The sequence below is a fragment of the Bos indicus genome, chromosome 10, assembly GCF_029378745.1.
Source record: "Bos indicus isolate NIAB-ARS_2022 breed Sahiwal x Tharparkar chromosome 10, NIAB-ARS_B.indTharparkar_mat_pri_1.0, whole genome shotgun sequence".
NCBI classification, from domain to species: Eukaryota; Metazoa; Chordata; class Mammalia; order Artiodactyla; family Bovidae; genus Bos; species Bos indicus.
Window position 1 is genome coordinate 25,212,366 of NC_091769.1, and position 72,089 is coordinate 25,284,454.

At 41.3% G+C, this 72,089-nt stretch overlaps 1 long non-coding RNA gene and 1 gene segment (V, D, J or C); both read right to left on the minus strand.

Annotated features, from left to right (window-relative positions):
* Window positions 1-10,137: 10,137 nt before the first annotated feature.
* Window positions 10,138-15,730, minus strand: LOC109564229 (T cell receptor alpha variable 8-4-like). The segment is given in 3 exon segments: window positions 10,138-10,891; window positions 15,149-15,305; window positions 15,415-15,730. Coding segments are annotated over 3 exon segments (282 nt in total).
* A 22,550-nt stretch (window positions 15,731-38,280) lies between these two features.
* LOC109564478 (uncharacterized) lies at window positions 38,281-43,247 on the minus strand. The gene is made up of 3 exons (XR_011568771.1): window positions 42,446-43,247; window positions 42,203-42,320; window positions 38,281-40,129 (listed from the first exon to the last, which is right to left on the minus strand). It is a non-coding gene; the product is annotated as an uncharacterized lncRNA (long non-coding RNA).
* Window positions 43,248-72,089: the final 28,842 nt, after the last annotated feature.

Genomic DNA, 72,089 nt, shown 5'->3' on the forward strand with positions numbered 1-72,089 from the left:
CCAGCATTAGGGTCTTCCTAAATGAGTTAGCTCTTCGCATCAGGTGGCCAAAGTATTGGAATTTCAGCTTCACCATCAGTCCTTCCAATGAACACCTAGGACTGATCTCCTTTGGATAGACTGGTTGGACCTCCTTGCAGTCCAAGGGATGCTCAAGAGTCTTCTCCAACACCACACTTCAAAAGCACCAATTCTTCAGTGCTCAGCTTTCTTTGTAGTCCAACTCTCACATCCATACATGACCACTGGAAAAACTATAGCCTTAACTAGACGGACCTTTGTTGGCAAATTAATGTCTCTGCTTTTCAACATGCTGTCTAGGTTGGTCATAACTTTCCTTCCAAAGAGAAAGTGTCTTTTAATTTCATAGCTACAATCACCATCTGCAGTGATTTTGGAGCCCAGAAAAATAAAGTCACCCACTGTTTCCACTGTTTCCCCATCTATTTGCTATGAAATGATGGGACCGGATGCCATGATCTTAGTTTTCTGAATGTTGAGCTTTAAGCCAACTTTTTCATTCTCCTCTTTCACTTTCATCAAGAGGCTCTTTAGTTCTTCTTCACCTTCTGCCATAAGGCTGGTGTCATCTGCATATCTGAGGTTATTGATATTTCTCCTGGCAATCTTGATTCCAACTTGTGCTTCTTCCAGCCCAGCGTTTCTCATGATGTACTCTGCATAGAAGTTAAATAAGCAGGGTGACAATATAAAGCCTTGAGGTACTCCTTTTCCTATTTGGAACCAGTCTGTTGTTCCATGTCCAGTTCTAACTGTTGCTTCCTGACGTGCATACAGGTTTCTCAAGAGGCAGGTCAGTTGGTCTGGTATTCCCATCTCTTTCAGAATTTTCCACAGTGTATTGTGATCCACACAGTCAAAGGCTTTGGCATAGTCAATAAAGCAGAAATAGATCTTTTTCTGGAACTCTCTTGCTTTTTCGATGATCCAGCGGATGTTGGCAATTTGATCTCTGGTTCCTCTGTCTTTCTAAAACCAGCTTGAACATCTGGAAGTTCACATTTCATGTATTGCTAAACCTTGGCTTGGAGAATATTAAGCATTACCTTACTAGTATGTGAGATGAGCACAGTTGTGTGGTAGTTTGAGCATTCTTTGGCATTGCCTTTCTTTGGGATTGGAATGAAAACTGGCCTTTTCCAATCCTATGGCCACTGCTGAGTTTTCCAAATTTTCTGGCATATTGGGTGCAGCACTTTAGAAAGTACTTAAAAAATATAAATTTCCTTCTATGTATTATTTTAGCTGTGCCTCATACATATGTTTGTGTTCTCTCTATATTTTATTTCAAATACTTTTTAATAGTCATTGTAATTGCTTATTAAACATACATATGAGTTGTTTTAAATTTAGTGCCAAAATTCCAAATGTTTGGGAGTTTTTAGAGATATCTTTTCACAATTGATTTTCTATATCAACTCCATTTTGGTGAAAGAATAAATTCTGTATAATTTCAATTTTCTTATATTAAGACTTTTTATGCACAAACAAACTGTGTGTGTCAGTGTGTATATTTCACCTGCACTTCAGAGTGTGTCTGGAGCCTCAGCTGCAGGTTTTGGTACAGGCTGCAGGTGTCTGGGGAGCACTGTGCACTTGCTGCACAGAAGTAGGTGGCTGAGTCTCCAGGCTGGGAAGTTGCGATGTGCAATGAGAGCTGTTTGGCACTCTTATTGAGGAAAATTGTGAGTCTTCCATCTTTCATTTCATTCACAACTGAATGTATGGCTATCAAGAATGCAGGGCCTTTACCAGGATATTGCCGGTACCATGGGAAGTAGTCAAATGCACTCTTCTCATAACTACAGTTCAGAATGGGAATCTCTCCTTCCTGGACTGTCAAAGGTTGAGGGCTCTGTTTCACCTGCTCTTGGTCACTTTTTTCCTTCTGTTGTCCACTCACCCCTGCTTAAAGAGATAAAAAGTCATTAGGTCCACAAATTGATATTTCCTTCTTAAAGTTTCTATCTGCATGAATTTGTCCATACTCCAATTTTCTCATTCCCTCAAATTATGAGATATCCTAGGGTTTCTCCATCATAACTCACAGTCTACTTGAAGACACAGAATTAAGAATGATGCTTCCAGTATCTTGTTCATTGTTCCTGGCACCAAAGTTCAATGACAGCTCAGGTTCTTCTTCTGGTCTACTCAGCCAGCTAGAACTCTGACTTAAGATTCACGTGAGCTTTAATTCTTTCAAGAGGCCCCACCTTCTCACAAGTACTTTCAATTAAAGCTATTTTTTTCAAAGCAAGCACTTCTCAATTTTCTCTATCTTAGACTTGCTCAAACTTACTTTCATTGAAAAGCAGAAATCCCCTCCTTACACATGGAATATGATTAGTTTAGAATTTCTCTCCTCTATTCCTCATCTTCTTTTCCTTCACATTTCCAAGAAGGTTAAAAATCATGTAGCAGGACAACTTGATATCTTAACAGGGATTACATTATTTTACAATGGAGAAGAGAGGGGCTCCCATGAAATCACAAGATGAGCATTTCTCTTTTTTTTAAATTACAAATACAAATTAAAGTTTATTGAAGATATCAGTTCAGTCACTCAGTCATCTCCATCTCATTGCAACCCCATGGACTGCAGCACACCAGTCCTCCCTGTCCATCACCAACTTCTGGAGTTCACTCAAACTCATGTCCATTGAGTCAGTGATACCATCCAACCACCTCATCCTCTGTTGTCTCCTTTTCCTCCTGCCTTCAGTCTTTCCCAGCATCAAATGAATCAGTTATTTGCGTTAGGTGACCAAAGTGTTGGAGTTTCAGCTTCAACATCAGTCCTTCCAATGAATATTCAGGACTGATTTCCTTTAGAATGGACTGGTTGGATCTCCTTGAAGTCCAAGGAACTCTCAAGAGTCTTCTCCAACACCGCAGTTCAAAAGCATCAATTCTTGGGTGCTCAGCTTTCTTTATAGGCCAACTCTCACATCCATACATAACTACTGAAAAAACCATAGCCTTGGCTAGATGGACCTTTGTTGGCAAAGTAATGTCTCTGATTTTTAAAATTCTGTCTAGGTTGGTCATAACTTTTCTTCCAAGGAGTAAGCATCTTTTAATTCCATGGCTGCAGTCACCATCTGCAGTGATTTTGGAGCCCCAAAAACTAAAGTCTGACACTGTTTCCACTGTTTCCCCATCTATTTGTAAAGTTAAAATAAATAAGGAGCACATGTTTTTGAAGCCCAGAATTTTGCCTCTGTATTTGATGTCATCTCAAATTCAATCAAAGAAAACATCATTACAGTCCAACAGGAGAAATAATAAAGGTTCTCATTCCTCAGTCTAATCCCATCTACCCCATCATTCTAAGGGGAACTTTTATTGTTTGTTAGACTTCTGATGTTTTCTTTTTAATTTTTTCATTCATGAATGCATCTGAATATATATTTAATGAGTGCTGCTAAGTGACTCAGAGAAGGCAATGGCACCCCACTCCAGTACTCTTGCCTGAAAAATCCCATGGGTGGAGGAGCCTGGAGGCTGCTGTCCATGGGGTCGCAAAGAGTCGGGCACGACTGAGCGACTTAACTTTCACTTTTCACTTTCATGCATTGGAGAAGGAAATGGCAACCCACTCCAGTGTTCTTGCCTGGAGAATCCCAGGGATGGGGGAGCTTGGTGGGCTGCCGTCTATGGGGTCGCACAGAGTTGAACACGACTGAAATGACTTAGCAGCAGCAGCAGCAGCAGCAGCAGCTAAGTGACTACTTAATATTCAATACTTGGATCTCAAGAAGGAAAGAGACAGTTCCCATCTTCAGCCAACTGAGGCCCAATACTCAAGTACAATCAGGTAAAAGCTACTAAGGAGAAATGTGTATCTCTAAGATATGACAAAGAAAAAAGTAATAAACTCTGCTTCTTAACTCAGCCAGATAACAGTTTTAATGGAGGCAATACTTGAACTGGAACTTACACCACTAGTACATTTCCCATAAAGATGGAGGACATGAACTCTAGGCACAGATTAACTAAGTGTGGTATATATTTATATTAGAGAAACTAAATGTGGCCATATCCTTGAGGACAACATGTATCATTAAGAGAAGTGTTGATTTTCAAACCCATATTTTCAAACTATTAGACTACAATACATATAGATACTACCTAGGTAGAGGGATGAATAGATAGAAACATACATACATTCATACAGGATTGATAGATGTAAACAGAACCATAATAGGAGATAATAATTTAGTAGATTTTTAAGGGATCCTTTATGGCTACTTGAAGAATATGTGTTTGTGGGACAAGCATTACAGTAATCTCCAAAGCAGCATTGCCCCTTTGTGGCCATAGAAAGAAGTTACCCAGAAAAAATGTATATAGCTTCTTAAAAATTCATGTTCATCACCTATGAACATCAATCAGAGCACTGAAATAAGTAAGCAAGTCTTCATCTTGTACCAGTGATTTCTTGAGACAGAAGGAGATTTTGCCTTGTTGAAATATTGACCCTCAGACTGAGTCAGTGTAAGGAGCTGTCTTTCTTCCCATAATGGCAACATCAAATCAAGAAGAGCCCTTTATACTGAAGAGATCATGTCTTTATATAGATTCTAAATTAATACTGCTTAATACACACTTAATACTGCTGTCTTTTTATTTTTTGTTTGCATACTGATGACATGAGTTTAGCTTGTTTTTGTTTTTGCATTATTTATTGAATCTATTATTGAGACAGCAACTGTACAGAAATATTTAAGACCCCAACAGAATGAAACAATAAGCAAGTGAACTAGAGCTATTCTAAAAAGACCCTTTGTAATCATACATAATGATCATCTAGGATTTATTCCAGGTATGCAAGGATGATTCAGTACCCTTAGATCAATCAATGTGATACACTGCAACAACAGAATGAAAAATAAAAACCACATAATTACATCAGGAGATGCAGAAAAAGCATTTGACAAAATTCTATATCTACTCATGATAAAAGCTCTCAATAAACTTGGTATGGGGAAAATGTACTTCAAAATAATGAAGGTTATTTATGACAAACCAACAGCTAACATCACAATCAATTGTTTTAAAAAATGAAAGCTTTTTCTCTAAGAACTTAAACAAGAAAAGTCTGCAAATCTCACCACTTCTATTTAACATAGTACTGGAAGTCCTAGCCATAGCAATCAGATATGAAAAAGAAAGAAAAGGCATCCAAATTTGAAGAAAGAAACTGCCACTATTTGCAAATGACATGATGTTGTGTATAGAAAATTGTAAGGTACCATCAAAAAGCTATTAGGATAAATAAATGAAAGTAAAGCTCAGTAAAGCTGCAGAGTATGAAATTAATATATAGAAATCTTTTGCATTTCTATATACTAATAATGAATAATAAGAAAAAGAATTTAAGAAAACCTCCAATTTACAATTGAATCTAAGAGAATAAAATAATTAGCAATAATTTCAACAAAGGAATTGAAAGACCTGTACTTTGAGAACTGTAAGAATTGATAAAAATGATTTAAGACAATACAAATAAATAGAAAGATATCTCGTGTTTATGGACTGAACACGACTGAGTGACTTTCATTCACTTGCCATTAAAATAAATAATTCCATGATTTCTGGGTCAGTTTCAATCCCAAAGACATTATTAGACTTGATGAAACTTGACTGTATATTTATACTCCTTCTGTTAGAATAGGAAAAAAAGGGTCCCAATTAGCAGTGGCTAAAAGACAAAGAAAGGGGGGGAAAAAACCACAAAAATAGAACAAAGGAAGGTTTGAGGACCAGACTGAGAACCTCAGGTGAAACAAACAGTACTCTTGGCTAGCCCAATTTACATAGGGCAGGCTCAGGGGGAGGAGAAAAAATAAAAAGAGGAGCCAAAATTGAGCTGTTTGCCCCTTTTGGATCAGCCCGCCCTCATGCCTCAAGGATGTATTTTTCCTTTGCTTGCCAAATAAAGCTGAGCTGTAACAGGGCTGTAACACGGGTCCACCAGTTCGAATTTTTGCTGCAGCGAGACAGAACTGAGGAAATTACACAATCTCCCGACATATCTGGTGCCATTTCTTGGATTTAACCTGGGTGAAACAATCTCAGATTGGCCCTTGAGAGGCAGAGGCTAAGCACGGCAGAAGCACAGCTTGGCAAAAGCTCATTCAGTGGAAGCTAAATGGAAAGAAAACCCAGTGCAATGGAAGTGACAAGAAGCCTGCTGCTGCTGCTGCTAAGTCGCTTCAGTCGTGTCCTACTCTGTGCGACCCCATCGACGGCAGCCCACCAGGCTTCTCCATCCCTGGGATTCTCCAGGCAAGAACACTGGAGTGGGTTGCCATTTCCTTCTCCAATGCACGAAAGTGAAAAGTGAAGTCACTCAGTCGTGTCCAACTCTAGCGACTCCATGGACTGCAGCCCACCAGGCTCCTCCGTCCACGGGATTTTCTAGGCAAAAGTACTGGAGTCGGGTGCCACTGACTTCTCCAATAGAAAATTGTAAGGTACCATCAAAAAGCTACTAGGATAAATAAATGAAAGTAAAGCTCAGTAAAGTTGCAGAGTATGAAATTAATATATAGAAATCTTTTGCATTTCTATATACTAATAATGAATTATAAGAAAAAGAATTTAAGAAAACCTCCAATTTACAATTGACTCTAAGAGAATAAAATAATTAGCAATAATTGCAACAAAGGAATTGAAAGATCTGTACTTTGAGAACTGTAAGAATTGATAAAAATGATTTAAGACAATACAAATAAACAGAAAGATATCTCGTGTTCATGGACTGAAAGAGTTAATATTGCTAAAATATCCATACACCCAAAACAATCTACAGATTCAATGCAATCCTCATCAAATTACCCATGGCATTTTTCATAGAACTAGAAAAAAATAATCCTAAAATTTGTATGGAACCATAGAAGACCTCAACAGCCAAAGCAATTTTGAGAAAAAAGAGCAAAGTTGAAAATCTACACTCTCTGATATGAAAATATGCTACACAGTCATAGTAATCCAAAATTGTATGGTACTGGCACAAAAACAGACATAGATAAATGGGACAAAATAGAATCAAAATAAACCCATGTACCTATGATCAATCAATCTATGATAAAAGAGGCAAGAATATACAGTGGAGACAAAGACAGATTCTTCAATAAGTAAGTTTTGAGCAAACTGAACAGCTACATGTAAAAGAATGAAACTAAAAATTTTTCTCACAACATGAATTAAAATAACTCAAAATGTTTTAAAGACTAATATGTAAGAGCTGAAATCATAAAACTCCTAAAAGAAAATATAAACAGTATGCTTTGTGACATTCATCTTTATAATATTTTTTCTAATCAAACTAAACTCTGCACTGGGACAGCCCAGAGGGATGGTATGGGGAGGGAGGAGGGAGGAGGGTTCTGGATGGGAAACACATGTATACCTGTGGCGGATTCATTTTGATATTTGGCAAAACTAATACAATTATGTAAAGTTTAAAAATAAAATAAAATTAGAGAAAAAAAAAAAAAAAAAAACTCTTGCACAGAGAAGAAAACCATTAACACAAAGAAAAGGAAATCTGAAAGGGAAAAGATATTTGCAAACAACATGTCACCAAGGATTTAATATCCAAAATATATAAAGAACTTGTACATTTAATATCAAATACATAATCTTATTTTAAATTAGGCAGAGGACCTGTATAGGCATTTTACCAAAAAAGGTATACGGATGGCCAACAGGTACATGAAAAGATGCTCAATGTCTTTAGTCATCAGTAAAGTGCAAATCAGAACAACAAATGAGCAAATCACCTTACTAGCTGCTGCTGCTACTGCTGCTAAGTCGCTTCAGTCGTGTCTGATTCTGTGCGACCCCATGGAAGGCAGCCCACCAGGCTTCCCCGTCCCTGGGATTCTCCAGGCAAGAACATGAGGGCTGTCATCAAAAAGGCAAGAAATAACAAGGGTTGGTGAGGATGTGGAGAACAGGGAATCTTTGTGCACTGCTGGTAGTAATATAAATTGGTGCAGCCTCTGTGGAAAGCAGTATGGAAATTCTCCCGCTCTGCCCTCCCCAGATTAAAATGGAATGATGCCTGCGACCTGGAGTCTTATCTTTCCTCAGGTGCTCAGAAAGGAGGCAGCACCTCTGGGGGGAAGGGCGAGATAGCCATTGGGATCCTATCTGGTTTTGGTGGCTGTGGTGGGAAAGATAACAGCAAACTGACTGACAACTTTTTTTTAAAAATTAAAACTAGAACTACTACATGATCCAGAACTTCCACTCCTGGGTATTTATCCAAAGAGAACAGAAGAGCTAGTTTAAAAATATACAGGCGCCCCAATGCTCACAGAAACATTATATACAATAGTCAAGATCTTGAAGACATCTCAGTGTTCATTCGTATCATAGATGAATGGATAAAGAAGATCTAGATGATAGATAGATCAATATAGATATAAATAGTGAAATATTACCATAAAAAAGTAAAATCTTGCCATTTGGAACAACATGGATAGACCCAGAGGGTATTATACTTATTGAAATAAGTCAGAGTGAGACAAATAAACTGTATGTTTTAATACATATATGTGGAATCTGAAAAACAAAACAAACAAATATAACAAAACAGAAACAGACTCACAGACATAATGAAAAAACTAGTGGTCACTGATGGGAGAGGAGTGTAGGCGTGAACCAGGTGAGAGGAATCAAGAGGCACACACTCTGTTATAAAATAAACAAATTGCAAGTTTGTAATGTATGCCAAAGGAAATATGATCAATATTTTAAAGTAATTTTGTATGGTATGTAATTTATCAAAAATGTCAAATGACTATGCTGTACATCTGAAACTAATATAGTATTGTAAGTCAACTACGTTTCAATTTTAAAAGTTTTAGATTAAAATGTGGCAAAGTAGACTTTGAGTGTGGGATTAGTTGAAGGATCTTGATATGAATTATTCTGGATTATCTGGGTAGGTCCTATACATAACCATGCATCCTTTGCTGACATGAAAAAAAAAAAAAAGACTATCAGATATTTCTCTAGAAAGATGAGTTTATTTGGGATCAGCAAAGGATTGCAATTTGGGGTCTGCAACCATGGCAAGCCTCATGCTAGTCCCCACAGGACAAGAGAAAAGAAAGGGAAGTTGGGAGGGCTACTGTAAACAGACGTTTACATCTGTTTACTTTGGGATGTCCCTGGTGGTCCAGGGCTTAAGAATCTGCCTTCCAATGCAGGGGACGCGGTTCAATCCTGGTAGGGACCTAAGATCCCACAGGCCACTAGGCAACTAAGCCCATGTGCCATAACTAGAGAGCCCATGTGCTGCAACTACTGAGCCCATGCACTCTAGAGACAGTACTCCACAACAAGAGAAGCCCCTGCGCGCGCGCGCGCACACACACACACACACAGAGTGAACAGAGTCCATGGTTTTTCACTGGCCCAGTGTTTGCCTGGAAAAGAGGTGGTATATTTCTTCAGCCCTTTAATCCTGTTATCTTCACAGAGTATGAGAGCTCCCCCTGTCTCCCAACTCTATTTAAATGAGTTTCTGTTTATTTACTAATTTCCTACACCTTAGAAGCAGAAGAGTTTTTGACTCCAGAAGAGAAAGGAGCTGAGGTGGTAGAAGTAAGAGGTTGCAGTGATTCAAGGAAGGGCTATGACCCAAGGAATCCAAGTGACCTCCAGAAGCTAGAAAAATGCAAGGAAATGGATTCTTCCTTAAAGCCTCTGCTACTGCTGCTGCTAAGTCACTTCAGTCGGGTCCGACTCTGAAGGAACCAACCAGCCAAGATCATGACTGTAACCAGTAAAATTGATTTCATACTTCTTCAACCCAGAATTATAAGAGAATTCATTTGTTTTAACTTATCAAGTTCATGTTAAACATTGAGCAAACATTTTTTCTTTGCTTTCCACAGTAGTAGGATGGCATGTAAATATTTGCAGTTGTCTGTTGGAATACTTCATGGTGAGACAGATGTGAACATTCTGGAGAAGGCAACTAAGCTGGATAATATCTTTATTGGAGTGATTTCATTTAATTCCTTTCACTTTTTAACATTTTTGAGTTCAGCAAGCATGCTCTGTCACTCAGTCATGTTCAACTCTTTGAGACCCCATGGATGGTTAGCCTGCCAGGCTCTTCTGTCCATGAGATTTCCCAGTATTTCCCAAGAATACTGGAATGGTTTACCATTTCCTCCTCCAGAGGATCTTCCCCACCCAGGAATCAAACCCATGTCTCCTGCGTCTCCTGCATCAGTAAGCAGATTCTTTATCACTGAACCACCTGGGAAGATGTGGTTAAATATTTATTTTAATTCTATCCTCTTATCAACTACACTGATGGTTCCCAGTTAGAAGTTTCTAGTGCAGAAGGAGACACAGATTGAGAAGGGAAGATAAAGACTAAAGTCCGTAATCTGTAGGGCCAAAAAGTATCTGTGGTTTAAACTGTACTGATGTAGGTGAGTAACGTTAAGCACTGCAAATGCCCTGTGGTGGCCTCACCGTGTGACTGTGGCTGGAGGAGGTCTGAACCCCGCGGACGGTAGAGGCTGTGTAGAGGCTGCAGGTGCCTGGGGAGCACTGTGCTGCACAGCACAGAAGTAAGTGCCTGAGTCTGTGGTCTGCGAAGAGGAAATGTGCAGTGAGCTGTGGCGTTCTGTAGGGACTGTCGTGGCATTTAATCTTCCATCTCGCTTTGTCCCTGAAGGAACGTAAAACAGGTGGATGAGGCGGCCCCCGGGGTTCTGAAGATACCACTGCATACTGTCTGCGAAGGTGGAGAAGTTACACCGCAGAGTAGAGCTGGCTCCCTCCTGGAGACTCAGGGCTGGGGGACTCTGCGCCACATCCATCCCTCTCACACCTGATGAGAAGGAGAGAAACAGTCACAGGTGAGGGTCACAGAGCTCCTGCAAAACCCGGAAAGTACACCCCCAACCCCATAAATGATAAGGATAGACAGTCTGCAGGACTTGTCAGCTCCTCTCCCTCCTTCAACAAAAGAGAAGCTGCTCATTCCTTCAGATTCCCCTGTGGGGCAGCCCCAACTCACAGCAAACCTGGGCAAACAAAAGCCCCAGTACAGTGTCTACTAGCCTTTTCATGACTCTTTGCCTTGTTGCTGGAAAATATTCACAAAATACATAGCAAACCCAGGGTGGTGAGTGTCATGACTTGTCTGGATGTTTCACCTCCTGCAGCCAATCAGCTCAGCCAACAAACCGTGCTCAGCTGCCACTCTGTGACAGGAAGCCCCACCCTTTGGTCTCAACTGAACTAAAAACAGATTAAAGAGGGGTGAGAGTGGAGGGAAAAGGTGACATTCAATGTTTTATACATAATTTTGAACTTGTGAAATGGACGTTCATATTTTCTCCTGATATATATTAATAAATAAACCTTAGGCAATAAAAGTGGAAAAAAGTCAGAAAAAGCTGATATCTATACTTCAAAATTTTCCATCTAATCTTTTGTTTATGAGTCCCTGTTTGATCCAGGGACTTTCCTGAGAGCTATGGATAAAGATAATGACATAGATAAAGATAATAACAATCAATACAAATATAGATATTTTGCATTATGGTCATAAATGGCTAGAGCTTGAATCAGGAATAAGGCAGAGCTATTAACTGAAAGGAATATTCATCAAAAAGCATGCTTCTTATATGCCGATAATGATTTAGCTTTCCTTCACACAAAATTATTCTCTGTTAGTACTAACCCCCATTTGAAAGAGTTTTCCAGGGGATGGAGCGGTAAAGAATATACTTGCCAATGCAGGGGATGAAACAGATGGGGGTTCAATCCCTGAGTCTGGAAGATCCCCTGGGAAATGGCAACCAGCTCCAGTATTCTTGCTTGGAAAATCCCATGGCCGGGGAGCCTGGTGGGCTACAGTCCACAGGATGGCAAAGAGTAAGACCCGACTAAGCGACTGAGCACTCAAAAACTCGGGATGAGTTTCGGAGGCAGGAGGTAGATGGGCCCCTGGGCTAGACAGCTGGTATGTGTCAAGCAGAGTAAGCTTCAAGCTTTGTTTTTCCTACACACTCCAAGCACTGAGGGAAGAACCAATTCTACCTGTTGGAACTGTTCCTTTGACTTGCTTTTCATTGCTTTTGTTATTATAATCATACATAATGGGCTGCCTCAGAGAATCAACCCCTCTGCCTGACTGCTAAAGTGCTTTTGTTCATGGCCTGTCCACCTGTGGATGGTAGGAAAGAAGAAATTAATACATCCCCTGCCTGAGGCTTGCCATTCTAGGAGATGTTTGCAAGATTAATTTTGCCTTTTTGTTTCCTCACCTTCCCCTTCCCTGTTCTGTAAAAGAACCTGGCATTCAGACCCAGACAAGATGATTATTTTGAGACATTAGTCTGCCCTCTTCTTGGTCAGCCAGCTTTCCAAATAAAGTCCTTGCCCCAACACCTCATCTCTCAGATTCATTAACCTGTCATGCTAATTAGACTCAGTAACGAAGACAGTTGGGTGTTAGTTCTAAAAGTCTTGTAGGTCTTCATAGAACCGGTCCACTTCAGCTTCTTCAGCATTACTAGTTGGGGAATAGACTTGAATTACTGTGATATTGAATAGTTTGCCTTGGAAATGAACAGATATCATTCTGTAGTTTTTGAGATTGCATCCAAGTACTGCATTTTGGACTCTTTTGTTGACCATGATGGCTACTCCATTTCTTCTAAGGCATTCCTGCCCACAGTAGTAGATATAATGGTCATCTGAGTTAAATTCACCCATTCCAGTCCATTTTAGTTCGCTGATTCCTAGAATGTCCACATTCACCCTTGCCATCTCCTGTTTGGCCACTTCCAATTTGCCTTGATTCATGGACACAACATTCCAGGTTCCTATGCAATATTGCTCTTTACAGCATCAGACCTTGCTCCTATCACCAGTCACATCCACAACTGGGTATTGTTTTTGCTTTGGCTCCATCCCTTCATTCTTTCTGGAGTTATTTCTCCACTGATCTCCAGCAGCATATTGGGCACCTACCGACCTGGGGAGTTCCTCTTTCAGTATCCTATCATTTTGCTTTTTCATACTGTTCATGGGGTTCTCAAGGCAATACTGAAGTGGTTTGCCATTCCCTTCTCCAGTGGACCACACCCTGTCAGACCTCTCCAGCATGACCCGCCTGTCTTGGGTGGCCCCACACAGCATGGCTTAATTTCATTGAGTTAGACAAGGCTGTTCTCCATGTGATTAGATTGACTAGTTTTCTGTGATTATGGTTTCAGTGCGTCTGCCCTCTGATACCCTCTCGCAACACCTACCATCTTACTTGGGTTTCTCTTACCTTGGACTTTATTTTGGGGGGCTCCAAAATCACAGCAGATGGTGATTGCAGCCATGAAATTAAAATATGCTTACTCCTTGGAAGGAAAGTTATGACCAACCTAGATAGCATATTCAAAAGCAGAGACATTACTTTGCCAACAAAGGTCTGTCTAGTCAAGGCTATGGTTTTTCCAGTAGTCATGTATGGATGTGAGAGTTGGACTGTGAGAAAAGCTAAGCACCAAAGAATTGATGCTTTTAAACTGCGGTGTTGGAGAAGACTCTTGAGAGTCCCTTGGACTGAAAGGAGATCAGTTGGGGTGTTCTTTGGAAGGAATGATGCTAAAGCTGAAACTCCAGTACTTTGGCCACCTCATGCAAAGAGTTGACTCATTGGAAAAGACTCTGATGCTGGGACTGATTGGGAGCAGGAGGAGAAGGGGACGACAGAGGATGAAATGGCTGGATGGCATCACCGACTCGATGGACATGAGTTTGAGTAAACTCCGGGAGTTGGTGATGGACAAGGAGGCCTGGTGTGCTGTGGTTCATGGGGTCACAAAGAGTCAGACACGACTTAGTGACTGAACTGAACTGAACTAAGACAATTAACAGCAAGAGCTGAGCTCTGCTAGAGTAAAAAAGTGACGACTTCTGAGGTCAAGAGGTCAAGGAAAACTGCACAGGCACAGAAATACTCCATGGTGCTCAAAAAGGAGGTGGCACCACCTCATAACAGATAATGCCAAGCATCCCACAAAGCTCTGTGCTGGCATCCAGCACAAGACGCAAAAGATGCCTATGCATCTTTCCAGAGTGTCCTAAAACAGGTCTGATGTGGGAAAAGGAGAGAGATATCTGGCCAAAGATAAACACAGACCCAGAAGAACTGCCCCATAAAGATGTTTTAACCACCTCTTCACTGCACTCTTCATCTTCCTCCTCATTAGGGAGGATGCCCTTGTGTCTCCTGCATTGGCAGGCAGACATTACACCACCTGGGAAGCGTATTATTGGGGACTGATAAATAAAGGAAGCCTTTTATTGTTTCACACGTACTGTTTTTGGAAAGGTCACTGATATACATTCTTTAGTGCCAGCAGTAATTAGCTGCACCAGTCCCAAATGCTTAGTCAAAGAGTTGAAGTCCTTTAAGGAAAGAAGCCTCTAAGGATACTAGAAAAATAGTCTGAAGATAATGCAGTTAGAAATAAGCCATTGTCCTGGGTTTTTTGTTTGCTTGAGAGATGAGATCAATATTGTAAAGCAAATTTTCTGACTTGTGTTATATCAACTCACATGGCCAACCTCAAACTATTATAACTCAGCCCATCACTATTCCAAATGACACCAGAGTAAGTAACTTTCTCCAGCTTGTTGAAAATTATATGGCTTCATTTTCCTTGGAATTCTGATTCTGGAGGACAAAAATTCCAAACTTCAGAAAATAGAAGTCCTTCCTTTGTAAAATGATAAAGAAAAAAGAATAGAAAAAAAAAAAAGAAAAAATGAAGAAAAGAAAAATCTAAGATGCCCATGGGAACCAAACACATCCAGGATTCTGTATTGTCTGTACTGTTTGCCTTCACAGAGCATGCCAACTTCCTAAATATAACAAAGACTGAGCTACAGTGTCCCAGGAGGTTTGTGTTCAGCTCCTCCTGCAGTCCCAGGCACTGTGTCACTCAGAGCACAGAAGTACTTGGCCGAGTCTTTCCAATGAGCTGGTATTTTCCTCAGGTGGAAGGACATCTCACTGTTCCTAAATTCAGCCTCAAAACCTTTGATGCCTGAAACAAGATTGTCTCCAGACACGTACTTCAGGAGAAGCTGGAGTCCTTGGTTGGGGTACTGCACGTACCAGAAGAGAGACAGTGAAACAGAAGATGAGTGGTTGCACTTCAGCTCCAGACGGGCTCCTTCAGAGACAGTGATGTGGTCATCAGGCTGGGTCACTGACTGGGCTCCAGCTCCTGCTGAAACACCAATGCTGAATCAGTGAACTCAGCTAAAACAAAAAGTCTCTATTCAACACGGAGCAATATTCCACGTGTGGACAAAGGAGTAAAATGGAGTAGTACTCACTCAGAAACAGGAGCATCTCAAGCATCAAGGTGAACACCAAGGTCATAGTAGAGCAGTGAAGAGGCAGTGAGCTCCTTTCTAACAGGTTCCCCACAAATAAGTCTGAAGACTGGCTGACTTGAACCCAGGTTTCTCTGAATAAGAATGACAAAGGATTTATATTTCTTCTGATGGAGGTTGTAGGGAGGTTGTTAGGAAGAGAAGTTGTCTTAACAAAATGCCTACCTTTGGTGTCTGAGATGCTTTACATCTCACTGTGTAAAAAATGATCAGAATATCTCTTTAAACCATAAGGGTTTTGTGAGGTTCTTATGATCTTTTACAGAAAAGCAATTTCCAATTTAAGCAGCAGTGCCCTCCAGAGGCCAAATTGAGAACTACGGAGAAGTTCACTGTTCTCATTAACACGCCCCACCTTTTTATTTCCCTTCTGTGGTTGAATTCCAAAGCATTATGATTATGTACAGAAGAGGATTTATATGTTGTCAGCCTTGAACTGTATTAAATTTGCTTTTTTAAAAAACACAGAATTGTGATTTTAAAATTCCCTGTGTTACTGGATAGCACAGGGAACTATTTTCAATATCCAGGGGTAAACCATAATGGAAAAGAAAATAAAAAAGAAAATCTATATATGTATAACTGAGTCACTTTGCTCTACAGAAGAAATTAGCATAACATTGTCAATCAGCTATACTTCAACTTTTAAGTGTTGGATACAAAATAATTTTTAGAATGAAACATAAAATCACAATGTTACAATTTTTTTAGTTTCCAGATTTAACTATGAGTCAGAAGGAAATACCATTAATCCAGAAGCCTTCACTAATAAAGGTGAAATTGAGACATTCTCAGATGAAGGAAAATTAAGAAAAGTGGTCACCAGAACACCTATCCTAATAATGTCTAAAGGAAGCTCTATAAACAGAAATAAAATTATAAAAGAAGGAGTCTTGAAGCAACAAGAAAGAATAAAGAATACAATAAGCAAATTTATGGATAAATACAATAGACTTTTCCTCTTGAATTTCCTCAATTATATTTGGTGAAAATACAGCATATTATATATATAATAATATAATTATATATCTGGTATAAATTATAACACTGTCTAATGAGGCTATAAACATACATGGAGGAAATAATAAAGAAAATTATTTTACAATCAGATCAGATCAGTTGCTCAGTCGTGTCTGACTCTTTGCGACCCCATGAATCGCAGAACGCCAGGCCTCCCTGTCCATCACCAACTCCCGGAGTTCACCCAGACTCACGGCCATCGAGTCAGTGATGCCATCCAGCCATCTCATCCTCTGTCGTTCCCTTGTCCTCCTGCCCACAATCCCTCCCAGCATCAGAGGCTTTTCCAATGAGTCAACTCTTCGCATGAGGTGGCCAAAGTACTGGAGTTTCAGCTTTAGCATCATTCCTTCCAAAGAAATCCGAGGGTTGATCTCCTTCAGAATGGACTGGTTGGATCTCCTTGCAGTCCAAGGGACTCTCAAGTGTTTTCTCCAACACCACACTTCAAAAGCACCAATTCTTCGGCACTCAGCCTTCTTCACAGTCCAACTCTCACATCCATACATGACCACTGGAAAAACCATAGCCTTGACTAGACGAACGTTTGTTGGCAAAATAATGTCTCTGCTTTTGAATACGCTATCTAGGTTGGTCATAACTTTCCTTCCAAGGAGTAAGCGTCTTTTAATTTCATGGCTGCAATCACCATCTGCAGTGATTTTGGAGCCCAGAAAAATAAAGTCTAACACTGTTTCCACTGTTTCCCCATCTATTTCCCATGAAGTGGTGGGACCGGATGCCATGATCTTCGTTTTCTGAATGTTGAGCTTTAAGCCAACCTTTTCACTCTCCACTTTCACTTTCATCAAGAGGTTTTTGAGTCCCTCTTCACTTTCTGCCATAAGGGTGGTGTCATCTGCATATCTGAGGTTATTGATATTTCTCCCGGGAATCTTGATTCCAGCTTGTGCTTCTTCCAGTCCAGCATTTCTCATGATATACTCTGAGCACAACTTAAATAAGAAGGGTGACAATATATAGCCTTGAGGTACTCCTTTTCCTATTTGGAACCAGTCTGTTATTCCATGTCCAGTTCTAACTGTTGCCTCCTGACCTGCATACAGACTTCTTAAGAGGCAGGTCAGGTGGTCTGGTATTCCCATCTCTTTCAGAATTTTCCACAGTTTATTGTGATCCACACAGTCAAAGGCTTTGGCATAGTCAATAAAGCAGAAATAGATGTTTTTCTGGAACTCTCTTGCTTTTTCCATGATCCAGCGGATGTTGGCAATTTGATCTCTGGTTCCTCTGCCTTTTCTAAAACCAGCTTGAACATCAGGAAGTTCCCGGTTCACATATAGGGGAGAATAAATAGGTGTAACGGGAGGCAATATTTATACATTTCATTCAAATAGGTAAAATAATATTAACAATAGACTGTGTTATGTAAATTCAATAACTGAAGCAACCATATAAAAACAGCTATACAACAAGACACAGCTAAATGTTATAGGAGCTTCCCTTGTGACAGACCATAAAAGAATCTTCCTACAATGTGGGAGACCTGGGTTCAGTCCCTGGGCAGACAAGATGCTCTGGAGAAGAGAATGGCTACCCACTCCAATATTCTTGCTTAGAGAATTCCATGGTAAGCTACAGTCCATGAGGTCACAAAGAGTCAGACACAACTGAACAACTAACACACACACACACACACACACACACACAACACTGCAGATAAATTGAAGTATAATCCTAGAAAATGTTGAATAACTCACAGGAGGTTAGAAGGAAAAACATAGGGGACCAAAAAAAGCACAAACAAAAAATCAAATGGAAGGTTAAGACCTAAAATATCAAGACATTAAAAGCAAGTGATCTACACACAAAAACTAAGACACAGAAGTTGATCTGAACACACCAGTGACAAAATAGTTCAGACAAAAAGTGGATTAAGAATCATGACCCAACTATAACTGTCTGAAAGAAATTCATTTCAAATAAAACATACTCAACTTGAAAGTAAAAGGATGGAAAAAGACGTATTATGCAAACATTAATCAAAGCCTCAGAAGAAATATAGGCTGTGCTGCTCACATTTTTTGGAGGCTTTGTGAGGTGGACAAAGCCAAAAAAAAAAGAAGGAAGTATAATGGCTATATTAGTATCAGATAAATTAGACAGGCTGCTGAACAAAGAAAATTACCAGAGACAGAGAAATATTATCTACTGATGAAGAGGATAATTTACCAAGAAGACATAGCAATCCTAAATGTATATGTACCAATTAACAGAGCTGAAAAATAAGTGGAACAAAAATTAGAACTAAAAAGAAGAGACAAATCTAGAAACATAGTTAAATACTTCAATATTCCTCTCTCAACAACTGATAGAATAACTTGCCAGAAAATCAGCAGATGTATAGAAGAACTCAATAACACTATTAACCAGTAGGATTTAATAGTCAGCTATACAACACTCCACCCAACCAGAGCAGAATATACTTCTTTTCAAGTGTCCATGGAATATATACCAGGTACTTTGGCCACCTCATGTGAAGAGTTGACTCATTGGAAAAGACTGATGCTGGGAGGGATTGGGGGCAGGAGGAGAAGGGGACGACAGAGGATGAAATGGCTGGATGGCATCACTGACTCGATGGATGTGAGTCTGAGTGAACTCCAGGAGTTGGTGATGGACAGGGAGGCCTGGCATGCTGCGATTCATGGGGTCGCAAAAAGTCGGACACGACTGGGCGACTGAACTGAACTGAACTGAACTGAACTGAAGTCCAAATCTTGGGACCTAAAAAAACTCAACAAATCTAATGTAAAAAGCAGAAATAGAAAGAGTATGTTCTCCAACCACAATGAAATAATAGTATAAATAAATAACAGAAAGATACAGGAAAATTCCCAAACATTTGGCAACCAAACAACACAATTCTTAATAATCTATAGGTCATAGAGACTGTCTCAAGGGAAATCATTGAATTTCTCATGAATTGAGTAAAAATTAAAATACACACACCAAAATTGGGGAGACAGAGCAAAGAAGTATGGAGAGTGAAATTTTAGCAGTACATGCAAATGTTAAAAAAGAATAAATTTCAGATAGATTATCTAAGCTTCTACTTGAAGAACCTATACAAGGAAAATATAAATTAATCCAAAACAAGCATAAGAAAATAATAAAGATAAAAGGAGAAATCAATGAAATTTAAAAGAGATAAACAATAGAGAAAATCAATGAAACAAAGAGTTGGTTCTTTAAGAGAATCAGTAAAACTGACAAACTTCTAGCAAAACAGACGGGTGGAGGAGGGTGTGAAGAACAGGGACAATGTCAGCCGGCTAATTAGCAGTATGGCATCCTATGTGATTGGTTAAGGATGAACATTTGTCTTTCTCCAGTTGGTCCTGGGCTTCCTTCATTACCGGGGTCCAGCCCCGGTTGGGTCCAGGGATTCCCTCGGGAGGACGGCATTGGCAATTAAAAGATAAACAATAGATAAAAGGAGAAAGAGATAAGGAAAGAATTTTGCAGTTAAGAAAATAGAGGAGAGAAAAGAGGCTGATATTCCTTAGTTTACGCAGAAAGCCAATAAAGCCCCAGCACGGGACTTGCTCTGTTCACATAGGCTGCAGGCGCCCTCTCGAATAGCTGAAGGTGCCCCACCTTAGGCACCTTCTCAAGTGGGTCTTAGAAGCCCAGGCAGGAAAGTGAACACAGAGGGCCCCTGCGCTCCAGGGGATCAGCCTGAAAAGGAAAAGCAAAGAGAAAGAACAACATGGGGAGACCAAGCTTCTGTGAGCAAGGCCCACACTTTATTTTCCAAAGTAGTTTTTATACCTTAAGTTGTGCATAGAGGATAATGGGGCGGGGAGGGGTAGAGTCATGCAAGGTCAGCAGTCCTTCATCCTTATCGAAGCCAGGCTTTCTTTCTGCAAACTTACCATATGCAAAAGCTTTAGGTGACTTACATCATCTTCTGGCCAGGAGGCCTGTTAACATTTTATGACCCTTTCTTCAGAAAACTTGTTTTTCTCTAAAGGTGATTATTCTAAAGTCAGGCGCCACCCTCCGAAAGCATTAGATAAAGTTGCATTCCTATAGGGCAAAAGTGTGGTGGACTATAACAAGAAAAGAATTAACTCAAGGGTCCAAGGTTACAAACATTAAAGCTACTACTTCCATTTCTATACACCAACTATATTAATCAATACACTCCCAGGGACACAGTAGGTAAGGGATATGGAAACTTGGCAGCAAGCATTAGCTCAACAAAGAAATCTCTACTAGTCCTATTCTAAGAATTTTAACTATCTGAGAAGCTCTGCATTGTTAGAATATCTTAAGCTTCCCGTGCCTCTCGTGGTTGGGAGGCTGTGAATCTGAACAAACCTGTCAGGCAAGCTAGAAAGTCATCAGGGGGGTTTGAATTGAAATACTCCTATTATGCCTAGGAGACTTATTAACTAGAGTTTTAAGTTGATTTTCTTCAGAGAAAGGTGATCGGGGATAGCCCCCCCTTAATGTCAGAAGAGTTGGTGAAAGTCGTAAAATAGTAAAAACAGACAGATTCTGATTTGAAGGTAGACGCTCAGGCAGATCCAGGGGGGGGGGGGCGCCCTTGAGCCCTGACTCGCCTTGCCCATCAGGGCTCTCCCGCATGACCTTGTCATGGGTGGGAACTCGCGTGCTGGCTCCCAGCACTTCATCACTCAGTTGGTAAAGAATCCACCTGCAATGCAGGAGACCCCAGTTCGATTCCTGGGTAGGAAAGATCCACTGGAGAAGGAATTGGCTACCCAGTATTCTTGGGCTTCCCTTGTGGCTCAGCTGGTAAAGAATCCCCCTGCAATGCAGGAGACCTGGGTTTGATCCCCGGGTTGGAAAGATCCCCTGGAGAATTGAAAGGCTACCCACTCCAGTATTCTGGCCTGGAGAATTCCATGGACTGTATAGTCCATGGGATCACAAAGAGTTGGACATGACTAAGAGACTTTCACTAACTAACACTAACAATTGGTCCTGAGTTGAATGAACTTCCAAAGTATTATGCTAAGTAAAATAAACAATGCAAAATTGCCATGGATTGTATGATTCCATTTGCATGAAATACATAAAATAAGTAAATCCATGGTCAGAAAGCAGGTTGGTGGCTTCCAGGGACATGTGCATGGGGAGCATGGGGAGCATGGGGAGTGACTGTTTCATGGGTGTGTGGTTTCCTTTTGGGGTGATGACAAGGTTTCAAATCTAGATAGAGGTAGTGATTGTGCCATGTTGTGAATATACTAGAGCACACTTAGTTGTTCATTTGAAAGAGTGAACTGTGTGAAATGTTACTTAATCTCAACAAAACTACTGTTTTTTAACTTTTCATTTTACATTAGAGAAAAGCTGGTTAACAATGTTGTGTTCGTTTCAGGTGTACATCAAAGCAATTCTGCTATACATATCAGATCAGATCAGATCAGTCGGTCAGTCGTGTCCGACTCTTTGCGACCCCATGAATCACAGCACGCCAGGCCTCCCTGTCCATCACCAACTCCCGGAGTTCACCCAGACTCACGGCCATCGAGTCAGTGATGCCATCCAGCCATCTCATCCTCTGCCGTCCCCTTCTCCTCCTGCCCTCAATCCTCCCAGCATCAGAGTCTTTTCCAATGAGTCAACTCTTCACATGAGGTGGCCAAAGTACTGGAGTTTCAGCTTTAGCATCATTTCTTCCAAAGAAATCCCAGGGCTGATCTCCTTCAGAATGGACTGGTTGGATCTCCTTGCAGTCCAAGGGACTCTCAAGAGTCTTCTCCAACACCACACTTCAAAGCATCAATTCTTCGGCACTCAGCCTTCTTCACAGTCCAACTCTCACATCCATACCTGACCACAGGAAAAACCATAGCCTTGACTAGACTGACCTTTGTTGACAAAGTAATGTCTCTGCTTTTCAATATGCTATCTAGGTTGGTCATAACTTTCCTTCCAAGGAGTAAGCGTCTTTTAATTTCAAGGCTGCAGTCACCATCTGCAGTGATTTGGCAGCCCATAAAAATAAAGTCTGACACTTTACTTCTAAGTGTCTGACATGGGACCAGATGCCATGATCTTCGTTTTCTGAATGTTGAGCTTTAAGCCAACTTTCTCACTCTCCACTTTCACTTTCATCAAGATGCTTTTGAGTTCCTCTTCACTTTCTGCCATAAGGCTGGTGTCATCTGCATATCTGAGGTTATTGAGATTTCTCCCGGCAATCTTGATTCCAGCTTGTGTTTCTTCCAGTCCAGCGTTTCTCATGATGTACTCTGCAAATAAGTTAAATAAACAGGGTGACAATATACAGCCTTGACAAATTCCTTTTCCTATTTGGAACCAGTCTGTTGTTCCATGTCCAGTTCTAACTGTTGCTTCCTGACCTGCATACATGTGTCTATTATTTTTTAAATTCTTTTCCCATTTAGATTGTAAAACTATTATTTAAATTGAAGTTGGGAAGCGGTCGAATTGAAAACGGGTGGCGGTCGCGGGCAGTTTGAATTGGCCTCTGGGCTCCAGCTCACAGAGGCTGGACAAGGACTCGCCTTTCAATTTAAAAAAAAATAAAAATAAAAATAAATTGAAGTTGATGAAAATCTAATGGTCAAAGTATTCATAGTATAATTTTAGATCATTTTATCAGATTTTTAAAAAATTTATCTATTTATATTAATTGGAGGATAATTATTTTACAGTATTGTGATGGTTTTTGCCATACATCAACATGAATCAGCCATAGGTATACCTGGGTCCCCACCATCCTGAACACCCCTCCCACCTCCCCTGCCACCCTGTCCCTCTGGGTTGTCCCAGAGCATGGGCTTCAGGGGCCCTGCTTCATGCATGGAACTTGCACTGGTCATCTATGTTACCTATGGTAATGTACATGTTTCAGTGCTATTCTCTCAAATCATCCTACCCTTGCTAATTGCCTCTATCTGGAAAGAAAGTCAATGTAGAAATCTTCTTAATGGAAAAAGTTTCCTCAGCGCCAAGACAGGACATGGTTGGAGCCCCATCTGCAGTTTGAATACTGGGAACAGGTTCCCTCTGTGTACTGTGCCTCACAGCACAGAGATAGGTGGTCGAGTCACTGTGCTGAGAAGCTGCAATGTATAAAGCACTGTGTCTTGATGATTTATCCAACGAGACTGTAATTCTTCCACTTGCTTGTTCTTTCTGATTTGCCTGAATTGACAATAGAGATGTGAGCCCTTTCCCGGGATCCTGCCGGAACCACTGAAGGAAGTACAGAGCGCTGTCAGTGTAAGTGCAGTTAAGAACCACGCTGTCTCCCTCTCTCACGTTCAGAGCTTCAGGACTCTGACTCACGTCCTGTTTAGTGCTCACCCTTGTTCAGAAAGAGAAAACAGAGACAGGCTGGTTAGTGGCTGATTATTCTTTGAAAACTAATTTTAAGTTTACTTTTTTGCTCTCTACAGGAACTCCCAGAAACCATGCAGGTACAACTCCCAGACTTCCTCTCTTCCCTGGGGAGGAATATCCAGGAGTTGCCCATTCTTTGCCCATTTCCAAATCCCTTTAACTCACAGTCTAGTTGTAACCAAAGGATGAGCAGGCTTAGGGATTTGTCCATTCCTTCTGTTATGTAGACTCACTGAGAACTGAGTTCTTGTGTCTGTAAAATGTTCAAGGACTCACAGGATAAAAGATCTACTTTGCTGCCTCTTGTTTTCAAACCTTTCTACAGGAAACACAGCCCAGCCAATCAGAGCAAGTCACATAGGCATGGAGGAGGCCGGCGCCAGAAGCCCATCTGCCAAGAATGGGAGGTTGCAATGGAAACACCACCATCTCAGGACCAAGCCCAGCCTTGCCAGACAAATGCTTATCTCTTTCCCTCCTCTTTCCCTCCTCCTAGGGAAAACAATTTTTAACACATCAGATTTGTAGAATATGGTTAAGTATGTACATAGAGGGGTTTCTCTGATGGCTCAAACAGTAAAGAATCTGCCTGCAATTCAGGAGACCGAAGTTCGATCTCTGGGTGGGGAAGATCCCCTGGAGATAGGAATGACAACCCACTCCAGTATTCTTGCCTGGAAAATTCCATGGACAGAGGAGCCTGGTGGGCTACAGTCCATGGGGTGGCAAAGACTCAGACACTAATGAGTAACTAATACACACAGGTACCTAGAGAGAAATGTAAGCGTAGGTACAGGGAGAGAGGAAAGAGGGGGGTTCGGGATGGGGAATATGTGTATATCTGTGGTGGATTCATGTTGATGTATGGCAAAACCAATACAACATTGTAAAGTAATTAACCTCCAATTAAATAAATTTATATTTTTTAAAAATGAAAAAAATTACACAGTAAAAAAAAGTAAGTTTGCAATTTGAAGTACAAAAAAGAAAAGAAGAAATCATAGGTTTTACTGCACAGCTGTAGCTGAACCTCTTCAGATTCCTGTAACTGCTCCCTCCTCTTGCCACTTCAGTTCTTAAGAATTATTTTCTTTAATTCACACTTTCTTGAAAATCCCTTTATATCATTTCTCAGCCATCAAGTTGCAAAAAGAGTTAAGAATCATAATATTCACATTCAATGTGTGTGATAAATCAGGAAATGGGCACTTTCACATCCTATAGCTGAAGCACAATAAACTGTGGAAAACTCTGAAAGAGATGGAAATACCAGACCACCTGATCTGCCTCTTGAGAAACCTGTATGCAGGTTCAGGAAGCAACAGTTAGAACTGGACATGGAACAGCAGACTAGTTCCAAATAGGAAAAGGAGTAAATCAAGGCTGCATATTGTCACCCTGCTTATTTAACTTAGGTACAGAGTATATCATGAGAAACGCTGGGCTAGAGGAAGCACAGCTGGAATCAAGATTGCTGGGAGAAATATCAATAACCTCAGATATGCAGATGACACCACCCTTACGGCAGAAAGTGGAGAACTAAAGAGCCTCTTGATGAAAGTGAAAGTGGAGAGTGAAAAAGTTGGCTTAAAACTCAACATTCAGAAAACTGAGATCATGGCATCCTGTCCCATCATTTCATGGGAAATAGATGGGGAAACAGTGGAAACAGTGTCAGACTTTATTTCGGGGGGCTCCAAAATCACTGCAGATGGTGATTTCAGCCATGAAATTAAAAGACGCTTGCTCCTTAGAAGGAAAGTTATGACCAACATAGACAGCATATTAAAAAGCAGAGACATTACTTTGCCAACAAAGGTCCATCTAGTCAAGGCTATGGTTTTTCCTGTGGTCATGTATGGATGTGAATGTTGGACTATAAAGAAAGCTTGAACGCAGAAGAATTGATGCTTTTAAACTGTGGTGTTGGTGAAGACTCTTGAGAGTCCCTTGGACTATGAGAAGATCCAACCAGTCCATCCTAAGGGAGATCATTCCTGGGTGTTCATTGGAGGGACTGATGTTGAAGCTGAAGCTCCAGTACTTTGGCCACCTGATGCAAAGAGCTGACTCATTTGAAAAGACCCTGATGCTGGGAAAGATTGAGGGCAGGAAGAGAAGGGGACAACAGAGGATGAGATGGTTGGATGGCATCACTGACACAATCGACATGCGTTTGGATGGACTCCGGGAGTTGGTGATGGACAGGGAGACCTGGCATACTGCAGTTCATGGGGTCGCAAAGAGTTGGACATGACTGAGCAACTGAACTGAAGTATAAGCTAAATAAGATTCATAGGTGTTATTTACATATCATTGGCCAGAAATTTCACTTGTCTGAGAATTTTTTAAGAAATAGCCTAATAAATACATTATGAAATTGCATATTGTATGCAGCAAGGATATTTAAATATCCTTCAATACAAATATTCAATACATTATGATAGACTGATCCCAGTGGGCAGTGGTGGGGCTGAGGACACAGAGGAGGAAGGGATGGATTCCAACAGAGGGACCAAACTTTTGCCAGCTGTGGGTATGAGAACAAGAAGGCACTGCCCAGGGACAGAGCTGCCATTGGCTGACATGGGGCAGGCAGAGGCAGAAAAGGCTTGGGGCCAGTCAGAGGCTGGGTTTGGGTGATGCCAAGGGAGAGGGGCCTGTGAGAGTCCACGTGGAGTGTAAGGGAGGCAGCTGGGAAGTTACAAGAGACTGGTGTTCAGGACTGCTCTCTGGGCAGGGTTATGAACTGGGGATTCATTGCTTTGTGGTGGTGTTCCAGGTCTAGTGGGGGCAAGATACTGTATAGTTGTCAAAAGAGTAAGTAGACTTATTTCTGACTTGCAAAGATTTGGGGCACTTATTCAAACTGGTTATTTAAATTTTAAGTTAATTCTTGTTGGAGTATAGCTGATTTACAATGTTATGTTACTTTCTGCTGTACAGCAGAAATACTTTCAAACTGTTTAATTCTGGAGTTTTTTTTTTTTTTAATTCTCATTTTATGTTGCCTGCCACATTTATCTCAGAAATCCCTTCATCTTTAAACATGTTTAAGGCTAAGTTTCCTTACCTGAGGATAGATTAATATTACTTTGTGGGTTTTAGATTACAGAAGGAGTATCTAAAGTGCTGAGCAATGGACTTGACATATGGTAGTGGTTCAATAAATGATAATAAAGACTCTGATGTTGAAGATGAGAATGACAAAAAGTCAGGTAGAAATAAGAATCTCATGATAATTCTCTGATCTATTCCACTGAAGACATTGGGCAGACTATAAAGCTATAAACCCAAAAGATTAAAACTGAACAAAACCAGATGATATGGATAAGAATACCTGTGTCTCTCTCCATGAATCAGGAAGCTTCCACTTCTTCTTCCCTTCTTTGTAAACCTCCTCTCTTCTTCTACCCACAAAGGAAGAGTGAGGAGGGCTGATTCTGTCATTCAGAGTCCATTTATGAGTAGGATATTGAAAAAAAAGTGAAAATGCTAGTCGCTCATTCATGTCAACTCTTTGCGACCCCATGGCCGGCATCCTGCCAGGTTCCTCTGTCTATGGAATTCTCCAAGCAAGCATACTAGAGGGAGTAGCCAATCCCTTCTCCAGGGGATTTTCTTGACCCAGGGATTGAACCCGTGTCTCCTGCACTGCAGGAGGATTCTTTACCATCTGAGCCACCAGAGAAGCCCAGGAGATCAGTTCTCAGTCTAACTTAAAACATAGGACTCCAGAGTCCACTTATTCTGCTAATAGCTCCTGCATTTTGAAGTCTTTGCCTACCTGTGATAATGCATTTCTATAGAGGGCTAATTTAGTGCCCTGGGAATGGCTGCCTCTTCTTTCTCTTTCAGCCCAGATGCCTGAAAAGTAAATCAACTCTTGGCCAATTTGAGGTGTGTCCTATCTTTCCACCTCATCCTTATAGGAATTCTGAGCTTGCTATTCTGGATTCAGAAGAAAGTAAGAAACTCTACTTAGGCATGAACCTCAAACCCACCTTTCCTAGAGGTAATCAGAGGACCAGTGATATTAGGTCCTGGAGGAAATTAGGTCCAGGGGTCAGCTAAAAGTCCTTCTTCACTTTCTGTTTGTATTAAGCCTATATATACAGCATCTTCAGGAATCTTCCCAGTGGTGAGCAGGGCAGGGTTTGGCCATTCTTAGGTCCCTGACAATATCCCCATAGGATATTAAATCCCCACTTCAAATGGAAATATTTTAGTTGAATAATAATTAATATATGACATCAAAACATGCAAGATGCAGCAAAAGCAGTACAGAAAGTCCCTGACTTATGGCTTTCCAACTTTACAATGGCACAAAAATAATATGGATTCAGTAGAAACTGCACTTCTAGTTTTGAATTTTGATCTTTTCATGGGCTAGTGTGATGCTGTCTTTTAATGCTGAACATCAGCAGCAACTTGCAGCTCCCAGTCAGTGACTCGATCACAAAGGTAAACAAGCAACATACAACCATTCTGAACCTAGACAGCCACTCAGCTTATCATCTTCAGCACAGTGCCAAATAAATTACATGTGGTAGCCAGCATCAAATTATAAGATAGGCTTTCTATTAGATAATTTTGCCCAACTGTTGGCTAATATAAGTGTTCTGAAGATGTTTAAGGTAGGCTAGGCTGAGTTATGATGTTCAGAGTTCAGGTGTATTAAATGAACTTTTGACTAAAGATATTATCAGCTTATGATCAGTTTTTAGCACATAACACCATTGTAAGTCAAGGAATATTTGTAATTAGAGACAAATTTATTAATTTAAATTATATTTGTCAGAAAAGAAGAAATGTTGAGAATTAACAGGCAAAGTTGCAACTAAAAGAACTAGAAAAAGTAGCAAGTTAAAATAAAAGAAAGTAATGGTAGCAAATAATAAAACATGAGCAGAAAAAAACACAGTTTATCAACCATCATAAGAGAAAAATAAATATATAAATAACCCTTTATCTGTTAGACTAACTGAATCCAAAATAAGGATTATTAAGTTTCTCCCATAAGGCTATGCTTACATGACCTCACTATAGTGAACTTTCTGAAAATTGTTTCTAAATTAATTCTAAATTAAAAACCCTACACAAATTCTTCTATAGGTAGAAGAGAAGCTTTAAACTGCAAGTTACCTAATGAATCATTACAATCTTGATACCAAAATCTGACATTAACATGGAAAAGAAAAAGTTGAATACTAATATCATTCAGGAAAATGGGGGGAAGAGCTCAATAAAATATTAGCAAATCAATGTTTCATTATGTGAAACAGACAAAACAACATTCCTAAGAGCATTTAACTCTAGAAGTGAAAGTTGGTTTCACATTTAAAAATCAATTTAAATAAATAAAGAATATTTATCAAAAACACTATAATTAATAGTCACAGTGAAATAGTGAATGCTTTACCTCTGAGTTTGGGAATAAGAATTCTATTCAACATTTTATAGGTGATCTTAGCCAGTTAAGTAGGACTTGCTACATCCTTTGTGGGGTGCAGTTAAAATGAAAATGCAGAAAGCCAAGTAGGCTGGGGAGTCATCTCGTAGGACCACTGCCCAAACCCCAGACCTACTGAAGAGCTTTCAGTCAGTGAACACACAGAGGTGCTAGGCAAGTGGTCCCTGGAGAGGACACGGAAGCTCTACAGTTCCACTCACAAACCTGACCCTACATGCCTCTGCCATCTGGATATTCACCTGTATCCTTTATCATAGCCTTTTATAACAAACAGGTGAAAATAAGTGGAATATTTCTCCTAGTTCTGTGAGTCACTCTAGTGAATTAATTGAGCCCAGGGTTTTGTTTTGTTTTGTCTTATCTTGATTTGGGAATCTTCTACCTACAGTCTTTTGTTCAGAAGCACAGTTGATCCCTTGGGCTTGTGACTGTCATGTTTTTTTCAAGTAGAAAGTGTCAGAACTGACTAGAATGATAGGATACTCGGGTGGGATTGCAGAGAATTGCTTGGTGTGGGAAAATACACATCTGTTGATCAGAAATGTTTTGTGCAAGGAGTAAAGGAGACTCATAGGAAAAAAAGACATAATAGGGCAGAACTGGATTTTTCCCTACACAAGAAGGAAAAAAAATGTTTTTTTTTTCCCCTCACACACAGCTTTTTTCACAATAGCACAAAACTGTAATCAATCCAAACAACCCAAATATCTACTTTTGGGAGGATGGATAATTAAATTGTTAGATATTCATATAGAGGAACTCTACACATCAATTAAAAAAAGAACAAATAAGACATAAGCAAAGTGACACCAATGAATTGCAAAGATATTATTTTGAGTGAAGAAAACCAGATATAATATATACTATGCATGTAGATATTAACAAGTGTAAAATTTCATTGAGTTCTAAGCTTCAGTTTTGTACACTTTATTATATGTATTGTAAGAGTTGGACTGTGAAGAAAGCTGAACGCCAAAGAATTGACGCTTTTGAACTGTGGTGTTGGAGAAGACTCTTGAGAGTCACTTGGACTGCAAGGATGTCCAACCAGTCCATTCTAAAGGAGATCAGCCCTGGGTGTTCTTTGGAAGGAATGATGCTAAAGCTGAAACTCCAGTACTTTGGCCACCCCATGCGAAGAGTTGACTCATTGGAAAAGACTCTGATGCTGGGAGGGGTTGGGGGCAGGAGGAAAAGGGGATGACAGAGGATGAGATGGCTGGATGTCATCACCAGCTCGATAGACATGAGTTTGAGTGAACTCCGGGAGTTGGTGATGGACAGGGAGGCCTGGCGTGCCGTGATTCATGGGGTTGCAAAGAGTTGGACAAAACTGAGTGACTGAACTGAACTGAACCTCAGTTACAGACAGAGAGAGAAGAGAAAGCCAAGAATCATTTTGAATGTTGAGATAAATGTCAGTGTCATCACCTGAGAATAAAAAGTGGTTCCTCTGGGGAGGCAAAAATAAACTATGTAGAAGAGTGGGAAGAAAAAGAGAGCGCTATTTGATTTTGTAAATAAATGAGAGTATTATTTTGATTAAAAAAAGAAATTTTACTTTTAAAAAGGATGAGAAAGTGAGAATCTCAGATGAGACAAGGTTGAAAAATAATCATTGGCTTTATCACCACCAAAGCCACTGGTTTAAGTGAGAGCATCTCTCAGAGTAATGCTCACAGAAGTCAGGTTCAAGGAGGGGAGGACTGGACTTGAAGAAATGGAGACAGTAAGTCTATACAGTCAACTAATTTGATTATTAAGGAAAAGAGAAATGTAGTAATAGGGCTGGTGGAGATATGACCTTCAAGAATGTATTAAAATGGGAAAGATTCTCTTACACACATGTGGCCAGATTATCATAAGAGAATGCAAAAAAAATTATTTCAGGGAAGAAGGTACATTCCTGTGGCGTCTTTTCAAGGGGCCCAAGACTGGAAACCAAGACTCCATACCACCACTATCCCTTTTGAATCTACACGAGGGAAGCTCTGGACTATTTAAAAGAGCAGACTGATCCATGGACACACAGGGGGCACTGTCTAGGATCCTGGACAGAATGCCCAGTAATCTCTGCTGTCTGGCTGCGTCACAAGACTTCGTTCTCCAGAGGACCACTTGGGAAGAGGCTCTGGGTGCTCAGGAGGAAGGAAAACAGCAAAGACGCCCTTATTCTAGAGCCCCAGCTTCAGGGTTTGGGTACAGTCTGCAGGTGCCTGGGGAGCATTGTGTCTGCACAGCGCAGAGGTAAGTGGCTGAGTCTTCAGGTTTTGGGGCTTCGATGTGCAGAGAACTTCCTTTCTTTAACAAGGTGGCTCTCAGTCTTTCTTTCTGCTTTTCATCCCCAACTGAGTAAAGAAGGAAGAGGAGTTCAGGGCCCTTCCCGAGATCTTGTCTGTACCACTGTAGCCCTCTAAAACTGCTGTAGCTGCAGTTGAGACTGAGACTGTCCCCCTCCTGGATTCTCAGGGTCTGAGGACTCTGCTCCACTTGGTCTTCACCACTCAACCCTGTTCAGGAAAACAAAATCAGAAACAATACAAAGCTTTCAGTTCAGCAGTACTTAAAAATTCCAACACAAAGCCTGGGATAAGCAGTGTCTAAACTCCTCTCTCTCCTCCCCATCTTTGGGAAAATGTGCCCATAGGGTCTCATCTCTTAACCTGCAACTTACATCCAAGGTGAAGCCACAAGACTATGAATGCACATTCCAGCATGTTCTCCATCCTGCCATCTCACTCTTGATGCAATCTTAATGATTCCAAATCTTCTCCCCTGAAGAGCTCCTCCTGTGTCTTAGTTCTTCTCTAATGCACAGGAGAGCCTTTCTGTTCCAGGCTCAGCCAGTCACGAGCAAATCCTCTAGTAGCTGTCGTGCTTTTGACTTTTAAGGCACTGGAAAAATGAAAAGAATGGAATCACTGCCACCTGGTGGCCACAAACACAAACATTTCACAGGACCAACTATGCCACCCACAAAGACATATATTCAGGGAAGGACATCTTTTATGTTGGTGGCCATAGTACATAGGAGGTCTAACAGAGTAATCAGAAAAGCCTTCTCTGCCTGCAATTTTAATCATGTCATTGTTCCTTGAATGTACTTTAAAGCTAAACTGCTACCAAGGGTTATAGGAGTTTAGCTCAAGCATCAGTGTAATGGGGCTTACCAGGTGGCACTACTGGTAAAGAATCCATCTGCCAGTGCAAGAGGTGCCAGAGACATGGGTTCCGTCCCTGGGTCAGGAAGGTCCTCCAGAGGAAGGCATGGCAGACCACTCCCATATTCTTGCCTGGAGAATCCCATGGACAGAGGAGCTTGGCAGGCTACAGTCCATGGGGTCGCACAGAGTCGGACACGACTGAAGGGACTTAGTAGCAGTGGCATTGGTGTAATGGATTGTGTTTCCCTCTACAGTACACAAGAATCTCAGCAGGTGAGACCTTAAAAAGACTAGAGTGCTGAGAGAAGCAGAGGGATAGAATAGTTGTGCATCTGACTGGAAACCTCTTTGACAGAGAATTGGGAGCATAAATTAAGAAATCTATTTCTTCAAATAATTTTATGCCTGGCTTCAGGGACCAAGCATAACTAAAACTCAGGGTCAAGAACTCGATAGATCTTAGGAGGACAGAACAGGCGACCATGCAGAAGGAAAGAAAAGCTCTCCAATATAGACATCAGACAGGTCAGAAAGCCACAGGGCAGAGTGGGTAGCAGAAGATAAGTACAGCAAAACTAGCATTGCTCAATGTGCCTGGTTCTATGACACCCCGTTGGATTTTGTCACTGAACGTGTGTCTCTGTTGTGGAGTTGACCACCATTTTTAGGAGCTTTCTTAAGACTTGTCTGAATGGCACACTCTGCCCCAACCCCATTAGCTTCAATGTGGAAAAAGAGCATCAGCTCTCAGCTGCACTGTTTTGATGTCACCTTATCCTTTACCCACTCAGTGACAAGAAAGAATAAGCAGCACAGAAGTTCTTACACTAACAGTGTTTGGAGTTTGTTGTTCTTGGACTTTTTATTTGAAAATTTGGAATTTCTCAGTGATTTAAAAGTCACTGAACTAACTATATCCATTGTAGCATCCTTTGATTTAATTCATTTTAACCACACTTAGCAAGCTCTCTTACAATCATATTTAGAAGGCAGCTTTTCTTTGCTTTTGGATGTGTATCTCAGAAAGAAGATGAGAAAGATAACTGCAAGATAAATGCAGGAGCTCTTTGTAGAATAGACACTAAATGAATCCACGAGCTGGATGAGGGATGTGTAACAAAGCTCAAGAGATGATTTACAGTTGTGAACTTTATGAAAATTGCATGTCATTTTTAAAATACTTTTAATCTGAAATCACTATAGATTCATGGAAGTTTCCAAAAATGTACAAGGAGGCTCTGTGTACTCTTTACTCGGTCTCCTCCATGGTATCTACACCAGGAAATTAACATTAGTAAAATCTACAGGTTTCAATTTTTAGATTTCCCCAGTTTTGCATGCAGTCATGTGTGTGTGTGTGTGTGTGTGTGTGTGTGTGTGTTGCTCTATTCAATTTACACATGTAGATTCATGTATTCATGTATATCACATGTATAGGCTCATCACCACAATCAAGATGCACAACTGTTTCATCATAACAAGGTTTCCCTAGGCCACACACACCTTTGTAGCCACACTGACCCCCTTACCTAATCATTAACCCCAGACAATCACTAATCTGTTCTTCATCCATACAATTTTGTTGTTTAGTAATGTCATAGAGTGGCTTCCTTGGTGGCTCAATGGTAAAAGAATCTGCCTGCCAAGGCGGGAAATGCATATTTAATCCTTGGGTCAGGAAGATCCTCTGGAGAAGGAAATGGCAATCCACTCCAGTATTCTTGCCTGGGAAATCTCTTGGAGAGAGGAGCCCGGTGGGAGTCCATGGGATTGCAAAGAGTCAGGCATGACTTATCGACTAAACAACAACAATGTCCTAGAAATGGAATTATACAGAAGTAACCAATGAGATTTTTTTCACTTAGCATAAGTAGTAAAATCATGAGATCTATCCAAATTACTGTATGTGTCCAACTTGTTGGTCTTCTTATTTCTGAATAGTATTCCATGGTATAGATGCGCCACAGTTTGCTTAGCCAATAACCCCTGAGGGACACTGGGTTGAATCCACATTTCGGCTGCTGTGAATAAAGCTGTTATGAATATTCAGGCACGAGTTTTTATGTGAATAAAATCTTTTATTTATTTAGAATAAGTGTCCAAATGTGTGACTGCATGTTTAGTCTTATGAGAAACTGCCAAGCTATTTTCCAGAATGCCCATATCATTTTATATCTTCATCAGCAATTTGTGAATGATTGAGTTTTTCCCACACGTTTGCCAGAATTTAGTGTTATCACTATTTTTTATTTTAGCCCCGCTGAGATTTGTGCAGTGATATTTCACTGTGGCTTTAATTTGCATTTCTATGATGGCTAATATTGTTGACCATCTTTCAGGTGCTGATTTGCAATCTGCATATCCCCTCTTTGGTGAAACACCTGTTCGAATCCATTGCCCGTTTTCTTCCCTCACAGCTCAGTTGGTAAAGAATCCACCTGCAATGCAGGAGACCTAGGTTCAATCCCTGGGTTGGGAAGATATACTGGAGAAGGGAAAGGCTACCCACTCCAGTATTCTGGCCTGGAGAGTTCCAGGGACTGTGTAGTCCGAGGGGTCGCAAAGAGTCGGACATGACTGAGCGACTTTCACTTTCACCCCCAGTCTGTAACTTTAACAGGGTCTTTTACAGAGGAAAGGTTTTTAATTTTGATTCAGTTTGGTGTGTGCATGTGTGTGTGAGTGTATCATGCTTCAGTGTCAAATCTAAGATTTACTTAGCTGCAAGCCTGAAGTTTTTATCTTATGTTTTTTTTTAAGAGTTGCAGTTTTATATTTTAAATTTAAGCCCATGATCCATTTTGAGTTAACTTTTATAATGTATATATTTTTTAATATTTTTTAAAAGGGCTGTGTCATCATCTTTGTTTCAGCCTTTACCTATTTGTTGTTATCAAGTAACTAGTTCAAAGCAACATAACCAAAATGTGGATTGAAGACTTCTCATAGGGGAGCAGAAAAAAAAAATTTGTTCTTTGAGCCTGTGACTTTCCCTTTTTATACTTACTGTGATTTCTCTACCTAAAGAGTAAAGTCAAAACTGTAGTAAAATGCCAAGCCCTTCTCGATTCATCACCTCTGAAATCCTCTTTCATGTATTATAGGGCAATGCTTTCTAGTATAGATTCAGAAAAGGGTTACATCTGTCTTATGACTGAAGATAACTGTAATCTCTTCTAACATTCACATTTCAAAGTTCTCTGAGAAAAATGCCTATCAATATTTAAGTCATCAAACTGAGCTAAAAGTCAGAATCTCCTTTATTGTCTATAACTTCTTTCCTATAATTGAGCATGTGTTTCTTGAAGAAGAGACTACTTTTTACAAATTGTCTCAAGAATGAAAATTCCCTCTTACTGTTATTGCTTTTTGAGAAAATTACAGGCTTCCATGGACCTTGTTTTCACAGACAGCATTCCAAGGTCAAACAGCTCATTTCTCCAAGGATGTAGTGATTCTTCTTTCTACTGTCCCAGGGGCAGAGTCTTTTAAATACCAACTTTTTTTAATACAAATATTACAATTGAGGATAACACTTTCTAAAAATGTTCTTAAGGGTTGTGAATCCAGGAGCTTAAAATTGTTCTTGATCAAAATAAGTCAGCCCTTGAAAACAGAAACTAGAAAAACAGACAAGGCATTTTTCTTGTCTTAGGCTAGGACTCTCAATGGTAGGAGTATTTATCCCTAAACTAGGTCTTTAGATTTGAAAGAAAAAATATACAAAGAGGCAGCAAAAGTCATGGCAATGGTAAAGGTAAATAGAAACAGATAGTTTGACACCATCCAGTTGTACTAATGGCAATATCTAGTGTATGGAGAACACCTGTTATACAAGGGTCATTTCCTTTGAACCCTAGAAATTAGGATGGAAAGGGAAAGTATTGGGACTCAAAGGGAACTAAGGTAGCCATGACTTTCTTTCAGTCAGGACCACTGCTCCTTCCTTGCCCACTACCATCCATAGCTTAATAGGACCCATATCTTTAGCCACAGCAAGTAAATATTTGAGGCTAAAATCCACAGATTAAAAAGTCTAGAGATGAAAGCAGAAAGGAGATACTACAGGGGTACATTAACATTGGCTGAAACCTAGAAGAATCACTGATAAGAGGGACTTCCAAGTTTACAAGAGAACAAGTCTATATACCTTACTATAGACTCACTCAGGTGATTAAGATGGCTCTGTCTATGCCAACACGAGGGAGACCATTTAATTTAATTGCAAGCCTGAAAACAGTACCATATGAAGAAAATCTGTTCAAACAGAAAGAGAACTTATGACACATATAAACAGAAGTATTCTTAAGGTGATGAGAAATGAACTACAAGAAATAATAGATCTGCAATTACCTAACAGCATCCAAAGGGTAGAAGCTCTACATCTGTTGATTTTATGAATTCATTCTTCTTCAGTCAACCAATATTTAATGTGTAACCACTATGTGCTCTGTACTGTGTAATGTACAATGCATTCACAGTTTCCTGACCCTGTGGAGCTCACAGTTATAGTCATAACAGAGACATTACTTTGCAAACAAAGGTCCATATAGTCAAAGCTATGATTTTTCCCGTAGTCATGTATGGATGTGAGAGTTGGACCATAAAGAAGGCTGAGTGCCGAAGGATTGATGCTTTTGAAGTGTGGTGTTGGGGAAGACTCTTGAGAGTACCTTGGACTGCAAGGAGATCAAGCCAGTCCATCCTGAAGGAAATAAGTCCTGAATATTCATTGGAAGGATTGATGCTGAAGCTGAAGCTCCAATACTTTGGCCACTTGATGCAAAGAACCGACTCGTTGGAAAAGACCCTGATGCTGGGAAAGATTGAAGGAGAAGGGGATGACAGAGGATGATGGTTGGATGGCATCACTGACTCAATGGACATGAGTTTGAGCAAGCTCTGGGAGATAGTGAAGGACAGGGCAGCCTGGTGTTCTGCAGTCCATTGGGTCACAAAGAGTCGGACATGACTGAGCAACTGAAAAATACAATACATAATTATAGATAGAGATGTAGATGTAGATACATAAAAGCATATTAATTGCAACATCCCTTTTGTCTTGGGCTTTGAAGACAGCCTGAAATACATGAGAACACATGGAGAGAGACTATAATACAAGCTTGAAGACACTTGCAAAACATTTGTAAGCCCACTTTTTAACTTTCCTTAGCCTATTCTGCACAATAATGATATATGAGAAAACTGATAATTCACTAAAGAGTTAGAATAAATAGGGACTTCACAGGTGGTGCAGTGGCTAAGACGCTGAACCCCCAATGCTAGGGACCTGGGTTTGACCCCAGACAGAGAATTAGATCCCATGTGCTGCAACTAAGAGCTGGCACAGCCAAATAAATTTTAAAAATATTAAAAACAAAAGAGAAAAAAGTGAAGCTGTGGTGGTATGTGTTTTTTTGATTCTTCCTCAAGTTAGAGGAGATTCAAAGGATTGACTCAGAGAGTTTGACATATTCCCCTGGAGTCTGGAGGATTTTGAAGTTCACGTAGGGTTGCAATGACAACTTCTCTCACTTTACTGCTGTAAAGAATCTGACTGCCAATGCAGGAGATGCGAGTTCAATCCCTGGGTCAGAAAGATTCCCTGGAGAAAGAAATGGCAACCCACTCCAGTATTCTTGCCTGGGAAATCCCATGGACAGAGGAGCCTGGTGGGCTACAGTCCATGGGATTGCAAAGAGTCAGTTCTAGGATACATTTTTCTTCTTTCATGTGTTTGATTTATTCCTTGAAATTGCTTACATCTATTTTCTTCATTAAAAGTTGATCTCTAGATAACTTTCTTCTTTCCAATACGTTTTACAAAATTCAACTCTTTTAACTAGTTAATTACTTGATGAATTGGCTATGTAAGTCTATTGTCTCTCTCTCTCATCTCTCTCTCTCCTTCACACACATGCGCGTCACACACACACACACACACACACACACACACACACACACACACACACTCTTAAACTTTCTTTTCTGGAAAGTTGCTCTTTATTGGGGTCATTGTTATTTGTGCAATAGGGATAGAAAATCCTTACACAAGGAAGAGTATCTTCCTTTTTGGAATTCCAGACGAAAGCAAACCCACTAGGTTAATTCCCACCTAATATCACAGCAATAGTGCAGAGACTGAACTCTTTAGGATGTTGTATGACAGCTACTCTGCACACACATGGTGCGGACATCCAAAATTGAAGCCATCTGAAGTTAATTGGGACTAAAGTATAAAGCAAAGCCTTCGTATAAAAGAATTTTGTGAAACAAGGAAAATATGACTGTTTAGTAATTGCAGAGTGAAAATGCTCTATTCTCCAGGGTCACAGAAATGAGCAGGGAGCCACATCAGAAAGATTTAATGGTAAACTCCTATTAAACTCCTAGGACTCGTCAAGAAAACCACCAAATACCTTTGTGTTTATTCCAGTATTGTTTACTATAGTGAGTAAAACAATCTTAAAAGCTAGTAAAATGGAATTAGCCCAAAAGTATGATAAAATCACACATTGGAATATCACCATTAGAATGTGTGATGTTGACCTGTAAATAATGTTGTGAAATAATTATTTCACAATATACTGTCAGGTAAAAATTCTGATTAGAAATATCCTATAAGGTATGAATCTCTAATAGAGTTTTTTTTTTTTTTGACTAGTAAAATTGGTGAGTTATTTTGTTTTTAGCTTTCCTTCTTTGCATATTGTATTTTCTACATTAAACATACATAGCTTTGTAATCACACATAGGGAATGTGACCAGGTGATGACGTTAGTTCTGAGCAAACAGTAGGGTTTCATTTCTCCTTGGGGTGAAGATCTGTGGTAACAGTTATTCTATGCACATCATTCCAAGTCATTCATGGCACGGGTGAGGCAGGGCACAGGGAGGGTCCAAGAAGTGTCCTTTCATAGATATTTCAGATCCACAATGATGGCCAGACTTAGCAATGCATAAATATTTGTGCAGTGAACCTAAAACTCTGACAACTCAGGTGCAGATTTAGTCAAATACTATTGAATTTTTTAAAGCCAAATTTCATACTTTAATAAAATCACTACTTCAAAGTTTTTTTTTTAATTGGCAAACAATCTTCTGCAAGATAAAGAATTGAAGATAAAGGTATTTTTGATGAATTACACTTTAAGATATGCACTCTGAGCCAAAGATAGCATTTTCCTTATAGTGAGGTTTTCACTTCTAACCCCCATACCTTCTCCTGACCTTACCAAGAATCTCACTAAGGTGTTCATAGCTGGGGGACTCCACATGTTGACATATGAGGCTTCTGTGGGGCTCCCTCAGGCAGTGGCATCACTGTGGTCTCTCAGAGCACAGAAATACACAGCTGAGCCCTCGAGCTGTGAGTCTGAGATGGTGAGGCTGATGGAACTCGTTGCTTTATGGAAGTCCAAAAAATACTGACCTTTTGTTGTATTCAGCTCATTGTAAGACTCCTGATGAATAAGGAAAATCATTTCCCCACTTGATGGTTGCTTGTACCAGAATAAATAATAAGTATAGCTATTAGCTTCATATGCACAGTTCAAGGTTACATCCTCCTTCTCCAGCACAGAAATTTCTGACCGATTTTGAGTTACTTTCTGGGCCATGAGGGATCCTATAGAGAAGAAAAAAAAATCATATATATATATATACATACATACATATATGAGAGAGAAAGAGAGACAGAAAGAAGAGGCTGATTCTCCTGGTGGAACTCAGAGGGCTTCAAGGAACAAACAGAGGATTAAGAGTTCTAATTCCTCTGCCAGTTAACCAACTCTCCTAAACCCTAACAGACAATAATAACCTGCCCTACCTCTAAACATGGGAGCTGAGCAGAGCTGAGTCTGTTTGCGGTCATCCTTACCAGCCTTACCAAGGCAGACAGAGCCTATGACAGCTCTGAGCAGGCCAGGGAGCCCCATGCTGGATGTTCTTCCTCTGAGTGAAATGCCCTGTGGTCTCTCTCAAATTTGGTCGAGATGCCTGACCTGTGCCTGCCAGGGCACATGCACAGTGACTGAGCTGTGAGATGCTTCTGCATCAAAACAGGAAATGTAACTGGCTGATATCAGTTTGCCTGTGTCATGCCATGGCTTGTGGATGTGGTTGGTGATTGTAACCTGCCTATTTAGACTTGAAAGTCACTTGGTCATATCTGACTCTTTGTGACTCCATGGACTGTAGCCCACCAGGCTCTTCTGTCCATGAGATTCTCCAGGCAAGAATACTGGAATGGGTTGCCATGCTGTAATTAAATTAACAACAGTTACATCAGGGCTGCATGCATATTCTGTCAATGCATCTAGGATAGACATACGTTCTGTGACAAAAACAATTTATTATGTTACAGTGACCTCTGAGAACAAATAGTCATCCATTTTTGTATAGCTCCTTTTTGGGGGAAGGGATCTGCAGTCCAAATCTACAGTGAAATAAGCTCGCAAGCTTTTCTTTCATACAGGAAGATAAAACTGTTTACTCTCAATCATCATAGCTTTTCTTCCTACATTCCAAGGCATGGGTTTCTGGGGGAATTTACGCTGGATAAAAGTCTTTGTCTGTTTAATGCAATCATAGCAAGTTTCTGAGTGGACAAAATTTGTCCAGCTTTATGCGTCTAACAGTAATCAATAATGTGTGATAAAATAATCTTGCTTTTAAATATCCACCCTATAGTCAAAATGAGGACAAGCTCACCAGACCATGCATTCTTATTTCCTTATATCAGAAATGTAGCCCTAGAGGCTGCGTGCCACAACTCCTGAGCCCATGCGCTGCCACTACTGAAGCCCGTGCGCCTGGAACCTGTGCTCTGCAACGAGAAGCCACCGCACTGAGAAGCCCACGCACTGCAGTAAAGAGTGACCTCCATTCACTGCAACTGGGGAGAGCCCAAGTTCAGGAACAAAGACCCAGCTGAACCAAAAATAAAATAAACAAATAAATAATAAAAGAAACACAGCCACTCAAAAGTCACAAACGCTTTCTCATCCCACGGCTGCAGCAGCTCCAGTTCAAAGGTTTTCACTGAAAACAGCCCCTCAACAGCGTTACGTCTCAGCCACATGCAGGCTGGTATGTGATTTGCTTGGTGCCTCTGTGTTGGTTTATGATTATGATTCAGGTGATGCAGCTTTTAATCATCTATTTCTTTTCTCTAAATGAATTATTAATTCTGTGGCATCTAATATCCATCTTACATTATGAGAAAAACAGATTTTTTTTAAAGTCAGTCTAGAGAAGAGAGGAATCTTTCTGGCTGAACAGGGGTGCTTCTGGGGATTGGAGCTTGGGTCTTCTTTAAGACTGACATTCGCCCTATTTTCCCTGTAGAGCAATTTCCAACCTCCTGGGTTCCTAGGATTAGACCTGAGTTTGACTAGTTTTCCTGAAAAACTCTAAAAGTAAACTAAACTCTGATCAAGGAGAGAATATACCTCTTTCTGCCTTCAGTCTCCTGCTCCCCTTGGGTTTGTGCTCAGCTCCCCCGCAGCCCTCTCTCACTGTGTCATTCAGAGCACAGTAGTACACAGCCGAGTCTGATGCTTGCACTGCCCATTTCTGCAGGTGGAAGGAGCTGTCACTGTTAACAAGAGTGGCCTGAAAACCTTCATGCTCTGGCCTCTGGTTTGTCATTGAGCCCTTCAGGAGGAGTTGAGGAGCTTTGTTAAGATGGTGGACATACCAAAAATGATAGGAATCTGAATATGTGGTCTGGTAAGTGCAGTTCAGGGTCAAGAGAGCCCCCTCTGAGAGAGTCACTGGGCCTTCTGTCTGGTTCACTGAGTCACCATTGGTCCCTCCTACAAGAGAATCACTTTGTTATAGTAGAAATGTACAGGAGGAGATTTCAGCCAGAGAAGAAAAATAAAACTTACCTGTTATCATAGGAAAATGAAAAATCATTTTAGGACAAAATGCTACTTACCAAGTATTAAGAAGATGACAAGAACTGAGTGAGTGGCAGAAAACATTCTGGCAACAGTCCTTGTTCCCTAGAAACATCAAATCTAACAAAGTTAGTCTCTGGTCGGATGTTATAGAAGCTCCTCACTCAGAAACTGGGAACCTCTTTCTGCACAGCAGCAGTCATCTGTCTTGTGGCTACAGAGTAGGCAACTCAAACCAGCTCCTGAATACAATGAGGAATCGCATCTGAAGGAAACCCTGCCCTCTGGTGGTGATTTTAAAGATTCAGTTCAGTTCAGTCACTCAGTCGTGTCCGACTCTTTGCCACCCCATGAATCGCAGCATGCAAGGCCTCCCTGTCCATCACCAACTCCTGGAGTTCACCGAGACTCACGGCCATCGAGTCAGTGATGCCATCCAGCCATCTTATCCTCTGTCGTCCCTTTCTCCTCCTGCCCCCAATCCCTCCCAGCATCAGAGTCTTTTCCAATGAGTCAACTCTTCGCATGAGGTGGCCAAAGGACTGGAGTTTCAGCTTTAGCATCATTCCTTCCAAAGAAATCCGAGGGCTGATCTCCTTCAGAATGGACTGGTTGGATCTCCTTGCAGTCCAAGGGACTCTCAAGAGTCTTCTCCAACACCACACTTCAAAAGCACCAATTCTTGGGTGCTCAGCCTTCTTCACAGTCCAAATCTCACATCCATACATGACCACTGGAAAAACCATAGCCTTGACTAGACGAACCTTTGTTGGCAAAGTAATGTCTCTGCTTTTCAATATGCTATCTAGGTTGGTCACAACTTTTCTTCCAAGGAGTAAGCGTCTTTTAATTTCATGGCTGCAATCACCATCTGCAGTGATTTTGGAGCTCAAAAAAATGAAGTCTGACACTGTTTCCACTGTTTCCCCATCTATTTCCCATGAAGTGATGGGACTGGATGCCATGATCTTCGTTTTCTGAATGTTGAGCTTTAAGCCAACTTTTTCACTCCCCACTTTCACTTTCATCAAGAGGCTTTTCAGTTCCTCTTCACTTTCTGCCATAAGGGTGGTGTCATCTGCATATCTGAGGTTATTGATATTTCTCCCGGCAATCTTGATTCCAGCTTGTGTTTCTTCCAGTCCAGCATTTCTCATGATGTACTCTGCATAGAAGTTAAATAAGCAGGGTGACAATATACAGCCTTGACGAACTCCTTTTCCTATTTGGAACCAGTCTGTTGTTCCATGTCCAGTTCTAACTGTTGCTTCCTGATTTGCATACAGATTTCTCAAGAGGCAGGTCAGGTGGTCTGGTATTCCCATCTCTTTCAGAATTTTCCACAGTTTATTGTGATCCACACAGTCAAAGGCTTTGGCATAGTCAATAAAGCAGAAATAGTTTTTCTGGAACGCTCTTGCTTTTTCGATGATCCAGCGGATGTTGGCAATTTGGTCTCTGGTTCCTCTGCCTTTTTTAAAACCAGCTTGAACATCAGGAAGTTCACAGTTCACGTATTGCTGAAGCCTGGCTTGGAGAATTTTAAGCATTACTTTACTAGCGTAAGATGAGTGCAATTGTGTGGTAGTTTGAGCATTCTTTGGCATTGCCTTTCTTTAGGATTGGAATGAAAACTGATCTTTTCCAGTCCTGTGGTCACTGCTGAGTTTTCCAAATTTGCTGGCATATTGAGTGCAGCACTTTCACAGCATAATCTTTCAAGATTTGAAAGAGCTCAACTGGAATTCCATCACCTCCACTAGCTTTGTGCGTAGTGATGCTTTCTAAGGCCCACTTGACTTCACATTCCAGGATGTCTGGCTCTAGGCCCATGATCACACCATCGTGATTATCTGGGTCGTGAAGATCTTTTTTGTACAGTTCTTCTGTGTATTCTTGTCACCTCTTCTTAATATCTTCTGCTTCTGTGAGGTCCATACCATTTCTGTCCTTTATTGAGCCCATCTTTGCATGAAATGTTCCCTTGGTATCTCTAATTTTCTTGAAGAGATCTCTCGTCTTTCCCATTCTGTTGTTTTCCTCTATTTCTTTACACCACAATCATATCTGACCTCAGTTCAGTTCAGTCGCTCAGTCGTGTCCAACTCTTTGCGACCCCATGGACAGCAGCAGGCCAGGCTTCATTGTCCAACACCAGCTCCCGGAGCTTGCTCAAAGCCATGTCCATTGAGTCGGTGATGCCATCCAACCATCTCATCTTCTGTCGTCCCCTTCTCCTCCTGCCTTCAATCTTTCCCAGCATCAGGATCTTTTCCAATGAGTTGGCTCTTCGCATCAGGTGTCCAAAGTATCGGAGCTTCAACCTCAGCATCAGTCCTTCCAGTGAATATTCAGAACTGATTTATTTTAGGACTGACTGGTTTGATCTCCTTGCAGTCCCAGGGTCTCTCTTTTGAAGACCACAGTTCAAAAGCATCAATTCTTCATCACTCAGTTTTCTTTTTGGTCCAACTCTCACATCCATACATGACTACAGGAAAAACAATAGGTTTGACTCTATAGACCTTTGTCAGTCAAGTAATGTCTCTGCTTTTTAATATTCTGTCTAGGTTGGTCATAGCTTTTCTTCCAAGGAGTAAGTGTCTTTTAATTTCATGTCTGCAGTCACCATTCACAGTGATTTTGGATCCCTAGAAAATAAAGTCTGTCACTGTTTCCATTGTTTCCCCATCTATTTGCCATGAAGTGATGGGACGGGATGCCATGATCTTAGTTTTTGAATGCTTAGTTTAAAGCCAGCTTTTTCACTGTCCTCATCCTGACCTGCTCCTGACCTAGTCCTCCTGATGATAGTTTGTGGGGTACACACAGGAGACTGGGGCAAGACTCTAAGAGGAGAGCTCTAAACACAAACATGCTTTGGGAAACATTCCATTATTACATCCATCATTTTCTGTGTGGTATGGTATCTCTAGCTTTGCAAATAATGCCAGTTAACAATTTTCAGGAGGAATGGTCAGAGGGTTTCTTCTTTCCGTATGTCTCCATGATTCCCATGGGTCAGGAAAGGCCCCCTCTGCATGGAAAGCACTCCCTCCTCTCCCTAGACCTTCACCTGAATTCGCTCTATTCATCCCCAAGACACAGCCCACACGCTGCTGGAATGCTGGAATGTTGCATAATGTTGGAAACATTATCTCAGTCAGGTCTCAAATAATGTGTGGCTGAGTGACCAGTAACTACCCCTGTGCCGTGTGCTCTGCTCAGCTGCTCAATCGCGTCTGACTCTTGTGGCCCTAAAGACTATAGCCTGCCAGGCTCCTCTGTCCCTGGGATTTCCAGGCAAGAATACTAGAGTGGCTTGCCATGCCCTCCTCCAGGGTATCTTCCCAACACGGGGATTAAGCCAGAGTCTCCTGCATTTCCTGCATTGCAGGTGGGCTCTTTACACATCTGAGCCACCAGATCATTTAAGGCAGATCTCATCTAATGTGTGGTTGAATGAGCAGGTTATTACCCCTATCCATCATAAAATGACATATTTGTAAAATTAAAAAATAAATTGCTTTTACTTCTTTTTACTGATAAAAGTAGAGTTGACCTTCCAACTAGAAAACTGGGCAAAATATATGAAACAAGTTGTGGATCTTGGACATCAGGTGGCACAGAGATAAGGAAAACAGGTGAGATGAGCCAGGACATCGCCCAGCTCTCTTCACGGAGGCAGCTTCTAGGCACCAGTGCATGAGGGATTTAACAAAAATGGCCCAACTATCTCACTGTGAGATGGAATAATATTTTGGGGATCCTGAGGAACCTAGAATTTTGTGGACCAGTATACCAGAGAGGAGGGATGTGGGCAAAAGAGAAAGAGGGAGAGAGATGAGGGCAAAGAGGTTGGGGAGGAGTCACTGTGAATCTTGGACTGAGTACTGATCTGTAACTAAAGAGAGAAGACACCATGAGTTTGGTAAACCTCCCTGAAGGGGCCTCCTCTGGGGTCCTGGACCCTACTTGGATGACAAGCCACCTTACACCTTTAGCCTCATGAGAGACAGGTGACCTTACTTAGGTAACCTGGTTCTTGAAACTAAGTAATTCAACTAAGTATCTTTTTTCAGAATGTCAAGTTTAGATGGTAAATATATTAGCCAGGCACTCTTCATTCCTGAGGCATATGTGTGGTATTGATCTCTCTTCTGTTTGTTTGTTTGTTTTATTAGGGATTCAGGGATCTCAGTGGAAAGAACTGCTGGCTCAGTGTCTGTCAGCCTGTTTGCATAGTTTCTTGTGCAATTATTTGTGCCAGTGAAGTGAACTCAACAGAAGATTTAATGGGGTCATTTCATAGCTTGTTCTTTTCTCTAGGATTGGGTTTATTTTATGCAAAGTCTGACTATATTATGGTAAGAATTGTTGCCATTGTTCTTTGCTGACATAAACCATTTTAAGGCATGGGAACGTGCGGCTGCAGACAGCTGTGAGGTTGCCTTACACGGGCTCTCAGGGCAGCGTTGTCAATCCAGTAACAATGGCTGTGACTAAGTCAGTTGAACTCAAGAACAATCTTCTTCAAATGTGCCTTTTTCACCTACTGAGATTTTCTCACCAGTTAAAATGAATATTGTTAGTTCTTACCAAAAGTGGGATCATTTTTAATGCACATCTGTTTGCTGAGCTGTCTGTGCCAGGTCTTAGTTTAGGCTTGTGGGATCTAGTTCCCTGACCAGGGATCGAACCTGGGCCTCCTGCAATGTGAGTGCAGAGTCCAGTCACTGAACCAACGCTCCCCCTAAAATTAGAATCTTGAGTTGAAGTTATCAAGCTGGCAGGACTCTCTGGCTCAGCAGATCACCTAGATTCTCTTAAACTCTTGTGCATTTTCAGGAATCCCTAGCTTTCAGCATTCATTCTGGAAATATACAGGATTGTCTACAATGTGGAAACAAAAATCAGACACAATTTCTATCTCAAATTGCTTTCAGTTGATTGAGAAGCAGGTAAGCAAAAAAAAAAAAAAAAAAATCCTATGCCCAGTCTGTACTCCCACTAGCCTGGACCCCAGTATGTGAAATGAGGGATCAGACCAAAAGCAGAGAACTGATGCAGTTACCAACAGGAAATAAAACCTGCTAGAATACTTTTTTTCCCACCGTTAAGATTTATTTTTGTTCCTTCATCTCCCTCTCCATTTCTGTGGCCTCTTTATTAAGCTGTTGAGCCCCCAGTGCTCAGGTGGCCAGCACCCAGTGTGCAGGACTCTAGGATGTTAGGGAGGAAGACAGTGCTTACCTTCAGGTGGGTGTCCAGATTCACCCTAAGTGATGATGGTGACTACATCTGCCAAGACCATAACTATTAAACCCTGCATGTAAGTAGTTGCACCAATAAAATGGGTTTCCCAGGTGCTAAGTGATAGAGAATCTGCCTGCCAATTGAGGAGATAAGGGTTCAAACCCTGGGTCAGAAAGATCCCCTGGAGAATGGAGTAGCAACCCACTCCAGTATTCTTGCCTGGAAAATTCCATGGACAAAGAGCCTGGTGGGCTACAGTCCACGGGGTCACAAAGAGTCAGACACCACTTAGCGACTCACACATGCATATAAATTATGAAATGACAATGTTTCCATATCCTGGCCACATCTCACAGACTGCCCAGCAGTAAAACACACATCTCTTCCCACCTGCTGTGCCCACCAGTGTCCTTCCAGAAAGTCTGCTCCTTGAAGTTGCAGACAGGAATTCAGCCTGCAGAGATGCAGAGGGGACTCTGTGCAATGGGCATGATTGTATCAGGGATGCAGAGCAGTGACCCAAGTGGCTCCACATCCTGCTCATGAGCAGAAGAGTGTGGAGATGTTCCTGCTTTGGGAGGGGGTGATACTTTCTCCTAGTTTCTTGAGCAGGTGAAAAAGCTCACTCTTCTGCTAAGATAGCTTATTCTAAGAGTACATAAACACTTTTTCCATGTGTCTGAAATGTGACTGATGAATTAATTTTCCCTGTTTTGTTGCTGTTCAGTCCCTAGGTCATGTCTGACTCTTTACGACCCCATGAACTACTGCAGGCCAGGAGCTTTATTCTCTCTTTTCTTGACTTTTCCATCCCTTCTGGTTGCTCCAGAAATGCTCTGCCTAAGTAAACTCCAAGAGGAGAGCTTCCTGACAAGATATTCCTTCTGAAGGGCCCTGTGGATCAGAGCAGCTCACTTTGTAAATATTGCAGGAGTTGTGTGTCCTTCCCTGTCCTTTACTATCTCCCAGAGTTTGCTAAACTCATGTCCATTGAGTCAGTGATGCCATCAAACCATCTTATCCTCTGTCACCTCCTTATCCTCTTGCCCTCAATCTTTCCCAGCATCAGGGTCTTCTCCAGTGAATTGGTTCTTCACATCAGGTGGCCAAAATATTGGAACTTCAACTTCAGCATCAGTCCTTCCAATGAATTTTCAGGATTGATCTCCTTTAGGATTGACTCGTTTGATCTCCTTGCAGTCCAAGGGACTCTCAAGAGTCTTCTCCAACACCACAGCTAGAAAGCATCAATTCTTTGTCACTCAGCCTTCTTTATGGTCCAACTCTCACATCCATACATGATTACTGGGAAAACCATAGCTCTGACTATATGGACCTTTGTGGGTAAAATAATGTCTCTGCTTTTTAATATGCTGTCTAGGCTGATCATAGCTTTTCTTCCAAGGAGCAAGCATCTTTCAGTTTCATGGCCACAGTCACCATTTGTAGTGATTTTGAAGCCCAAGAAAATTAAATCTGTCACTGTTTCCACATTTTCCCCATCTATTTGCCGTAAAGTGATGGGACCAGATGCCATAATCTTAGATTTTTTAATGTTGAGTTTTAATTCAGCTTTTTCACTCTCCTCTTTCACCTGCATCAAGAGGTTCTTTAGTTTCTTTTCACTTTCTGCCATCAGAGTGGAATCATCTGCATATCACTGAGGTTGTTGATATTTCTCCTGGCAATCTTGATTCCAGCTTATGAGTCATCCAGCCCTGCATTTCACATGATGTACTCCACATATAAGTTAAATAAGCAGGGTGACAATATATGGCCTTGACGTACTCCTTTCCCAATTTTGAACCAGTCATTGTTCCATGTCCAGTACTAACTGTTGCTTCTTGTCCTGCATACAGGTTTCTTGGGTATCCCCATCTCTTTAAGAATTTTCCACAGTTTGTTGTGATTCACAGTCAAAGGCTTTAGAATAGTCAATGAAGCAGAAGTAGATTTTTTTTAATTACCTTGCTTTTTCTGTGATCCAGCAGATATTGGATCTGCTCTGGTTCCTCTGTCTTTTCTAAACTTGACTGTACATCTGAAGTTCTTGATTCATGTACTGTTGAGGCATAGCTTGAAGGATTTTGAGCATAATCTTGCTCGCATGTGAAATGAGTGCACTTGTATGGTAATTTGAACATTCTCTGGCATTCATTCCCTGAGATGAGGTTACTAGCAAAGAGAATATCCTGTACCCAGTTTGAATACAAACAATACACACAACACCTGCGATATTTACAGAGTGGGCTGCTCTGATCCACAGGGCTCTTGACAGAAGGAATATCTTCTCAGAAACTCTCCTCTCAGAACTTACTTAGGCAGCAGCATTTCTGGAGCAACCAGAAGGGATGGAAAAGTCAAGGAAAGAGGGAATAAAGCTCCAGTACCTGAAGATGGAGTGTCTGCAGGTGAAACTCAGCAGGATACACAATCTTGGCCTGAATTTTAAAAACCAGAAATTAGCTTCCAGGTCACACAGTCATCCATTAACAATGTGCCCTGGAATTTTCATTAAAACATTGTGAAATATTTCAACACATATAAACTGAATTGTCATTGAAGAGTTAATGTCACTTTAAGGGATTCTATGCCACCTAGAGGATGTCAATGGGCTGAAAATAGGCATTTCTGGAGAAAAGCGGTTAGGTTCCTCTTTACACTGTCTTGCCCCAGATTCCTTGCAGGGCAAGCCAAGAATTTCAAGGTCCTTGGCTCTGAGTATCAGAGCTGGAAGTGCTTTGACAGTACCTCTGGAGAGAGAAACAACACCCTTTTTCAGGGCTGCCCAGAGCCAGAGCCCCATCTGCACTCTCGGTTTGTGTTCAGCTCCCCCGCAGCCCTCTCTTACTGTGTCACTCAGAGCACAGTGGTACACAGCCGAGTCTGATGCTTGCACTGCCCATTTCTACAGGTGGAAGGAGCTGTCACGCTTAACAAGAGTGGCCTGAAAACCTTCATGCTCTACCTTCTCGTCTGCTGTTAAGCCCTTCAGGAGGAGTTGAGGAGCTTTGTTGAGATGCTGGACGTACCAGAAAAGATAGGGATCTGAATACTTGGTCTGGTAAGTGCAGTTCAGGGTCATGGGAGCCCCCTCTGAGACAGTCACTGGGCCTTCTGTCTGGTTCACTGAGTCACCATTGGTACTTCCTGGAAGAGAATCACTTTGTTACCGTAGAAATGTACAGGAGGAGAGTTTTCAGCCAGAGAAGAAAAATAAAACTTACCAATAATTATAAGAAAGTGTAAAATCATTAACATTTAGAATAAAATGTTACTTATGGAATATTAAGATGATCAGAAGAACCGAGTGGCAGAATGCATGTTCGCAAAAGAAAGCGATCCTTGTTCCCTGGCATAAAACAGCCTAACAAATCTAGTCTCCATCTGGATGTTACAGAAACTCCTCGCTCAGAAACTGAGAGCCCCTTTCTGTACTGCAGCAATATTCTGTCTTGTGGCTACAAAGCAGGCAAGTGAAACCAGCTCCTGAATACAATGAGGAACCGCATCTGAAGGAAGCCTCGCCCTCTGGTGGTGATCGTGAAAATTGCACCACAGTCCGGTCTGACCTATTCCTCCTGATAATATCTTGTGGGGTACATACATGAGAATGGGACAGGACCCTAAGAAGAGTCCTATACATAAGCTTGCTTAGGGAAATATTCTATTATTACTTCCATAATTTTTTCATGGTACAGGTATCTCTAGCTTCGCAAGAAACCCCAGTTACAATTTCTAGATGGAATAGTCAGAGGTTTCTTCCATGCATATGCCTCCAAGATTCCCATGGGTCAGAGAAAGATCCCTCTGTATGGAAAGTGCTTCCTCCTCAACCCAAGACATTTCTCTGAAGTAGTTATATTCATGTTGACTCTGTCAACATGCCGTGGAGAAAATGTTTTGTAAGGCAGGTGTCAAATAATGTGCAGTTAAGTGATAAGGTTATTATACCGATTTATCATGGAATGACAAATTTGTAAAACACAGCAAAAATAAAATATGTGACTTCTTTTTCACTGATAACAGTAGAGTTGATCTCCAATTGGAAAACTATGTTTGGACCTTGTACATCAGGTAGCACAGAGATAAGGAAAACAGATGACATGAGCACTAACATGGCCCAGCTTACTTCATGGAGGCAGCTTCCAGGCACCAGTGCATGAGGGATTTACTAAAAATAGTACAGCTGTCTCATTGTGGGATTGAGACAGAATAGGAGAACGGAGATCCTGAAATACCTAAAAATTGTGCACCTCTGTACCAGAGAGGACGAATGTTGACAAAAAAGACAGAGAGAGAGAGAGATAAGCGCAAGGCAGGGGTGGGAGCAGAGTGGGGGCGGGGGGAGTTGGGCCATCCTTGGATGATGGCAACCTTACACCTTTAGCCTCATGAGGGACAGGGGACCTTAATTAGGTAACCTGGTTCTTGAAACACAATCACTATTGTTTCACTTCTTGTCACATAGTTGTTTTAACTCGACTAAGTATTTTTTAGGATGTCAGATTTAGATGCTTAATATGTTAGCCAGGCACTCTTCATTCCAGAGGCATGTGTACATGGTGTTCCTCTGTCTTCTGTTTGTTTGTTTTATTAAGGATTCAGGAATCTCTGTGGAAAGAACTGTTTGCTCAGTGTCTGTTAGCCCATTGGTCTGGTTTCCTGTGCAATTATCTGGGCTAGTGAAGTGAGCCCAGAAGAAGATTTAAGCGGTCATTTCATAGCTTGTTTTCTCTAGGGTTGGGTTTACCTTATGCAAAGTAAGACTGTATTAATTATGGTGGGAAGTCAAAACATTGTTCTTTGCTGACGTAAACCATTCTAAGGCATGGCAACGCTGCGGCTACAGACAGGGGCTCTCAGTGCAGTGCTGTCAACCCAAGAGCAATGGCTGTGACTTTTACTTGAATTAAGTCCGCTTTGTTTATTTTTGTTTTTATTTCCAGTACTCTAGGAGGTGGGTCAAAGAGAATCATGCTGTGATGTATGTCAAAGAGTGTACTGCCTATGTTTTCCTCTAAGAGTTTTATGGATTCTGGCCTTCATCTAAGTCGTTAATCCATTTTGAGTTTATTTTCTGTATGGAGTTGGGAAGGGTTCTAGTGTCATCCTTTTCCTGTAGCTTTCCAATTGTCTTCCAATTAAAATTAAACATTTCTAAATGGCAATGACCAAGTCAGTTGAACAAGAGCAATCTTCTTCAAATGATACCTGTTAGTGGACATAGAATTTCTCAACAGTCAAAATGACCTGTTTTTTTAAAATTAGGGTATTTTTTTAATGCACGGCTGTTTGCTGAGCTGTTCTGTTTCGTTTTTGTTTTGGGCTGTACCAGGTCTTAATTTTGGCTTGTGAGATCTAGTTCCCTGATCAAGGATCAAACTCAGGCCCCCGGCATTGGGACCGTAGAGTCCTATCCCCTGGACCAAAGTTCCCCCTAAAATTAAGGTCTTGAGTCAAGTTCTCATGCTGGCAGGACTCTCTGGCTCAGTGGATCACTGAGGTTCTCTTAAACTTTTGTGTATGTTCAGGAATCCCTAGGCTCCAGCATTCATTCTGGAAACTTACAGAGTTGTCTACAGCATGGAAACCAAAACCAGACATGATTCCTATCTCAAACTGCTTTCAGTTGACTGAGGAACAGGTTAAAAAAAAAAAAAAGTCCTCTGCCCTGTCTGTAGTCCCACTAGCCTGGACCCACACATGTAGAATGAGGGATCAGACTGGAAGCAGAGGGCTGACACAGTTACATCCAGGGGAATAATACCTGCTTGGATACTTTCTTTTCATTGTTCAGATTTCGTTTTGTTTTTTCATCTCCCTCTCCCTTGCTATGCCCTGTTTATCAAGATGTTGAAGCCCCAGTGCTCAGGTGTCCAACACCCAGTGTGCTGGACTCTAGGTTGTTTGAAGGAAAACTGTGTTTACCTTCAGGTGGGTGTTCAGACATCCCCCCTGTTAAATAAGAATGGGGACTACATCCTCCAGGAATATTAAAACCATTACAACTATTAAATTCTGCATTTTTATAGTTGTGCCTATAAATTTTTAAATGACAATGATTCAGTGTTTATGCCACATCTCCTAGACTGCCCAGAAATAAAACATGTATCTCTTTTCTCCTTCTGTGTCCCCCACTGTCCTTACAGAAAGTCTGGCCCCGAAGTTGCAGACAAGAGTTCAGCCTGCAGAGATGCAGAGGGTAAACTGTGCAATGGGCCCAATTGTAGCGGAGATACAGAGCACTGACCCAAGTGGCTCCACATTTCTGCTCATGAGCAGAGGAGTGGGGAGATGTTCCTGCTTTGGGAGGGGGTGATACTTTTTCCTAGTTTCTTGGAGCAGGTGAAAAACTCAGTCCACTCCAACAGCAGTCTGCCTTCAAACTGGATTCAGGATGAGAATATCCTCTTTGCCAGTAATCACATCGTCTCAGGGACAATTAATTCATTAATCAATCATGTTTCAGATATATTGAAAAAGTGTTTATATAGTCTTAAAATAAAAACAAAAAATCCCTCCTTAACTTACAGAGATATTGTATCTCACAAGTTATCCAATAGCAGTATTTTTTTTTTCAGGTGAAAAAATGTCATTTCTTCATTATCTTTTATCTTGACATGTGGAACTTTGCTGAATGTTTAACTGTGTGCAAGGCTGAAACCGAATCAGTTTGAAGGCTGCACTGAATATTGATCATGTCTTAGAGCATTCTTTCATTGATCTGTCAACAAATATGGGAAAATACACAGCAGTTATATAGTCAGGGAAATTAAAGTGGCCCTGCCTGGCGCTGAAAAGGGCACTTTTATGTTAAGCATAAGTCACCTGCTCTTCTCTGTCAGGACCGGGGGCTTGTCTGGAGGGGCTGCTGAGAATGGGAACACTGACCACAGGGCTACCAAACCCTGTAGGCGGCATTTCTAACAGTGCCAACATGGCCCTGGCTTTTCACTGAGCTTTGGTTCCTTTCTTGAAAAATAAGGAGAAACTTTGTGTTATAAAAAAAAATGACATGAATGAAAATCTGATGTAGGTACTGGAACAAACTCTGCCTTTTATATAATAATAGTCATTAGTGAGTGATCCCTGCTGTATCAAGATGCCATAATATGTACCTGTGCTTAAAATTTTATTTCTATAAAACACACAGGCAGGTGTGTTTATATGTAATTTAATTTTATAATGATTTTAAACAATAGAGATATATGGATGATTTTGATTCTTAAGTCCATGAAGTAGGTTGTATTATTGCCATTTTACATATGAAGAAACTGATGCACAGAGAGGCTAAGGAACACCTCAAAAGTCATGCTGTGATGCAGATGACAGGGTTTGAATCCAGCTAATTTCAATTCATTGTTTTATCAAGGATGATATCAAATGTATACAAAAGTGTTTGGGATGAAAGAACAAAGTCTGGGCCTGTCCTCCCCTCCTGCCTGCATTCCTGGCCCTTTTCCTCCTCCCTCTGCCATCCAGCAACGCAGAACAGTGTTCCTGAGTGTTAAAGGTAGGTGACTTCCCATGTCACTCTACTCTCTTCCTGCGCCCATGGCTTCTTATTACACTGTGAGCAATGTGAGCAGAACCTTGATAACTTCTACAACATCTAATAGTCCTTTTTTAAGTAAGGGAGGGTGTTAGGAACTCAAAAAGGATAGTGAACTAAGTGGTCCTGTGAGGGGAGTAAAATTTTGGAAAGGACTTCCCTGGTGGCTCATACGGAAAAAATATCTGTCTGCAATACAGGAGACCTAGGTTCAGTCCCTGGGTCAGGAAGATCTCCTGGAGGCAAAAATGGCAGCCCACTCGAGGAATCCTGCCTGGGGAATACCATGGACAGAGGGGCCTGGCTACAGTCCACAGGGTCGCAAAAGGGTTGCACACGACTGAGCGACCCACACTCACTGAACAGCAGCTTCGTAACTAACCTTTACACTTTACAGAGGAGGAAGCAGAAAGTCAAAGGGAACAACTTGCTTAAGGCCACACAGTCTGTGCTGTGACGTCCTTTCTGCCTACTATCCTGTACTGGAGACCACTACAGCCCCCTGGAACCTGAGCTCCATCAAAGCAGATATCACATCTGTCTTGCCAACTAATGTTTCCCCAATGCTTACCAGAAAACTAAGAATTAATGAATAAACTATACTGAAATTTCTCACACTGGGATCCATGCTGTGATGATAAAAATCACAGGGAAAAAAACAGGTATATTTCCATGAGATGTTAATTCAGATTTGTTTGCTTTGTGGATCAGCTTCTATATTATGACTAATAAATTAAAATTTTATTTTTGGGCTATTCATGTTGTGAATGGTAAATCTGCATATTTTTAAAGATAAAATGAGTCTATATCAAAGACATTATGCAATCAAACACGACTTTTGACCTCTACCCCAGAAGATGTTGTGCTCTTAGATATTTTTATAGAGAAGCTAGAAATCCAGTTTTCAATGTGATGTCTGATTTTTTAATAATAACCATAACTACTAGCTTCATATACACAGTCCAAGGTTGCAGCCTCCTTCTCCACCACAGAAAGTGCAGACTGGACTTGAGTTACCTTCTGGGTCATGCTGGATCCTGCAGGAAAGAGCCTTTACTTACAACCATGATGGTATAGGGGATGAAGTGGCTTAGGACCTAATGCTCCGATTCCATTGCCCATTATCCCTCCCTTTCAAGATGCATCAGGTAACAATGCTCTGCCCTCCCCACAACCTTCGCACTGAGAGAGGGGCATGAGTCCTGTCTCTGGCCACTCTCACCAAGACAGACAGAGGCTCTGCCTGCCCTCGGCGCACTGGCAACCAGCATATGGGCAGCTCCTCCCTACAGTGACGCGGCCTCTGCTCCATTTCAGATCCAGATCTGAATTCTGCATCCTGTGCTCAAGAGGTCCAGGCAGAGCTCCTGGGCTGTGTGATGCTTCTGCCCCACGCAGGAAACTGAGTCAGCAGCTGAAGGGCCGTTTGTCTGTGTCGTGTCACACGCTTCCTTCATAGGAGGGAAATGCTAGACTTCTGCACATCAGTTTGTCGAATCAGAACACTATCAGACTAGAAATAAACAGTGGTAAAACTGAATCATGTTCAGTTCATTCTCCTCTGGATCAGAGAATTGAAAGTAACAATGGAGTTTCGACTCTAACAGAAAGGCAGAATTTTTCACTTCAATCTTTGTTCCTGCCTCCTATGGAATCTGGGAAAAGTTACCTGCAAAATATTTTGTTGTCTGTGAACGATTTCATATCATGCCTCTGAGTCACAAAATCTGTCAAGTGTGTGCCATGTGAAATAGCAGCAGGGGGAGAAATACATGTATATGTGATCACAATTTACATGTGTGTATATGTGTAAACAAAAGTAAATTCAGAAAATTTTAGTCAGTGCCTAAATATAAGAATTCCTGTTAAAACTCAATACATGTATTTCTGAATCACCCCAACACTTCCAAACCACACCCATTAATTGTGGTGGAAATTGGGATAGGGAAAACCCTAAAAATACACAAATCCAGAGCCAAAGCATTATCAAAAGCAATAGAAATCCTATTAGAAATGCCAGCAGAGTTCAGTCTCCATTGATGTCTGTTCCCTGCATCACAGTCTTTAAAGTCTTTGCCATCTTAAATATTGGGAGTTGTGTCTCACTGCTCTAGACATAGGTCCATGAGAACATGTAAGACCAAGGTCATCAACATTTTAAATGTTATTGTTCTTCATAAGGGCTTTGCCTGGTAGCTCAGCTGGTAAAGAATCCGCCTGCAATGTGGAAGACCTGGGTTTGATTCCTGGGTTGAGAAGGTCCCCTGGAGAAGGGAATGACTACCCACTCCAGTATTCTGACCTGGAGACTTCTTGGTAAATCAGTTTGCTTAATGCTAGAGAGGAAGATGGACCAGTGTTCTTTTCACCCTCTCTCTCAGCTTTATCAGGTAGCTTTCACTTGAAAACCCTAGGAATTCGTGAAGCCACTAAAGCAAACACTAGATTTTAGGCTTTTTTATTGGGAGAAAATTGCCTTTGAAAGTTTCTGCTTTGGCACGAATTGCTAATGTGCTTAGAAAAGTCAATGAAACTTCCTCATCATACCCATATTTGTTGCTGTTTAGTCACTACCTTGAGCCCGACTCTTTGCAACCCCATGAACTGAAACCCACCAGGCTCCTCTGTCCGTGGGATTTCCCAGACAAGAATACTGGGGTGGGTTGCTATATTCTTCTCCAGGGGATCTGCTCGACCCAGGGATTGAACTCATCCTGAAGAAGATCTTCTGCATTGGCAGGCGGGTTCTTTACCACTGAGCCCCTGGGGGAGGCCAGACCCATATTTACTAATTGTCTAAAAAAAGAATTTGCTTTAAGATATACACTGTAGTAGAACAGAAAATGCTGTGTCTTACAGTCCCAATGAGGAGACATATTTGCCACACGAAGGGGTTTTTTTCTTATTTGAAAAATATAGTCCTCATTGCCATGGCAAAGACCTGTAATGTATATCCTCTTTAATATGGCTACTGAGGCTCAGCTATAAGCCCTGGAATAAGCAGGTTATTCAATCACAGAGAATCTGAGCAACTTTATGTTCAAAGTCATAAAAGATGATGACTGCAATTTTTTGGCTTCAGTGTTCAGGAATATATACAGACTCCTGAGATTGCCCATTGAGTAAAGTACAGTTATCATTACTACATTGACTTATTTTTCATCAAATGAAAACTTCAAAAATTATAAAATTCTAAGAAGGCAATGGTATTTAACAAAAAAGAAACAGATTTCATGGTGGTTCTATCAATTAGCTTTTATGACTATTAGTCATACATCAGAATGATTGACGTCCTACCCAAGCTCTGCTCCTAACTGGTTATGTAACGGATAGGGAGGCCTGGCGTGCTGCGATTCATGGGGTTGCGAAGAGTTGGACGGACTTAGCGACTGAACGGAACTGAACTGAACCCTTGATTAAGTTACTAAAGATCTCTACACCTCAGTTTTGTCATTTGTAAATTGGAAGTTTCCTAGTATCTACCTGAAGAGGTGGAGAGGGATTTAAAATGCTTAGCTGGGGGGCGGTCCTAAGATGGCAGAGGAATAGGATGGGGAGACCACTTTCTCCCCCACAAATTCATCAAAAGAACATTTAAACGCTGAGTAAATTCCACAAAACAACTTCTGAATGCCAGCAGAGGACATCAGGCACCCAGAAAAGCAGCCCATTGTCTTTGAAAGGAGGTAGGAAACATATAAAAGACAAGAAAAGAGACAAAAGAGGGAGGGACGGAGCTCCGTCTGGGGAAGGTAGTCTTAAAAAGAGAGAAGTTTCCAAACACCAGGAAACACTCTCACTGCCGAGTCTTTGGCCAGCCTTGGAAGCACGGAGGGCAACATAATGGGAGGAAAAATAAGTAAATATTTAAAACCCACAGATTACAAGCCCAATGGTAACTCCCCCAGCGGAGAAGCAGCGCAGACGCTTGCACCGGCCACTAGCATGTGGGGGCTGGGCAGGGAGGCGTGGGCTGCATTGCTTAGAGTAAGAATCGGGCCTGAATGCCCCGAGGCTAATCAGAGTGAACTAATTTGGGCTAGCAAAACAGACTGTGGGATATCTACCACGCGAAAAGCCCTAAGACACCGCAAGGCCCACGCAAAGAACAAAGGGCCGAACAGAACTAGCTGGTTGCAGACCATCCCCCTCCGGTGACAGGCAGCCAGAGCCAGAAGAGGGCAATCACAGCCCCAGAGAGACATTATCTACCTAACTGCAAGCAGGCTTCTTTGCTAACTAAGACTTCTTGGGGTTCTGGGCAGTCATCATCCGCCTGAGAAGGTGAGCTGGTTGTACACCCAGAAAACCGAGCAGCATGGACAGGAGAGGCAATAAGTCGCAGTGACCGCGCTCGCCAAACACCTCATCACCAAAGCTGCTTGGAAGTGGGAAGGGCACAAAACGCAGGCCCAGTGGAATCTGCACCTCTGAGGACTACCCGAGTGCCTGAACCTGAGAGGCTTTGACCTCGGAGGTTCATGCAGCCCAGGGCCGGCCTCAGACGGTTACCCTCGGAGCAACCTAGAGCCTGAGCTGTGTGGGCAGGGAGGGTGCACGCGCTGTAAGTGGAGGCAGGCCCAGTGTGGCTGAGACACTGCGAGCACACGCCAGTGTTATTTGTTTGCAGCGTACCCCACTCCCCACAGCGCGACTGAACAAGTGAGCCTAAAAAAAAAAAAAAGTGTCCACCACCACCCCCCCTTGTGTCAGGGCAGAAATCAGACACTGAACAGACCAGCAAACAGAAGAAGCTAAAACCGAGGGAACCGCCTTGGAAGTGATGGGTGCAATAGATTAAAACCCTGTAGTTAGTACCAACTACATAGGAAGGGGCCTAAGGTCTTGAGAATATAAGCCGCACCAAGGAAGTATCCGAAAATGAACTGACCCCACACTGCCCACAACAACACCAGAGAAAGTCCTAGATATATGTTTACTATTTTTACGATCATTCTTTGCTTTTTCTCTTTTTTCTTCTTTTTTTTTAACTTTTTTTAATTTTAAGTCCTCTATTACTCCTTTAATTTTCATTTTTATAACCTACTATTACTTTTCAAAAAAAAAGACTATTTTTTAAAGCAAGCTTCATATATATATATTTTTTAATAATTTTTGTGATTTTTTTCTTCTTCTTTTCTTTAATATTGTATTTTTGAAAATCCAACCTATACTCTAGAATTTTAATATTTGCTTTTTGGTATTTGTTTTCAATTTTGCACCTTTGAGAACACAATTTTCAGTACCCATTTTTACTTGGGAGCAAGATTACTGGCTTGATTGCTCTCTCCCCCTTTGGACTCTCCTTTTTCTCCACTAGGTTGTCTCTGTCTCCTCCCTCCCCCTCCTCTTCTCTACCCAACTCTCTAAATCTCTGTGTGTTCCAGACGGTGGAAAACACTTAGGGAACTGATTACTGGCTAGATCTGTCTCTCTCCTTTTCATTACCCCCTTTTATCCTCCTGGCCACCTCTGTCTCCTTCCTCCCTCTTCTCTTCTCTGTATAACTCCATAAACATCTCTGAGCAGTCCAGACTGTGGAGCACACATAAGGAAGTGATTATTGGCTAGCTTGCTCTCTCCCCTTTTGATTCCACCTCATCTCATTCAGGTCACCTCTAACTCCCTCCTCCCTCTTCTCTTCTCCATGTAACTCTGTGAACCTCTCTGGGTGTCCCTCACTGTGAAGAAACTTTTCATCTTTACCCTAGATGTTTTATCAACAGTGCTATATACAAGGAGAAGTCTTGAGGATACTGTAAAAATAAGACTGAAAACCAGAAGCAGGAGACTTAAGCCCAAATCCTGAGAACATCAGAGAACTCCTGACTCCAGGGAACAGTAATCGATTGGAGCTCATCAAACGCCTCCATACCTACACTGAAACCAAGCACCACCCAAGGGCCAACAAGTTCCAGAGCAAGACATACCATGCAAATTCTCCAGCAACATAGGAACACAGCCCTGAGCTTCAATATACAGGCTGCCCAAAGTTACTCCAAAACCACTGACATCTCATAACTTGTTACTAGACACTTCATTGCACTCCAGAGAGAAGAAATCCAGCTCCACCCACCAGAACACTGACACAAGCTTCCCTAACCAAGAAACCTTGACAAGCCACCAATATAACCCCACCCACAGTGAGAAAACTCCATAATAAAGAGAACTTCACAAACTGCCAGAATACAGAAAGGCCACCCCAAACTCAGCAATATAAACAAGATGAAGAGACAGAGGAATAACCAGCAGGAAAGGGAACAGGATAAATGCCCACCAAGCCAAACAAAAGAGGAAGAGATAGGGAATCTACCTGATAAAGAATTCCGAATAATGATAGTGAAATTGATCCAAAATCTTTAAATCAAAATGGAATCACAGATAAATAGCCTGGAGACAAGGATTGAGAAAATGCAAGAAAGGTTTAAGAAGGACCTAGAAGAAATAAAAAAGAGTCAATATATAATGAATAATGCAATAAATGAGATCAAAAATACTCTGGAGGCAACAAATCCTAGAATAAAGGAGGCAGAAGATAGGATTAGTGAAGTAGAAGATAGAAAGGTAGAAATAAATGAATCAGAAAGGAAAAAAGAAAAACGAATTCAAAGAAACAAGAACAATCTCAGAGACCTCCAGGACAGTGTTAAACGCTCCAACATTAGAATCATAGGAGTCCCAGAAGAAGACAAAAAGAAAGACCATGAGAAAATACTTGAGGAGATAATAGTTGAAAACTTCCCTAAAATGGGGAAGGAAATAATCACCCAAGTCCAACAAACCCAGAGAGTCCCAAACAGGATAAACCCAAGGCAAAACACCCCAAGACACATATTGATCAAATTAACAAAGATCAAACACAAAGAACAAATATTAAAAGCAGCAAGGGAAAAACAACAAATAACACACAAGGGGATTCTCATGAGGATAACAGCTGATCTTTCAATAGAAATTCTTCAGGCCAGGAGGGAATGGCAGGATATACTTAAAGTGATGAAAGAAAATAACCTACAGCCCAGATTACTGTACCCAGCAAGGATCTCATTCAAATATGAAGGAGAAATCAAAAGCTTTACAGACAAGCAAAAGCTGAGAGAATTCAGCACCACCAAACCAGCTCTCCAACAAATGCTAAAGGAATATTCCATAGACAGAAAACACAAAAACGGTGTATAAACTCGAACCCAAAACAATAAAGTAAATGGCTATCGGATCAGTTCAGTTCCATTCAGTTCAGTGGCTCAGTCGTGTCTGACTCTTTGCGACCCCATGAATCGCAGCACACCAGGCCTCCCTATCCATCACCAACTCCAGGAGTTCACACAGACTCATGTCCATCGAGTCAGTGATGCCATCTAGCCATCTCATCCTCTGTCGTCCCCTTCTCCTTCTGCCCCCAATTCCTCCCAGCATCAGAGTCTTTTCCAATGAGTCAGCTCTTCACATGAGGTGGCCAAAGTACTGGAGCTTCAGCTTCAGCATCATTCCTTCCAAAGAAATCCCAGAGTTGATCTCCTTCAGAATGGACTGGTTGGATCTCCTTGCAGTCCAAGGGACTTGCAAGAGTCCTCTCCAACACCACAGTTCAAAAGCATCAATTCTTCAGCATTCAGCTTTCTTCACAGTCCAACTCTCACATCCATACATGACCACAGGAAAAACCATAGCCTTGACTAGACGGACCTTTGTTGGCAAAGTAATGTCTCTGCTTTTGAATATGCTATCTAGGTTGGTCATAACTTTTCTTCCAAGGAGTAAGCGTCTTTTAATTTCATGGCTGCAGTCACCATCTGCAGTGATTTTGGAGCCCAAAAAAATAAAGTGTGACACTGTTTCCATGTTTCCCCATCTATTTCCCATGAAGTGATGGGACCAGATGCCACGATCTTCATTTTCTGAATGTTGAGCTTAAGCCAACCTTTTCACTCTTCACTTTCACTTTCATCTAGAGGCTTGTGAGTTCCTCTTCACTTTCTGCCATAAGGGTGGTGTCATCTGCATATCTGAGGTTATTGATATTTGTCCCGGCAATCTTGATTCCAGCTTGTGCTTCTTCCTATATACATGCATTAATGTTATTTTTTATATGTACTGAAAGTAAAAGAAAAAAAAAAGTCAAAGCCCCGTTAAAGCAAATTTCAGAAGGTTCTTGTGATTAAGAAAGAAAATTGTGCCCCTATAGCAAGAGTCACCAACTGGAGATACATTTAAAATTTTTTAAACGTGAGTTTTTCTCTGGTTGTTAAAATAATGAATTCTAAATACATATTGTGGAAAATATGGAAAAGTATAAAAATCATGTGAATGCTATATCCAAGAAATATCTTTGATAATATTGGGGTATATATCTTTTTTTTTCCTTTTTCTATGTATAAATATTTTTAACAAAATTGGACTGCATGTGCATATATGCACAAGCACATAAATACATACATACACTTTGAGGTACCCTGGATTTTTTAATGTTATTTCTGAACCTATTAATAAGTATATGTAGAACTTGGATTCTAATTGAAAATATTCCTCAAAATATTCCACGTTAGAGATGTACTATAATTTATTTACCAATTTTCCTCGTGGTAAATATTTAAATTTTAGGAAGAATACTATATAAACACCGTTATTCAAAAACAGAGACATTACTTTGCCAACAAAGGTTCGTCTAGTCAAGGCTATGGTTTTCCCTGTGGTCATGTATGGATGTGAGAGTTGGACTGTGAAGAAGGCTGAGCGCCGAAGAATTGATGCTTTTGAACTGTGGTGTTGGAGAAGACTTTTGAGAGTCCCTTGGACTGCAAGGAGATCCAACCAGTCCATTCTGAAGGAGATCAGCCCTGGGATTTCTTTGGAAGGAATGATGCTAAAGCTGAAACTCCAGTACTTTGGCCACCTCATGAGAAGAGTTGACTCACTGGAAAAGACTCTGATGCTGGGAAGGATTGGTGGCAGGAGAAGAAGGGGACGACAGAGGATGAGATGGCTGGATGGCATCACTGACTCAATGGACGTGACTCTCAGTGAACTCCGGGAGTTGGTGATGGACAGGGAGGCCTGGTGTGCTGCGATTCATGGGGTGGCAAAGAGTCGGACACGACTGAGCGACTGATCTGATCTGATACATAAATCTGTCTAAATTTCCAGTTATTTCTTTGTTAAGGGTTTTTCCATCTTCATTTTTTACATGATCACTTGCAAAATAATATAAACCTACAGTTATTTCTTTAGACTAGCTTCTACAAAGGGGATTCCCTGGGTTAAAGAGTAGGAATATTTTAAGACTCTTGGTAAGTATTAATTTACTCAGTCAAACAACATTTGCAGAGTCCATACTTGGGTCAGGCACTGAGCTAGACGCAACATCCCCCTATGAACATGGTCTTGTCAAAAGGAAAAGAATGTTTAAAGCAGTGACAGTCTTCATGATAACTGCTGTGATAGGGAAAGTACAGCATCATGGGGACATACAGGTAGGAAGACTACTTTGATTGTGGGATTCCAGGAACATTCCCAGGTGGAGTGACACCTGAACTAAAACGTAAGGGAAGATGGACGAACCTGATAAAGACTGGGTCAAGTAGGAAGAGGCCAAAGGAACAGCTTTGGGACAGGCCTGGAAGCACCTGTGGGAGCACAAGTGGAGAGCACTGGGTAGATGGTAGTTCCACTGTTTGATATAGAAACAAAAAAACAGGGAGTTTGTCTTGTTTGTTTCTTTTGTTTGGGGAAGGGAAGAAAATGAAAAGCTAAACTAACACTTAATTTTAAGTATTTCTGGATTCTTGCAGGGAACCCAGTGAAACTTATTATACAATTAGAAAAAGGTCAGAGGAGGGAAGACTGAAGGGAACACAAAGTGGCTTCAGAGAGGGTGGTTCCTCTTAGAGAGAGATGTCTCCCTAGCCTCCAAGCAAGGGTGAGTTCTCACATGGATGCAGCAAAATATAGCTCTCAGGAAAACCAGGATAATAAGCCGCCAAAATGCTTCTCTACCCCTACCTTCTCTAAAATACTTAACATTATATTTCATAAATGAAAACTGTGGTTCCACAAGTAATTTTTTAAAAAGTTGGTACTTCGCTGGTGTTCCAGTGCTTAAGAATCTACTTTCCAGTGTAGGGTATGTGGGTTCGATCCCTGGTTGGGGAACTAAGACCCACATTCTGCAGAGCAACTGAGCCCATGTTCCAGAACAAGAGAAGCCCCCACATCTTATCAAAGACCCAGTACAGCCAAAACATAAAAAAAATAAAAAATAAAAAATGCAATGTTGCTTAAAATAGAATAAAATGTTGCTTGATGCAATTTAACCACAGTGTAACTAGATAGGATGATACTAGCTCCTTTCCTAAAAGCAGGTTTTCTAGTATATAAGATGGTATACAGGTTCAAGTGATGTGACAAAGACCAAAGTAAAGTAACTTAAAAACAAGATTGACTGTATTTCCTTCTCATGTTGCAGTCCAAATATAAGCAATTCAGGGCAGATATAGGAGATCCATAGCTTTGGTGATGGCCTTAGTTCATTTGGGCTGCTATAACAAAAATACCACAGACTAGAGGCCTAAGCAACAAACATGTATTTCTAACAATTCTGAAGGTTAGGAAGTCCAGGATCAAGGTGCCAGTGGATTGGGTATCTTGTGGGGACCCACTTCCTGGTCTGGTGGTCCAGACCACCATCTTCCTGCTGTTCTGTCATATGGAGGAATAGGCAAAGGAGATCTCTGGGGTGCCTTTTATTTATAAGAAAATGAATTCCATTCAAAAGACCTTCACCCTTACAATCTAAGAATTTCGCAAAGGCTCCACATCCTAATACCATCACACTGATGATTAGGTTTCAACATACAGATTTTGCCAGGACACAAACATTCAGTCCATAGCAGTGACTAAGTTTCTGATTGCTATGCCTCCCTCAAAACCCAGTTCTATTCGGGCTCCAAGACATAAGTACAAAAATCCTCACAACAGTCCTTCCAATTATCTCAATTTTGATTTAGGAGATAAGGCATACAGATTGTAAATGGCTGATCCACTGTGGCATAGTTACTAAGAAGAAGAATCATAAAATATAATTTATGCTTAGCCCTCTTTCCACAGAGTCCTTAAAATGAGATAAAAGAGAGGATAAAAATGAATATTATAAATAAAAACTCCATTGAATTTCTGGTTTTACTAAAAAGTTACCTGGTCATAATGAACATTTTCCAGTAAGCATAGGAAAAAAAGAATATTAAGCTAACTTTCCTCCTCAAGGTCAAACAAGCCAATTACCAGGACCAAATGACAAAACAGAACTTCAAAGGAAACTTATTTGCTCCCTCTTAGCCACCTCAGTAAATGGGGGAAATATAGACCTGAGCACACAATGTCCCTTCCCTAGTTCTCCATAAAAGGCTCTTCCCTGGCCATCCTCCCACTTCAATGCCTGTGAGAAGTCCACTGAGCCACGGATATATCTCTTCTAGATCTTGCTCTGGTTACCAGGATCCCAGGATTCCCTGCACACAAGGATTCCCCAAATCCACTTTTAAAGTCTACATGTGCTTCTTCCAAAGACCTTCTACCCTGACGAGATATTCCACCAGTGTATACACAACCCAAGCCCATGGGGTAGTCGAGGAATGGCTTTTTGCAGGGATTATAATCATTTTGGGCTGAGATATACCCATCAAGAATAGAATCCAAAAACAGATCTGGGTATATATAGGTATTTAGTATACTATAAATGCAGTATCCCAAATCAATGGAGCCAATGTGACATTTTCAATAAATAAGTAGTCATCTTATGAATGTCGATACATTTAGAAAAAATAAATGCAAGTCTCTATATAAAAATTAATTTCCTTTGGGATATACTCCTTTGAATCATATGGTTAAAAATGGAGCTGCTAATTTCTTGCAAGATCATCCCCCAGACACCACTAATTAATTGGCCAAATGCAGAGCAAAGTGCTGCACTCAATATGCCAGCAAATTTGGAAAACTCAGCAGTGGCCACAGGACTGGAAAAGGGCAGTTTTCATTCACATCCCACAGAAAGGCAATGCCAAAGAATGCTCAAACTACCACACAATTGCACTCATCTCACAGGCTAGTAAAGTAATGCTCAAAATTCTCCAAGCCAGGCTTCAGCAATATGTGAACCGTGAACTTCCTGATGTTCAAGCTGGTTTTGGAAAAGGCAGAGGAACCAGAGATCAAATTGCCAACATCTGCTGGATCATGGAAAAAGCAAGAGAGTTCCAGAAAAACATCTATTTCTGCTTGATTGACTATGCCAAAGCCTTTGACTGTGTGGATCACAATAAACTGTGGGAAATTCTGGAAGAAATGGGAATACCAGATCACCTGATCTGCCTTTTGAGAAATTTGTATGCAGGTCAGGAAGCAATAGTTAGAACTGGACATGGAACAACAGACTGGTTCCAAAGAGGAAAACGAGTACGTCAGGGCTGTATATTGTCACCCTGCTTATTTAACTTATATGTAGAGTACATCATGAGAAACGCTGGACTGGAAGAAACACAAGCTGGAAACAAGATTGCCAGGAGAAATATCAATAAACTCAGATATGCAGATGACACCACGCTTATGGCAGAAATTGAAGAGAAACTAAAAGCCTCTTGATGAAAGTGAAAGTGGAAAGTGAAAACTTGGCTTAAAGCTCAACATTCAGAAAACGAAGAATCATTTTGATATTTGGCAAAACTAATACAATTATGTAAAGTTTAAAAATAAAATAAAATTAAAAAAAAGAAAACGAAGATCATGGCATCCAGTCCCATCACTTCATGGGAAATAGATAGGGAAACAGTGGAAACAGTGTTAGACTTTATTTTTCTGGGCTCCAAAATCACTGCAGATGGTGACTGCAGCCATGAAATTAAAAGACGCTTACTCCTTGGAAGGAAAGTTATGACCAACCTAGATAGCATATTCAAAAGCGGAGACATTACTTTGCCAACAAAGGTCCGTCTAGTCAAGGCTATGGTTTTTCCTGTGGTCATGTATGGATGTGAGAGTTGGGCTGTGAAGAAGGCTGAGCGCCAAAGAATTGATGCTTTTGAACTGTGGTGTTGGAGAAGACAACTTGAGAGACCCTTGGACTGCAAGGAGATCCAACCAGTCCATTCTGAAGGAGATCCCCCTGGGGTTTCTTTGGAAGGAATGATGCTAAAGCTGAAACTCCAGTACTTTGGCCACCTCATGAGAAGAGTTGACTCATTGGAAAAGACTCTGATGATGGGAGGGATTTGGGGGCAAGAGGAGAAGGGGACGACAGAGGATGAGATGGCTGGGTGGCATCACTGACTCGATGGACGTGAGTCTCAGTGAACTCCGGGAGTTGGTGATGGACAAGGAGGCCTGGTGTGCTGTGATTCATGGGGTCACAAAGAGTCGGACACGACTGAGCGACTGATCTGATCTGATCTGATCTGAGAGAAAAGTTCTACTCCAGTACTCCAGTACTCCTGCCTGGAAAATCCCATGGACGGAGGAGCCTGGAAGGCTGCGATCCATGGGGTCGCTGAGGGTCAGACAGGACTGAGCGACTTTACTTTCCCTTTTCACTTTCATGCATTGGAGAAGGAAATGGCAACCCACTCCAGTGTTCTTGCCTGGAGAATCCCAGGGACGGGGGAGCCTGGGTGGGCTGCCGTCTATGGGGTCACACAGAGTCGGACACGACTGAAGTGACTTAGTAGCTTAGCAGAGCAAAGCTGGGCTAACCCTAGTAGCCACCACAACCTCCAGGGAACAGCATCTGACTCACACTGAGTCAACCAGAGCCCTTCCTGGGAGGTTCTAAGTTGAAAAGAGAAAAAAAGAGAGGCATTGAGTCCAGTCCTTCACAAGGGTATAGGTAAGAAGATGTGAGCACAGGAGCTGTAATCAGCCTACATGTTTATACGACATACTTAAATCCTCCATTGTTTTGAATCCTTCTCGAATTATGTCTCACTTGCTTCCTCTCTTCTTCCTTCAGAGTCAAATTACCTCTACTTCCTTTTGTCACATAGCATTTTATGCACTTCTCTGTCTGAGCACTTACCAAACTGCTTTGAGTTATCAGTTTACTTTTCATCCCTACAACCAACACTTTTTATTAACAGGGACTATTTGGGGAATGAGGGCTACACCTCTGTTGAAATCTGTCTCATGCCTGGAGGAGCCTATAGGCTGAGGAGAAGTGGAGTGGTCAGACTATATGCCTGAGAGGCAGGCTGCCTGGGTTTCAATTTACTTTTGAGCAGTTCTGTGACTTCAGTAAGATACATAAATTCTCTGAGCTTGAATGCTTTCATCAGCAAAGTGAAGCTCATGAGAAGAGGTGTGAGAATTAAAGGGCTTCACAAATGTTTGGGATCACACCTGGCACCTGCAGATCAAGGATGGTTTCTTACACCTTTTTATGATCAGTGCTCAGCAGAGTATCTGGCACACAGGATTGATTTCAACATATACTTGTCAAATGAACAAATTTTGTGGCTTTACCAAAAAAAAAAAAAAAAAGTTATAATGAAGGACAAATTCTGGAGCCACACCGCCACCTTGTGGAGGGATATTAAGGCTTCGGGAGGATGGCTTTCTGTGCTTAGGGTTTGTATTCAGCTCTCCCTGCGGCCCCCACCACTGTGTCGCTCACAGCACAGAAGTACAAGGCAGAGTCACTCCCTAGAACAGATGGTTTCTTCAGGTGGAAAGAGGTTTGGCTCTTGTTAAATTCAGCCTCAAAACCGTAGTTGCCTTTAACCAACCTGTCCCCTCCGATGTATTTCAGAAGGAACTGGAGACCTTGATTGCGATGCTGGACATACCAGAAAAGATAAGGGCTCCCTGAAACTGAATAGGTGCACTTCACAGTCACTGGATCCCCTTCTGCGACGGGGACCTCAGCTTCTGGCTGAGTCACAGACTGAGCTCTCAGTCCACCTGTAAAGTAACGCACATCAGTGAAGCTTCTGAAAAAGAACGTAAGCGGGTAATACAAGTGCAAAATGGGAAGGGAATATCACTCACTGAGTGTAAACAGAATCCCAAGTGTCCAGATGTGTGCAGAGGCCATGGTTCAAGCTGGGCTGGATGGGGGCTCCTTTGCAGCTCACCTTTGCTGGAGATATGGCACCACCCCTAGAGACTATGTTCTCCACGAGTACAGCGTTTTACAAATGGCCCCTGGTGCTTCCTGGCACCTGTATCTTCTCTCAGTAGAGCAAGCTCTTCCCTCAGTCCTCCGTGAGAAGCAAGACAGCAACACCTCCTGCACTCAAGACAAACCTCACAGTGCAGCGCCCCCTAGAGCCCACTTAGAATCAGGAGACTTTCTACTTTAGTAGCTGAGCTGCTTGGAGAAGGCAATGGCAACCCACTCCAGTACGCCTGGAAAATCCCATGGACCGAGGAGCCTGGTAGGCTGCAGTCCATGGCGTCGCTAAGAGTCGGACACGACTGAGCGACTTCACTCTCACTTTTCACTTTCATGCATTGGAGAAGGAAATGGCAACCCACTCCAGTGTTCTTGCCTGGAGAATTTCAAGGACGGCGGAGCCTGGTGAGATGCTGTGTATGGGGTCGCACATAGTCGGCCACGACTGAAGTGACTTAGCAGCAGCCGCAGCAGCTGCTTAACTAGTGACACAGCGATAAAGATTCCATCTGCCAATGCAGGAGACTTCGCTTCCATCTTGGGTCAGGAAGATCCTCTGGAGGAGGAAATGACAACCCACTCCAGTATTCTTGCCTGGAAAATCTATGGACAGAGCCTGGCGGGTTACAGTCCATGGAGTCACAAAGAGTCAGACACGACTGAGCAACTGAAATGAACTGAACTGATCAATCAGGCAAAATGTGGGTTTATCCTAAATGTCTGCTCAGGCATATCTATATAGCACTTTGATGTAGCAAGATAAATAAGTCAAAACAATAATCCAGTATAGACTTTGTGCCATAACTAAATTTTCCAGGTAATTGCCTAATCTCTACTTCTCCTCTCCTATACAGATACAGCATACAAAGCGTATAGAACTATGCCTAGATAGTGCAAGTGACTCATTGTGCTTACCTTCAACTATTTAATAGTGAATTCCAAGAGACACAAATGAACTAAACCTTTAAGAGGCTACACATCCAAAGGATTCCTAGGGCATCAACTGAGCTTTCACAATGGAACAAAATAGACTCACTAGTTATTCTTCTATGTGCTTTATGAGACTGATGAGGGTATTATTCATCAAATGTCTACTGTGAGCATAATGTTAAGCCCATTACATTTATTGACTTATTTTTCCTCCTAATATTTTAGAGATGAAAATATTAGGAGTTCAGGAATATTCGATTACTCAAGCCATCCTAAAAGAAACAGAACAAAGATTTTAACACATACTTTTCTGACTGTAAAAGCATAAATCACATTGAGAATTTAAAATTAGATCATTTACATTTTTTTAAATACCTTATAATATTGGAAAGTAATTCCATTATCTGAATAAAGTTATACAATCATATTCTTATGTGCTACTTACGTTTAGAGGCAATCTTTTAACTGGGTGTATACCAAATACTGACTTCATATGTATGTGCCACTTAATCAAAGCAGCCCCTAGATCATTGCTTCTAGGAGGTCCTCAGACATTTAAAGAACTGAATGAGCTACTGACCCCAAGAAAACGTTAGCAGCAATGCAGATATGACCAGCAGCAGGCAGAGCAGATCAATCTAGGGACACCTTGGACAGCTCTGTGCCCACTGCATTGGACTCTCCATGTTTACTCTCAGCCCTGCTGGGCATCTTTAGTCTCGGGAGTCTTAGAATAGCTTTCTCAACCAGAAATTTTTTTATGAGAAGTAAATCTCAAAAAAATGGAAAT